Source organism: Vombatus ursinus, unplaced genomic scaffold, assembly GCF_900497805.2.
Source record: "Vombatus ursinus unplaced genomic scaffold, bare-nosed wombat genome assembly UNPS02014811.1, whole genome shotgun sequence".
NCBI lineage: Eukaryota > Metazoa > Chordata > Mammalia > Diprotodontia > Vombatidae > Vombatus > Vombatus ursinus.
The window spans coordinates 6,041,916-6,113,351 of NW_020954589.1; the positions used below are offsets into that span (position 1 = coordinate 6,041,916).

The window sequence follows — 71,436 nt, forward strand, 5'->3', positions numbered from 1 at the left end:
CATGAGGGAAATCGTACATATCCAGGCTGGCCAGTGTGGCAATCAGATCGGTGCAAAGGTAAGGATTTTGATTTTACATATTCTATTCTCCATTGATTTTTTTTAAAGGAAAGAAAATTAAAAAGATTTCCTGAAAAAAAAAAGTAGTGGCGGGACTGTCGCTAGCTCCCTGCCCAAAGCAGCACGAACCAACAAATAAATAAATAAATAGTGCAAGCATTTCTTTGCGGCGGGAATTTTCTTTAGAGAAATCTGTAGGGTTTTTTTTTTCTTATTCTCTCACCTGGGTTAGTTTTGTTGCCGTGTCGCAACCTGGTTCTTTCTATCAGTTATGAAGAAAGGACCTATAAAGCGATTTAAGTATTGAGTGGATTAACTGGAAGGTGTGTCTCTTTCCCCTTGGGGTTTTGGGGCTGGGGTTGAGGGAATGTGTAAAAGGGATCTCAAAGCGACTTTTGTGTCAGAGATGGAAGGACGGAAACGCGCGAGACAAAGCGAGGCCAGTTACTGTCCCATGTGCATCTCCCCCCTCCCAAAACTGTGACTCTTTTGCCCGAATCCTAATGGGGAGGTGAGAAGCCGCATTGTGCACTGAGCTGGAGAAAAAGGGAATGAAATAGGCTGGTGGGGTTTGGGGGGGGGATCGTAGTCGGCCCCCCGCAAAAAAAAAAATATGAAATGTGGAATCTAATTAAGTTCTCTTGTTCTCTTTTGTGAGGAGGAAGGGAGGGGGCTTTTTTTCCCCTGCCCTCTCTAAAAGCCCTCCCTTTAAAGGCGGGAGCGGGGGTGGGGTGGGCCGCGAGTTCCCGCGCGTTGTCTGGTGTTCCGCGTGGCTGGTTCCACGAGGACAAAGAGTTAAAAAACGGGTGACTCGGGGAGCGATTCCAATACATAATGAGAAGAAATGGAAACTGTAGCAAAGAAACAACATTTTAGGGCAAAAGGGTTCCTTCTCCCTGCCCCCCATGCGAGATACTGTGTAACGGATGGGGGTGGAAAGGAAGTGGGAAGGAGAGTTTGCAATGTTGTGGCAAAAGGGTGGAGTCTGGTTGGGGCGGGGCAAGAACTCCCTAGCGCTCTAGGGCAATGCTGGATAGAGGAAAAGAGCCCCACCCGTGGCTCCCATTGTCCATCATTTTCCCCCTTGCCTTCTCGCACCTCCCACAGGCTCGCTCTATAGTGAGTTCTTCGGGATGGGTGGGTAGCAGCTGCAGTGCCATTTTCTTTGTGCGCATCGGAGGGGCGTTGCCTGATGGAGGGAGAAAGGGGGGGCCACAGTGACATTTGTCTTTTCTAGCCAGAGATTCAGGCATCTGGCCTCTACTCTCCTACTGGATTACCTGAAATGAGTCGGTCTCCTTCAGCCCTATTATCTCATACGTTTATAGGGCAGGATAATCCTGTAACAAGCTTCCTGTGCTGTACCATCTGTTCCGGGGGGGGGGGGGAATCTCCAGGGTTTTTTTAGGTGAAAAAATGTGACCCCTGGATTGAACGGAGAATTTTGGGATTGAGAGCCTATCATGAGAGTGGGGGAGAATTTTTAATCGATTCTTCTTCTCAACTCTTTACTCGTCTATCTGCCTAGTTCTGGGAGGTGATCAGTGATGAACATGGCATCGACCCCACCGGCACCTACCATGGAGACAGTGACTTGCAGTTGGACCGGATCTCTGTCTACTACAATGAGGCCACTGGTGAGGGGCAGGGAGGGAACTCTCCCCTCTATTCTGCCTTCTGAAATGCGAGAAAACCATTTGCCCGTGGGAGACCCTTTCTCCACTTCCCGCAGGCTCTGTTCATCTTCTTTCCCTTCCCCTTAAGAGACACACACCCCTTTCCTCCACTGGGTAATCCCAGACTAGTTCTCTACTGCCACCTGGTGGTAAAAACTAGAATGGCAGCGGGAGGGCCACGTATTAAGGGACCCCGGGGACCCTCCCTTTCTTTCTCCAGCACACACCTATTCTGCACTTTTTCCTACAGGTGGCAAATATGTTCCCCGGGCCATACTGGTTGATCTTGAGCCTGGAACCATGGACTCTGTTCGTTCTGGACCTTTTGGCCAGATATTCAGGCCGGACAATTTTGTTTTTGGTGAGTTGAAGTAAATTTTTCTTAAAAAGGTAATAAAAGGGTAGAGAGGTGGTAGCCTTGCCACTGGGAGAGTATGGGGAAGATACTATTTCATTAGTAGTCATTATCTCAGGTAAATTCCCAAATAATCACTCTTGGAATTGAAGTTATTCATTAAGGACGGTGTTGGTTCTTGTTGAATTTGAAATAGAGGCAAATTAGCATATATATATTTTCAGATAATTGAGGAGTCTTTAGGGGGAGCTTATTATCAGTGTAGAATGATGAAGGAAGAGAATTAGGACTTCAAAATTGGGAAATGGGCTCAATGTAGATTGTGGCCTGAAGAGTTCAAGAATGGTAGGTGTGACTTGGATGGAAGGTAGAATAAGGGGAGTGATTGAGGGGTTGAACATTAGATAAGAGGATCTTCTAAGGCAGTGGTGTCAAACTCAGAAAGAGGGGCCACTAAGAATCCTTGCTGGCTGCATAATTAACTTAGAAAACTATACATCGATGTTGTCTGTGTTACATTGAATTTTTATTTAGTTAAAATATTTCTCAATTACATTTTAATCTGGGCATGTTTGACACATCTGTTCTAAAGTGTAGGAGGGTTAAAAAATCTTTAGGTGATAGGGAAAGGGTTGGTGGTAGTGTGGGATATCACAGCATCCCTCCTGATCTACCCTGCCTCCTACCCCCAATTCCAGGCCAGTCCGGGGCAGGCAACAATTGGGCCAAAGGCCACTATACTGAAGGGGCAGAGCTGGTGGATTCAGTCTTGGATGTGGTGCGCAAAGAGGCAGAGAGCTGTGATTGCCTGCAAGGCTTCCAGCTGACCCACTCACTTGGTGGAGGCACAGGATCAGGGATGGGCACCCTGCTCATCAGCAAGATCCGAGAAGAGTACCCTGACCGAATCATGAATACCTTTAGTGTTGTTCCATCACCCAAGGTCTCAGATACCGTGGTTGAGCCCTACAATGCCACTCTCTCGGTCCACCAGTTAGTAGAAAACACAGATGAAACCTACTGCATTGATAATGAAGCACTCTATGATATCTGCTTCCGAACCCTCAAGCTGACCACACCGACCTATGGTGACCTTAACCATCTAGTCTCTGCTACCATGAGTGGTGTCACCACCTGCCTTCGCTTTCCTGGCCAGCTTAATGCTGACCTCCGAAAATTGGCCGTAAACATGGTCCCTTTCCCTCGACTCCACTTCTTCATGCCTGGCTTTGCCCCCCTCACCAGCCGTGGGAGCCAGCAGTACCGTGCCCTAACTGTGCCTGAGCTCACCCAGCAAGTCTTTGATGCCAAGAACATGATGGCAGCATGTGACCCTCGCCACGGGCGATATCTCACCGTTGCTGCTGTTTTCCGTGGTCGGATGTCCATGAAGGAGGTGGATGAACAAATGCTCAATGTGCAAAACAAAAATAGTAGCTACTTCGTTGAGTGGATCCCCAACAACGTCAAGACCGCTGTGTGTGATATCCCACCTCGTGGGCTCAAGATGGCTGTCACCTTCATTGGCAACAGTACCGCCATCCAGGAGCTCTTCAAGCGCATCTCAGAGCAATTCACTGCCATGTTCCGCCGGAAGGCCTTCCTCCACTGGTACACAGGGGAAGGGATGGACGAGATGGAGTTCACCGAGGCTGAGAGCAACATGAATGATCTCGTTTCTGAGTACCAACAATACCAGGATGCCACTGCTGAAGAGGAGGAGGATTTCGGTGAGGAGGCAGAGGAGGAGGCCTAAGGGAGATACCCTGCCACCTCAGTCTTCTCAATTCTCCCAACATTCTTTCCCCATCACCCTTTTCCTCTAAGGTTTGCATTTTCTGCCTCCATTCTCTTTTTCTCTCCTTTGTGGGTGCTGAGCTCTTTGCCCTGTTTTTCCTTCCTTATGACCTGTCACCTCAGTAATATACTCTTTCCTCCCCACTCCCAAATTTCTCTCCAAGAAGCAGAATGTCTCCAACCCAGAGCCTCAATTTAGGGGCCTTTGTGCCCACTAAGTGCCCTGAACTAAAATGGTGACCAAGAGGAAAGGTCCAGGACTTTTTGGCTTCCATTGATGAAGAAGGGGACCAAAATGTCATATTCCTAGTGGAGTTCTCTTGGTGGGTGTTTGGGGGCAAGGGAGGAAATGGAGTGTTCCATAACAGTCTGTTGGGGGAGCCAGGCTTTCTATTATGACTACCCTCTCCAGATACTCCCCAACTTGTCACATTCCTATCTCCAGATGCCCCTTCCCTTTATCTCTCTACCCCAGCTCTGGGGGAAGTGTTGACAGTATTATTCTCCCCAGTTTTGGTTTCTCTCCCAAGTGTTCATTTTTCTTTGGAGGGGTCTGTGCCTCACTCTGCCAGGTGGGCTTCCCCCCTCAGCTCTTTTTCCTCCCCTCATTTTGGGATCCACCCACCCTTCCCCAGTCTGAGAAGTGAGAACTGCTTCAACTCCCAAAATTTCAGAGAAGTCCCTCATTTGGGGAGGATTTCAATTTTCTTCCACTCCCCCCAAAAATCAATTCCCTCCAAAAGAAGGGAGCAGGGGCAACAGGACACTTCCCTTCCCATCATCAAATCTTTCCTCCATTTTCTCTTACCCTTTCCACTTCTGCAATTTCTGTCTTGGGCTCTTCCCCCTCCCACTTCCTAGGTTTCTGTTTTGTGTTGAACTTGCTGCTTTTTTTCATATTGAAAAGACGACGCCCCCAAACCCCAAAATAAACAGGAAATGAGGAAAAAAAATACAAAAGCTTAAGTGTCTGGTTGATTCTTGGAGAGGGAATGGGAGGTGGGGATACAAGGTTTGGTGTGGGATTTGGAGTTCTGTTCCCTCTTCAGTACCCTTCAGATCAGTAGTTGTATGATTTTTTTTTTTTCTATGGGTACTCCCAACATAAATGTCTTCCCTTATATTATAAAACAGGTTGTAATTTAAATTGGAGTAGGAATGGGATTTGGTGAACACTGAAAACAGTTTGCCAGCAGTAGACTTAAGGCAGTGGTTACTCAGGAAAGTTGGAAATACCATATTAATACCAAGGTCTGTTTCTTGAAAGAGGCACCAATTATGCACTCCATTATGCCATTTAAAAGGTCCAAGCAGTCCCTCTCTTTAAGAATCCTTTCTATATTTTCATTCTCGAGTTTATAGAATAGAATTTCTTATTCATTCTAAAGTTATTCTTCAGCTTGAGGAGATGGAGAACCAGTATCCTGGGACTTGATGAAACCTGTATTCACCTTTACCTCCCTTCCATAAATAAACTAACTATATGCTAGGCTTTTCATTAAAGAAAAAGTGAGGGGAAAAGGCCAGAATTCAGGCAGACAATCATTTAATTAGATGGCTAAATAAGTGTATTGGGGATGGGCAGTCACCAGCCTGGGGAAGGACAGCTCCTCCCAGTGTGGGGTTGGGAATGGGGAGCAGCCCCCCACAAGGCACAGGCAAATGAGCAGGAAGGTCTGAAGGCCCCCAGTGTGGAAGGAAGTGGGGCCACTCTGACTAGAATAAAGAGGGCAGGGCTCGATTCAGGAAAATTTCACAGAAGGGTTGACTGGTGCGTGAGGGAATAGGAATTTAATCCATACCCTCCTTTTGTTGTTGCTCCCAAAACTGGCTTGTTCTAATTCACCTGAGGGAAGAGAAAAAGGAAATATTAGCCAAGACCCAGGCTTGTTGATCCATAAAAAAACCCAAATATTCTGTCCCAATTTAAAAGAGTAGAGACTCACTGAAACACACCCTGGAGACTCAACTCCTTTAGGGAAGAAGCAATATCACACAATTACAGGGTTTATACTAGAACCCAGATCTCTTGACAACCAGATTCTCTTTGGGTAGGTACCCATATAGTTCCACTGAAGGCTTCTCACCTGGGAAATGCTGACACCTGTGAGCTTCTCCACACAATTTGGCAGGTGGGTTAGGATATCCAATACTTCCCCGGTTACCTTGGCAGCCCCCAGTGTACCTCCCCCACTAGATACCAGTGTGATCTTTTTGGCAGAACTTAGAGGACCACTGATCTCCTCTGCCACCTAGATGAAGAAGAAAGACCTGTTCAGTAGTCCTTATTCCTTGATGCCTTTACTCTCCAAGGATTCAATTTCAAACCTGAGTTCTCAATCCAGGCCCCTCCCCACCCAAAATTATTCTTTCTTACTAGCTCTCACCATGCTCTATTAAAGCCTGGTCCTGTACACAATAAGCACTTAATAAATGTTGGTTCTGTTAACCTGCTTCGTGATCCAATTTCTGGTTTTATGCCTAGTTTTGGCCTATCTTCCCCATCTCACCATTCCAATCCCTTGGCTTAGGCTCCCAGCATCTACTCATTCATTACTTTCCCTTCTGTTTTCCACTAAACTCCCCTCCTAGGAATTACTGCCCAAAATCAAACCTGGGGCAGTTTCTCTAGCAACATGTCCAGTTGGGCAGCCTCCTGGTACAACTGAAAGGCCTCTGCCTTCTTTGCCATCTGCTCAGCCTCTGCCCGGGCCCGGACCCCTATAGCATATGCTTCTGCTTCCCCACGGATCTGTGGAGACATGAGATTTTGTTTGGGGACAAAAGGAAGACTAGTGCTGGGGACAATACTCCCGGTTGATCCATTCTTTCCCTATCCCTTGACTGACCCGAATGGACTCAGCTTCAGCCTCTGCTTGCATAATCAGCTGGGACCTGAGAAAGAAAAGGGGGAAAAAGCTGTGGGAGTGGGGGTGTTTGCTTCTACCCTAGGGAAGGAGGAAGTGTTCAAGAAGGTTCTCTAATGATGGAAATGATCAGGGTTTTATTAACAAGGCAAGCCACGGTGTAAAAGAACAAAAGTTTTCCCCTGGGGAGACAAGGTTGCAGAGGAGCTAGTTGCCAGGCCTAGTTGTCCACCTCACAGCAAGGGTGAGGGTGGGGTGGCCCCCTTACCTCTCTGCCTCAGCTAGTCTTTCTAGGCGGTATCGCTCAGCCTCTGAGGGCTTCTTCACTCGAGCTTCCAGCTCCTTCTCTCGACGAGTTATCTCCTGTTCTTGCAATGCAACCTGCTGGGTCCGCTCCACCACCTGCACCTGTACTCGCTGCTCCTCTATATGCTGCTTTGTCTTTGCTACCTGCGTGAATTAGGGACCACAAGTCAGTCACATACAGTGAGCCAGATAGTGTTCAGATACCAAGAATGAGAGTATGATGTTTAGAGTTAAAGGTAACAATAACCACATAGGGTTAGACATCCCACCTAACCCTCTATATTCTTTTGTTTTTAATAAGGATATTGAAGACATGGTGTGTAGGGAGGGCCTTACTGTCCTCCCCTAAGTCAACCTCAAATGTTTAGGACTTCTCCTAAAAACATTCCTAACTCACTGGCCCATACTACCATTGCAGTAGTCTAGTGCTACTTTCTAATGGGTCTTCCTGCTTCTATTTTCCATACTCTAAATTATCCTTCAGATTGATTTTCCTTTTATAGATTCAATCATATCATGAAGCTCAACGATCTTAAGTAGTCCCCTAATAAATAAAGTAGAAACTTTTTTGTCTAGCATTCGAGGCTCCCTACACCTGGTGCCAACCTTATGTTCCATTTAAAGTTGACTGCTTTTTGCACCTCCCCCCAACTTCCCTGATAAACATACTGCATTAATTACTGTCTCCTTGTCTGTTCCACACACCTAGAATACCCTCCCTTTCCCATTTTGGCCTAGCTATCCTTTGAAACTTAAATGAATGCTACCTTCTCCAAAGTCTTGCTTGATACCTTATTGATAATGACAACCCTCGGACCTCATGAAGCCTTTTGTTCTGAAACTCTCTAACGATAATATACACAATATTACCTGTCTGTGTCTTATCCTTCCCCCTTGCAACTAAGTTCCACTAAGCCAGAAACTGTATCTTTCTAAACTTTGTATCACTTTCCTCAGTACAACGGTTTGTACACAATAAACACTTAATAATTTGTTGATTGTATGAGAGAACACATCAAAACTCTTTAGAAATAATTTGTTTTCAGCCCATACTATCTGTTGGCCTATGGCATTCCATTAAGGTCACTATTCAATACCCACCTATCAAGTTCTTTCTTTGATGGGTCCTAAACTTACCTTTTTCAAGCTTCAAGAGTTAATTAGCTCTGTGCAGAATGTCAGAATTGGGTGTAGTCTGAAATCTTGTATCATCAGCCACAATCACTATATTAAGCATTTTGTTTAACTTTTGGGAAAGTGGTTTTTTTGGAGGGGAGGGGACTGTATCTATTGTAGCCAACGTATCAATTAAAAAATTTTATGTTTAAAAAAAAAAAAAAAACAAAAACCCAACAAAACAAAAAACCAAATACCTGTCTCTTTTCCCTTCCCCCATATCCTTAAAAGCTATGACCTTTGTTTATCCCCCCTCTTTTGTCTTTCTGATACTTTTAGTATTGTGGAAAAGATAGGGAAAGCAGGTCAGACTTGGGAAATCAAAGATAGTGTTAAAAATAAAGATGTCCAAACACGGAAGGCTAGCAAAAGAAAATGGGAGAGTAAGAATCAGAATTAGGGACTTGGGGGTAAGAGGTCTGACACTGAAGTCTGGCATGGGTGCCTCTGACCTGCAGCTGGTAGGCCAGGTCAGCCTGTGCACGTCGGGTGTTGACCTCAATGTCATAAACAGCCTTCTTCAGCTCATAGTCCCTTTGTGCCTTGGCCATCTCTATCTCACTCACGTACTGAGCAGATACCTTCTGTTGTTTTGCTTTTGCCTCCTGTTGGGGCAGAAGTCATTGTCAAGATAAAGGTGGTGATGGAATGACATTTCCTAACTCCCTGAGTCTCAATTTCCTCATCTGGAAAATCTCTAAGGTCATTTCTAGGTCTAGATCCTTTGACTGAAAAGTGAGAAGAGAGACAGCTAGGTGGCGCAGTGGATAAGCACCGGCCCTGAAGTCAGGAGCACCTGAGTTCAAATCCAGCCTCAGACCAAACACTTGACACGTACTAGCTGTGTGACCTTGGGCAAGTCACTTAACCCCAATTGCCTTACCCCCCCCAAAAAAAGAAAAGTGAGAACACCTCGGAAACATTTATATCACCCCACCTCCCCCAGGTCCTCACTCTGGCTTCCTACCAGCCTCTTCCCCTTCAAACAAATTCTACCCACTTAACCTCCATTCCCCTGAACTGAGCACAAAATATAACATGATATCTTAGAACATTAGAGGTCAGTCTAACGTCTAGTCAGACACTAGAGGTAGTCTAAATTTCCACCACTACCACCATTTTACAAATGAGGACACTGAGGACCAGAGAAATAAAGTAATTTATCTAAGTTCACATTGCTAGTAAGTGTCAAAGCCAGGGATTAATTTAGATTTTCTGATTTCAAGCCCAGTGCTTTTTCTGTGACATCATGCTAGCTCACATATGGCAAATATTTGCTAACTGACTGAACCCAATCTCTTTCCCTGCCCCTCTCACCTGGATCCCAGCATCTCTTTTGGCCTCAGCTTCCCCAATACGTGCATCTTTCTGGACCTGAGCTGTTCGAGCCTTCCCCAGGGAATGCAGATAATCCTGTGGGAAAGAAATACAGGATTATAGATATTGGATGCCTAAATCCTCTTGGAGAGAAAGGGGGAGATATGAGCTAAGAATGAGGGAGGGAGTGATAGCTGAACCTCTGGTTCACCTGGTCATCATGAATATCCTTGAGAGTATAGCTAACAACACTGATGCCCATGTTGACGAGGTCAGATGAAGCTACTTTGAACACTTGCTCTGAAAACTTCTGGCGATCCTTATAGATCTCCTAGGGGAGACATGGCACAAAGAAGGTGATTTAAAATCTATGTCCCACCATCCTTTCGTCCCCAGGCCCACCTCTTCATTTCTTCAGAACCCACCCATGTAGCTTTCCCAGGCCCATCTCTTCAGTTCCTAAGTTCCCTCGTCCTAACCCACCTCTACTGTCATGTGGGCCATGATCGCCCTCTGGTGGCCCTCCAAAGTCTCCAGTGCAATGTGGGCAATTTCACCCTCAGTCTTCCCCAGGAACATCTGACAGGCAGCAGCCAACATCTCCTTGTTCTGGCCTTGGATCTTCACCTGGGGACAAAAAGGGGTTGTTGGGGAGTTTGGGGAGAGTATAACTTTCCTCTCCAGGGAAAGAATGCAAAAAAAGGTTTCTTATCAATTTTTTATATCCAGAGAGAAAAGAGGTTTATAGCATCCTGTTAAGAAAATAGGGTGGAGAGGGGGCACAGTGGATAAAGCTCAGGCCTTGGAGTCAGGAGGACCTGAGTTCAAATCCAGGTCTCAGACACTTGACACTTACTAGCTATGTGACCTTGGGCAAGTCACTTAACCCCAACTGCCTTACCCCCCCAAATAAAAAAAGCAAACAAAAAAGAAAATAGGGTGGAGGAACAGTTGCTTTTGGGAGAAAATTCATATCTTCCAGCAAGGAGAAAGAAGGGTGAGGCAAATAACAATAACCAGATTGGGGGAGTGGGAAGGGAGAAAGAGAAAGAGAAACAGAGACAGAGAGAGACAGAGAAACAAAGATGGATGGGATAATGAGCTTCAAAAAAAGTAGGCTCACACCCTCACCTGGGCAATGCCAGTAACTGATATGGGAACCCCATGACGAGTATAGACCTTCTCACTCTTGACATTGAGGGTCAGTGTGTTGAGAGAGATTCTGGAAAAAGAAAGTAAGGCTATGAGGAATAGAAGAAAGGAAAGAGAATTTAATGTCCCTCTCTCTGCAATCTCCTTCTCACCTACCTCCTGATCTGTTGTATACAGGGCACAACAAAGACCCGGCCTCCTGCCACCATGACAGGGGGGCTTCTGCAGAAACCTGCAAGAATTGAGGACAATGAATCTGGCTGGGAAGGGAGTATGGCATTCCCAGGATTGAGAAGGACAAAGGGAATTAGAGGAGAAGAGCTAATATGAAAGACAAAGCTAATGTATAGGAAACTGAGAAGCAGGTGGAAGGAAGGGATGATATATTAGAGGGAAAACAGACCTGTGGTAAGGGTAGGGCAGTCAAGAGTTGTGGGAAGGGAGCTAGATGGGAAGAAAATAAAATCTGCAAAGGCAGAGAAGGGGTAATCACAGATGCTTTGTGAACCTTAAAGTGCCATATAAGTTATTATTAGCAGAGGAAATTGAGCTAGGCATTATGTGTGTATGTGTGTCTGTGTGTGTGGGGGTAATAAGCTTGGGGAGTGGTCGAATTTTTGGTTCCTTTGGAGGATCTGGAGAGGGAGGGAAGGGTAATAACACTTACCCGAGACCACCATAGCCTCATTTGGGCCACAAGTGAAAAACATGCTTCAGGGAGGGGCTAGAACGGGAGGGGAAAGACATGATTTTTAGGGGTCAGCAAGGGAAATGATGGAATTTATATACCCAAGCCCCGCCCACCCCAACCCCAATCCCAACCCCCAACCCTTCTTCACTGCCACCTTTTCCCACTCTGCATTGCTCACTTCACTGCTGTAGCATCTCTCTGGATCCCTAGGTTTTAACCAGACTCCCCTCCTCCCCCGCCCACCTTTCGACCCCAGCCCCATTACTGCACCCTCCCCAACACGCGCACACACGGACGCACACACATACCTACACACGTACACACAAGAACACAAACACGCGCGCACACACACACGCGCGCGGGCTGGACGCCAGACGTTTCCCTACGCCCCAGGCGTCGCCTGGGTCCCCCGCTTCCTAGCCCTCACCTCCTCTAGGGGTGCAGGGTGCGCGGCCCCGGGGGCGGAGGGGAGGCGGCTCGAGGAGCAGAAGCCCGCGTCCGCTCTCGCCCAGGGGCAGCCAGGCAGGCTGTGGCTCTCTCTGTGCCGGCGCTCCCCTCCCCCGACGTCTCCCCAAGGCCAACCGCGCCCAGTTGCTGCCGCAGAGCCCGGATCCCGCCCCCGGCGCTTGACCAATCTCCCCTCCGAACCCTCCCCCCGCGAGACCCCGCCCCCTTCCCGGCAGCTCCCGCGCCTCCTCTGCTGCGGCTTTTGCTGCTGCTGCGGGAGCCCTGGAGGAACGCAGGGGCTGCTGAGGCGGGTGGGCACCGGGGTTCCTCTGCGCGTCCCGCCCCCTGCTCTCTCCTCGGCCCTTCCTGGCCCCTTGCCTTCTGGCTCCTTCCACCCCTGTGCCCCCGGGCAGGCTTCCGCCCCGAGGATGTTGCTCCATCCTGGGTTTGCCCGGTGTCAGTAACCGTGTGCGATCATATCCGGCTGTCGGAAATGGGGCGCTGAACGCCTGGTTCAGGGCAGATTCTTTTTTTTTTCTTTCTTGGAAGGAGAGAGCTTATCGAGGGGCCAGATACCCGAGCTCAGACTGAAGAACAAGTGATAGTGTAACCGTCTGCCTCCTCATATTTTACAATGCGTGGCACAGGACTTGGCACACAGTAGGAGTTAAATAAAGGCTTCTTCTTAGATCACTTGGTCAGATCGCTCCTTTGCCTGCATAGTCAGTCAGTCAGTCAGTCAGTCAAGATGCACTTACTAGGTGCCAGGCACTTATTCAAGTGTTGGAGGTACAAAGAAAGGCCCTCAAGGAACAAAAAATTGTATAAACAAGATCTGTACAGTGAAAATGGAAGGTACTCTCAGAGGGAAGACGATGAAGGACGAGGAGGAATCAGAAACACTCAATTTACCTTGTACTGTACTCCTTTCCCTGTCCCTTCCTCTCCTATTAGACTGGAATCCCCTTGAGTTGCTGGACTCTTTGTTTCTGGAATCTTTTAATTCCCGAGGCACTAGCCTTGTTTAATAAATGTTCTTCATCGCCTTTGATGTAAGTTATCTATCCGTTCCCTGATTTAATGAATCAGGAATTGGATGTGATGGATCTGAAAGGTGCCTTCCAGCTCAAAATATACCTATGATCTCAATATTGCAAATTTCCTCCATGAGAAGAAATTAGTTGGAGGTCAGTGGGGACTTTAGGATGTTCAGGAACTAAGGGATCTCATATAGAACTCATAAGATCATAGATTTAGAGCTGAAAGGGACCTAAGAAGATATTGATCTAATCTTCTCATTTTACAGATTAGGAAATGAGGCCCAGAGAATATCTCTAATATATCCTTTATGTATCTTGTTGGTACATAGTTATTTGCATGCTGCCTTCCCCATTAGACTGGAAGCTCCTTCAGAGCAGGGACTTTCCCCCCCTTTCTTTGTATCCCCCATTGCCTGGCTAGTAGGCATTTTATAAATGATTGTTTAAGCTGACCAGAGAGGTTAATTCACTACCCCAAGGTTGCACAGCTAGCATTTGACAGAACCAGTATTGAAGCCAGATCTGCTTCATTTGGACTCCAAGTCTAATGAAGTCTTTTCATTACACTGAAATACACTTGATCCTCACAATAATTCTGTGAGGTAAATAGTGAAAGTAGCATTAATTACCTTTTCACAGATTTGATCTAGTGATTTCATCAGTATAAGGAACTCCAGGCATGGGAATTCCCTCCACAAACAAAAGTTGGAATTTGTCTGTAACTTATCTGAATCTTAGAGTTTCCTGGGATCATAAATCACTTTTGAAGTTGAACAGCTGGTGTGTCAAACGCAGGACCTTTACAATCCCAGGGCTTCTTGACACCAAGGTTTTGCCTTAATCCATTTTTCCAAGCTGCCTCTCATTCCCATTTTACAGATAAGGAAAATAAAGCTTTGAGAAATTGAAGTGACTTTTCCAAAGTCAAATAACTAGGAAAAGAACTAGTTTTATTCCAACTCCAATCCTCTTTGTGTTATATCAAGTTGCTATTCTCAAGTGAAAAGAACCAGTCACAAGGCGCAAGTTGGTTTCCAGGAGTAAAATCAATTTTATTTGCTGTTCATAGAACATACAAGGCAACAGACCCACCCCACACCCCAGCCCCTTGGGGGCAGTTTCTGAGTAATAGGTGGTCAATGAACCCTTTAGCCCTTATGGGGCCTCACATAAGTAGGCCCCACTGAGTTACGATGTGTTTGTGGGGTGGATATTGTCACCCCTAAAGGTACTACCCCTATCACTCTCACTCCTTCTTTCCCAACCCTGCCCTTGATTCAGTTCCCCAGTCCCAGTCACCCACCACCTCCCAATTCCTGTTAATTCCTTTTCCAGGCCTTCTCTCCACCCTCAGCTTTAGTTTGATCTAGGGAGTCCTAACTTAAGCAGCTCACTAGCATATCTCAATAAATAAAACAGAAACAAAATTTCATTGCAGAAAGTTGGAGGCACATCTCTCCTCTCCAACATATAAATTAAAATAAATATTACATATACCTTTGCCCCATCACCACTACCACCCCACCCCACCCTGGGGGGGGAATGGTACATAAATAAAAACTGCATATAAATATTATTACCTAGGAATGACCAGCAATAAATTAACTGCACCAAAGATGGCAAGACAAGTCTCTCTACCCTCCATTTACTCCAGCTCTAGGACTTGGACCCTGTGGCACTGACGTCATTCTTTGGTTTTAGTGTTCTAAATTCGAGAGTGTCCCAGCTCCAGCTTCAGCTTGGCACACGCCATTTCGGTACCCCTCGATTCTGTGTTTCTTTTTGTTTTTTCTTTTTGTTGTTGTTGTTGGGGAGTAGGGTTGTGGCTCAGAAGGCTGCAGGGTGCTGTTGGAGGAAGGTGCTGATGTCCACGGTGTAGTCCGGGGGCTCAGACGTCAAGTTCTGGGACTCCACAGCTGGAGGCGCTGGAGTGGGGTCGTTGGCCGCTTCTTCCAGCGCTGGAGGCACTGGACCTCCCTCCTCTGCCATCAAAATCTGACAAAAGACTACAGTGAGGAGGAGGAAGAGGAGCCGTCTGGCCGGATTGGGGTCCTCTGCCGGTAGCTGGCGTCGAACCTGAGAAGGAATGTTATAAAGTAGTAAGAAAAGACTCAGGCATCCAGTTGCCTCAACTGGTCCCTCAGACCAAAGAGCCAAGTCCTGTGGCCCCACTCTGTCCTTCCAGTTCTCCCTACGTTCTAGGTCTTGGAGATGGAACACTCACCATTCGAGGGTAGAGGACCTTGCGGCTGCGCTTGCGAATTACCCTGTGGGCAATGCTGGAGCGGGCCGGTCGGTAAGTGGCAGGCTCCGGGAGGGGGTCGAAAGTAAAGATCTCCGGCCCGGACTTTCGCCGAAGCCCAGGACTGGGGATAGGGCCCGGGGTTGGGGCCAAGGTGATGGGCGCAGCAGGAACGGAGCCTCGATTATGACACATGGTGCTTAGAGCTGAAGCGAGGAGTGGAGACTGTGCCTTAAACCGAGCTAGTTATGGAACAGGCTGGGCAGGACCGCCCCCATCATATCTTAGCGCTATTGGGTGACGGGGCAAAAGCAGGAGGAGACAGGGAAATTCCTACGGGTTAGGCAAGGAGAAGCGGTGGGGGTGGGGGTAGAGGAGCAAGACTACGCAATACCGGGCACCCTCGGTGGGAGGGGGATATGGGGGAGGCTAGAGACATAGTCAGCTGGACTGGAAAGTGGGTGTGGGCACATGTCCCGACTCGTGGCTTCCACAAGAATTTAAAGACAAAAATACATAGTCATGTATACACACGTAGACAGCTCAATAATTTTGGTGAATTACAAAATCAAGGAATTTGAAAGTTGGAAGGGACCTCAAAGGCCATTTAATCCAACACATAACCAAAATAATCTCCACTATATCTGACCACCTTCTACTTGAAGACTTCCAAGGAGGGGGACCCATCACCTTTCAAGACTTTTGGACAGCTCTAATTAGTAGGAAGATTTTTTTTCTGTCATAGAGCCTAAAGTTGCCTCTTTACAATTTCCACCCATTAATTCTGGTTCTGTCCTCTGGAATCCAACAGAATAAGTCTAATTTTTCTTACACATGAAACTCTTTTGAATACTTGAAGACACATCATATTCCCGCTGAATCTGCTTTTCTCCAAGCTAAATATTCTCATTTCCTTTAAGCAATCCTCCTACCACCTGGACTCAAGCCTTTTCACTATCCTCGTTATTTTCCATTGTATACTTTCCAGCTTATCAATATCTTTTTAAAACTGTGGCTTCCAGAGAATAGTAGGACTATCTATCAATCTCCTTTGTCTACACTTCTTTGTACCACTTCTTCTGTGAATGCAGTCTTAAGTTTTGTAATGTCAAAGGAAGGGGTATGGAGCCCCCATGTGTAGTTTTTTCCCTTTGTGTAACACACAAAGTTACACATTGCTGTGTGTAAACTGTGTGTTTACATTCTTCATTCAATGAACTTATTATTGAATATTATGTTTGACATGGAGAGGGATACACAAACAGCACGATACAATGGTGAAAAGAGTACTAGATCTGAAGTCAGGACATCTAGTTTTGAATCCCTTTTCTATTTACTAGCCTATATAACCCTGAGTAAGTCATTTCTCTCTGAGTCTCAATTTCTGACTTTGAAAAATGAAGGAGCTGAGTGGGAGTGTGACATCTTGGAAAGATTTGGAATCAGAAGATTTCAGTTTGGATCCTGACATTGCCACATCTATTCTCCTGCCTGACATTGGGCAAGTGATTTAACCTCTCCTGCCCTCAATTTTCTCATCTATAAAATGAGGTAGTTGAATAAGATGGTTTACCAAGTTCCTTTTAGCTCTTTATGAATGATACAATACCTTCTAAGTTTAAGTTCTATGATCCTATAGAATACATAGAATACAGATTATATCCACAAGTGCATTTACTTCTGGCTGTAGGATGAGTCTGATGGAAATGTATAGACAAATACTTTTCTGTGTCTCTTCTTGAATTTTGCTTCTTTTTTTTTTTTTTTTTTTGGGTGAGGCACTCAGGGTTAAGTGACTTGCCCAGGGTCACACAGCTACAAGTGTCATGTGTCTGAGACCGGATTTGAACTCATGTCCTTCTACCTTCAAGGCCAGAGCTCTATCCACTGCACCACCTAGCTGCCCCTCTTCTTGAATTTTATTGCAGGTCAGAGTAAAGGGTATAAAGATGTCTAATATATGATGAGCACTAAACAGCCTTGTTCTTGCTTTAGCAATACTGTATGGCTGATTGTGTCCCTATACACTTTTTTTTTTTTTGCTTTGATGTTTCTCCATTTTTGTCTCTGCACTTTGTCTCTGAGTTTCTCTGCACACTTGTGAGTTTGGTCTATATCTCTGTGTTTCTCAGGAGCTTGCTATATGTTGTTGTTTTCTGGGTTTCGTACATACAGTATTCTTGTGTCTTTTCCCACTGCTTACCCTGATCCAAAAGTCTGCCTGTACCTGTACATATCATTGGCTCTGTTGGTGGAGGTGATATTCATTTTGCTGCACTCTGCCCTCGTTAGACTACATCTGGAGTATTGTGTTAAGTTCTCAGTGTCACAGTTTAAGAACATTGAAAAGTTGGGAGGGTATTCAGAAGAAAACAACTAGGATAGTGAAGGGACTTGAGTCCATGTTATATGAACACTGGTTGAAGGAAATGGAGATGTTTACTCTGGAGAAGAGAAGACACAAAGGAATATGATAACTAAGTATCTTCAAGTATTTGAAGGGCTGTCATGTGGAGAAGGGATTAGATTTTTTTCTGATTGGCACCAGAGGTCAGGACGAGGAACTGTGGGTAGAAGTTGTAGAAAGGCAAAATTAGGCTTGACATCAGGAAAAACTTCCTAATAACTAGAGCTTTCTGAAAAGTTCAATGATGGAACATTACAGAGGTGGTGGGCTCCACCTCCTTGGCAGTTTTCAAGCAGAGGCTGAGTAACCTTTCTTGGGTATGTTTTAGTAGGGAATTCTTTTCAGTTCTGTGTTAAGCTAGATGGCAGATGATATCTCTTCAAACTCTCTAATTCTGTAAACAAATGAACAGTAACGACATCAATAGTAACTAGTTAGACTACACCTGGAGCAGTCAGAGCTAAGCATTATATTTTAGGAAGGAAATTGACAAACTACAGTGCAGAGGAGGATGATGGAGGATGGCATGAATATCAAAACCATGTCCTATAAGAAATGGTTGAAAGAACTGGCAAAGTCTGTTCTAGAGAAGAGAACTGACTTAGAGGGGACATCATTTCTTTCTTCAACTGCCAGAAGAGGTATCATCTGGAAGGATTAGATTAATTTTGCGAGGCTCCTGAGGGTAGAATTAGAGTCAATGAGCAGAAGTTGTGCATGGAGTAGACAAAAAGAAAATGCCAGAGAGACAATTAAATGAGAACAGTGCATCTGGAAGCATGTGGATGAAGGAAAGAAGAAACGAAGGAAAGCTAAGATTTTGGGCATTTTTTTCTTACTTTAAATTATTATTCATAATTTGGGAGAGTTAGCACTCTGGAAGATTTACTAATCTGTGAACTGGGAGAATGTTAATCCTATAGAGGACAGAGTAAGGATCCAAAATAAACTCAAAAGGTTGAAGCAATGGGCCAAACCTAACAAGATGACATTTAACAGGCATGATTATAAAGCACTATTTGTATGTATTAAAGAATCAACTCCACAAATATGGGGAGACGGGTGAGGAGGAAAAAGAAAGGTGGTTTGACAGCAATTAATGTGAAAAAGATCTAGGGTGTGAGTGTGTGTGTGTGTGTGTGTGTGTGTGTGTGTGTGTGTGTATGGGTTTCAAGTTCTCTATGAGTCATCATGGCTTAGTAAAAAGAGCCCTGGACTTAAAAGTGCAATCCTGATCTCTGCCTTGTATAACTTTTAAAGTCACTACCTCTCTGAGCCTGTGCTTTCCTATCTGTGAAATAAGGGGTTGGACCAGATGACTTCTGAGATTTCTTCCTTTTCTAGAATCCTTTTATTCTATAAATTAGAGGAGGCAGAAGATGACCTTACCAGTTACCATAAGCGTCCAATAATGGAGCCAGCTGCTTTAGGAAGTTTTATTAAGTTATTCCTCATTAGAGGCAGAGCTAGGAAAAAGTATTTGGGCAAGATTTGAAAATTTCCATTTCCCTCTGCATTTGAAAATTGCATGCCTGTGTTTTATGTACTATCTTGGGAAGCTTTCAGTCTTTATTAAAACATCTGAAAATGGATTTATTTTAAGAATCTACACATTCAAGTATCATGGAGGCAGAATTTTTTGGTATTAATGTGTACATTTATAAAAAATGATATTAAAAAGGACCTTTCCTGAATATTGTACCCTGGGCGGCTGTTTCTGTCTTGTCTTACTCCTAGTTCTTACCCTAATTCTGATTGGAGGTGGTCTCACTGAGACCAAGTGATCACTTCTAAGGATGTCACAGGTTGATTCATATATTGTATAGAGGGTTGGACCAAGTGATCTCTTTCTAGCTCTAAGATTCTGATTCTCTAATGTGACCTCTCTCACCCAAACCTACAGAAAGTAGATAGTTGCAAAAAGAAACACACCATACCACAAAGGGGTGCACATATTTTTACCCCTCTGCCATGCACATACTGCAGGGACAACCTCACAATCATTCCAGATTCAGGCAGACACTGTCTGCTTACATGTACATATAAAGTCATAGAATGCCAGGAGCTGGAAGGATCCTTAGAGATTATCTGGTTCAACCCCCTCATTTTATAAAATGAGGAAACTGAGGCCTGGACAGTTTAATAGATTTGCCTAGACCCATATAATTCTTTAGTGGCAAAGAATAGCATTAGAGTTAAGCCTTCTGATTTCTAGGCCAGGAATCTTCCACCATACCACAGATTCATTTATCTTTTGTTTATACACATTCCTCTTTACCTTCTTCCTTAGTCTACTCTCTCTATACCTCTTCTGTAGACCTATACCGCTTTAACAAACACATAACACATTTCTTCCACATACAAAGAGACACACACACATACACACTTTCCCAGCCTACACATGCCTATTCTTTTCTCATCCATTCCTGTTCTTTATATAATCATGCACAAAAACACAGTTAATATACATAAACACCCACATATCTTTTTCACAAACACACATAAAAACCACAGACATAGTGCCCCTATATACATACACACTGGGAGCTTGTGGGGGTATGTGTGGGAGTTCGTGGGGGTGTAGGTAGGTTTGTTTGAATGGCTCTGGGCTGGGTTAAGGGCACATCAATATAAAGACACAAACAAATAGACCTGAGGGATAGGATTGATAATAGAAGTCTATCTATGATATCATATATTGAGCATTGAACTTGTAGTTAGAAGACATAGTTTTGAATGCCATCTCTACCACTGTTGGGCAAGTCATTTCCCATTTTTGTGGTTCAGTTTCTTCTGTAAAATGAAGGGGGTAGGGTAAACTAGATAACCTCTAAGGTTCCTTCCAGCTCTAAAATCCTGTGATCCTATAAACCAACTTGTATCTTAGTAGGAGGGAGGCAAAGACAAGAATTCATTGACTCTTGTTTATGATGGAAAATTTCTCCAGGTCATTAAGAGGGGGAGGGAGAATTAAGGGGGAATTTCCCGGACACAGCTTGCAACCCTCTTCCCCATCCCCCTCCAACATCTGCAACTGACTGTCCCAGCTCAGCTCACTCAAATGGATCTCCTAGCTAGGCAGGTCTTTTTAATGCTTCCTACCACCTCCTTAGCCTAAAGAGAATCTTTGTTGTGGGGTGAGCAGGAACTGGACCACTCAAGGATCTTAACCGTAAGCCTTTGGCTCCTCTCCATCCCCCACTTCCTGCTTCCCTCAGAGATGTAGGTATCCAATTCCCCCTTCCCCCCAACCTACTTCTTGCCCCCACCCAAGGTCTCAGTACCACTTTCCCATACAGGAAGAGAAGGAAAGGTTGAAAGTGAATCATTAAACACATACGTGGGGGTGTGTGTAGGGGTGAGTTATTGTTTGCATCAGGAAGCCCTGGGGAGGCCTGAGATTAAGGTTGGACTGGTTCCCACTGCTCTGATCCTAATAATACAGGCCCATAGGTTTCCATGTTCTGCCATGGTTCCTTGCTTCCTTATTTCTTCTTCTTCATCTTCATGAAGCAACCCATCTTGCTCCCCCTTTCTTCTATACTTTGCCTTGTCTCCACTCAGGCCTTCATATTCCTCCTCTCTTCAGACCCAGTATCCCCCCTCCAGAAACCTTCGTGCCTTACCCTCCCTCCCCAATCTGTGTGTTCCTACGCCCCTCCCTATGGACTCTTTAGAACTTCAGTGTAATCTTAGGATTCTACTCATCAAGCTCCCATCCCTCTCCTCAGTGGTACTGGGAAGGAAATCTAGAATCAGGGTCACACTGCAATGAATCAGACTTTGGTGACTTGAGGGAACCCATTTCCTACAAAGCTCATTTATGTAACAATGAGTCGCTATTCTACTTGGTGTGTCAAGAAAGGAGAGCTTGGATATAGGACTAGAATAGAGAACTAAGGCATAGAGGGAATTGGGAAAGGAGTAGTTGAGAATAAGGGAATCTAAGGAAAGGGAAACTGAGAATTTGGGGAATGGATGATTGGTGTTGTAGGAACCATGGGGGAACAGAGAAAAGAGATGAAAAGGAGAGAAATCATGGGGTGACGATTGCAAGACCAGGCAGATATGCAACAAAGATGGGGGTGGGGTGAAGAGGATGGGAAGACAAAGCATTGAAGAACAATATCTTTTGCTGATGGTTAATAGGGAATGAGAATATGTGTGTGTGCACTGGTTTTTGTCTCCTTCCATATCAGGTAGGTTTCATGGCTTTTTATTTTAAAAAATAAATTTATTTACTTTTACTTGTATTTATATCTGCCCTTTCCATTATCCTTCCCCACCCCCACTGAACCTAAATAAAAAAAAATTTGAAAAGTAAAACCCCCATCATAAACACGTGTAGTTCAAGAAAACAAATTCCCACATTGGCTTTCATGGCTTTTTTTACTTCTAAGATTCTTACTTAAAGTCAATGTATTCTCAGTCCCCATTGAGGCAAAAGAGAAGGAGTTTCCTCCCTGCCCTTTCTTCCTTTCCCAGGTACAGCTATGCCTAGAGGATGTGTGTCAAAGAAGGAAGGCTGAGTTCTAGGGTTATGAGGTTAATAAGTGACCCCAATGGTAGCTCATTTTGGGATAAAGGTCAATCTATGGTCACTTATTCCTTGATGCAAGGGGATGGGGGAGGCACAAACCTCTGGTGGCTCTCAGTAACAAGATATGTTATGACCATTAGAGATATAGTGTTTCTGCACCCTGGGAATCAGCACAGCACAGTCCAATCCTGCCAGGATGCAGTTTAATCAGGAGAGGAGAACTGGACTGATAAGAACCCAGGAATCTGTACCCTGACTGACACTCTCTTCCAGTTCTAACTACACCCACCCTACACTTCTCTTTCAGGCTCCCTCCTCTGATTTGTCTTCCCTCTATGCTCTGAAGCTAAGAAATGGACCATGCTTGCTCCCAAAGAGGCTCCTGTGGCTGGGCCCCTTTCTTCAAAAGCTGAGAACCTACTCACATTTAGCTTTATGTGGTTAAGAGCAGAACCTGGAGGCTCAGTCTGCTCTCCCCTATTTCCAGCTGAGCTATGGCTTTATGTGGTGTGGAGAAAGTGTATTTGAAGTTAGAGCAGGAGTGTGAAAGGGAGCCAGGCAGGGACTGTATGGGTGGTTTTCTTAGAAGGGAAAAGGTGGTGACTCAGAGTCAAGTTAGGGAAAAATCGAGCTCATTTGCTCCCTCTTTGCCCTGCCTGACTTTGGCCATGAGCTCATGAAACAGGAAGCTGTGTCTGGCCAGAGAAAGACAGGCCTGAGCCATCCTTTCTAATTGTTTTTCTCTGTAGACTCATGGGCCCCCTGAGGCCTTAGGACGTCAGCAATTGCTGGTCTTTTGGCATGCAATTGTGACCCCTTCTCCTCTCCGATGAATATGATGAAAGGAGGGTGTCATCGTTTTCCCCATCTGGAAGCTGCTCTTTGCTCAAATGAGAGGCTCCAATCTGGGCAGTAAGCATGAGCACCAGTCCTTCCCCCTCCCCCCCACCCCTTCCTCCTCTGTGTACCTTTCAGCCTGTGATACTTAAGTTTTCAGAAGTGACTGCTAGAGTGCTTAAATAAAGAAGTGATTAGCCCAGAAGCCCGGAAGTTAATTAAAACAGTAGCTGAGACCATCCATTTAGGCTCTTATGTAGTAGAATCAGTGGGATGGGGAGCTAAATTGGGCTGCTTAGATACCTTTGGGGCTTACTCTAATGAATCAGGACCAATAATAAGGGCTGCCAGCTTACCCAGGACTTCAGGAATTCAGGACATTCCTCTCCAGGAAAGACAGATGTTATTTTAGTTAAAGCAATGACTGTGGTAGATGGGGCAGAACCCCTGATTCTGATGAATTAGATATGTGGGTGGGGGAAAATATAAGGGAAAATGCTGTTGGACTAAATGTTTTTACAGGTTGATTGATGGTATATATCTATCTCTAATGCTCATTAAGTGGGCAAGACAAATCCTCTCACAATAGGATGCCTGCAGACTTATAGGTACACGGGCCTATAACCCTTCATATTTAAAGCCTGATCTTTGCATTACTTATCCCCCATGCCTGGAATTTGCTTCCTCCTTATCTCTACCTCTTAAAATTCCTAGTTTCCTTCAAATGCTACTTCAGTGAGCCTTTTTTCTGGTTCCTTCAGCTCCTAGTGCCTTGCTCCTCTTGAATTACTTTGTATTTATTTTTTATATGTTTCTTATGTACTTCTATACATGTGTGTTGTTTCCCCTGTAGAATGTAAGCTCCATGAGAGCAGGTACAATTTCATTTTTGTCTTTCTACTCTCATTGTCTAGCACATTATGCAGGAGCTTAATCAGTCCTTGTTGATTGATATGATTGATATATCCAGGGAGGACTTTCAATATGTCAAGAGAGAAACAGAAACTTATTTTTTTTTTAGGAGGTTGACTTAGAGTTATTTCCAGAGGAGAACAGAAAGGGGTACTTAAATTAATCAACAAATATTTGAGTGCACAGCTAGGGCTGGGGAAGCAGGATGTGGAAATAAGCTTCTTCATGGCACTAGGGACCATTTTCCATGTATTTCTCCTCCAGTGCTCCTAGCACAGTGTATTACACATATGCTTAATATACTTCAATGGATCCCTGACTTCATTCCTGTGTATATTCTTTGCAGTGAAGCAGATCACTGAATACATGAATGAATGTATGAATACATAGCTTCTCATCTGGTCTGATTACTGTTCGTGTTCTCCCATTATTGGAACAGAACATTGTTGTTCAGTTCTCCAGAACTGACCCACTCAACTTATTAGAGGCATTTCTCTACCATTTTGTGAAGTGTAACAAAAGAAAAAATAAGACTTTATTTTTACATTTTTTCTTACTTCTGGTATCTTTACCTAGTTTATTTCCAAGTGTAACTAACACTGGGTTTGTCCATCTATTGTTCCTTTTCTCCATACAAGAGCAATCCAACTTTTTTTCCCATTAGACATTTCCAGATAAATATTCCTTCTTGCACTTAGATCATTGTTGGAAATATTCTTCAGGCCACTTACCCCCATCATTCTTCTCTCCTTTGCCCTTTGGGTCGTTTGCAACTTTAATTCTTCTGTGAAAGTATTTTTTAGCTTTTGAAACTCTACAATCAGCTAACAAACTTGTATTAAGCACTTACTATATGCCAGGCACTGTTCTAAGCACTCTGGGTAGAAAGACAAAAAGCAGTTCCTGTCTTTAATGGGCTCACAATCTAATAGGAGAGATGTCATATAAATAACAAGGTACCTACAAGATATAAATGGTAGGTAACCTTGGAGGGTAAAGCACTTGCAGGCGAGAGGACAAGTAAAGGCCTACTGTAGAAGGTAGGATTTGAGCTGAGTCTTAAAGGAAGCCAAGGAAACTCAGAGATGAGGTGAGGAAGGAGGCATGGGGGATAGCCATTGTAAAGACAAGAAGACGGGAAATGGAGTGTTCTGTTTGAGGAGCAGCATATAGGTTGGAGGGATTAACTCATAAGAAGACTGGCAAAGTAAGGTGGAGGTGGTCATGAAGAGTTTTGAGTGCTGGACAGAGGACGTTACCTTGGGTGCTAGAGATAATAGGAATCTGATGTTTATTGTATAATGGGTGACAGACTTATATGCTAGAAAAATCACTTTGGCAGCACTGTCAGAGATGGATTGGAGTGGGGAGAAATTTGAGGCAATGTCGTGGGCCTGGCTCTAACAGGGCCATCAGAGGAAGAAAAACACTGGTCCTAACACAGGTAGGTGGCACAATGGATATAGTATAGGGCCTGGAGTCAGGAAGACCTGAATTCAAATCAGCCTCAGACACTTACTAGCTGTGTGAACCTGGTCAAGTCACTAAACCTCCATTTGCCTCAGTTTCCTCTGTAAAATAGGGATAATAATAACACCTACCCTCACAGCTGTTGTGAGGATCAAATGAGATAATAATTGTAAAGCTCTTAGCACAGTGCCTGGCACACAGAAACCTTTATAAATGTTAGCTATTATTATTATTATTATTAAACTAGTATGGTGGCTATGTGATCAAAGAAGGATACACACACACACACACACATACGAAATGTTGTAAAGGTAGAAGCTATAAAAATTGGTAATGATTTGGGTATGTGTAGTGAGTGAAAGCGAGGAGTTGAAGATGGCACTGAGGTTGTAAGCCTGGGTAACTAGAAAGATGGTCATGCCCTTGATAGTGATAGGGAAATTTGGAAGAAGAAAGGGCTTTGGAGGACTAATACTAAGTTTTGTTTTGGACATGTTGACTTTCAGATCCCTACTTGTAGAGGGCCAGCTCTGATCAGTCCAGAAAGGGTTAAAGAATTCAGGTTGGAATTTAACTTCTGCCTGCTCTTACCCTCAAGGGCTCTTGTTATCAGGATGTTGGCTCACCACTCTCCCATTCATTAAGGGGCTCATGGAGCTGCCCGCGACCTTGACACAATAAAAGTCTGGCATGAGAGATAACACGTGGCAAACTAGGGGGGACTAGTCATGTACTTTGAGATAAGTACCTGAGACAGCTCTGAGAATGATTGTTCAGGCCTATTAATTGCTATTAATCTCTGTCTTGTAACTATTTGCTCAAGAGGTATGTAATCTTTTCTCTTATTGATACTTTTATTGTATGCTCCTTTGATAAATGTCCTGAAAGCATTTTTTTACTGAGCTCTGAACCTTGAAAGTTATCAGTAACAGTCTCAGGATATGTTTTAGTTTTCCCACACAAAGGATCTTTTGAAGCTCCAAACATTTCCTATATATGCTGTGACCCTCAGATGAATAAACGGCTCAGTCTTCACTGACCCGCCTGGCCCACGTTTCTTCATTTCACCTGACCTGTCAGGTGTGACTCTTTGTTGCAGGCAACGAGTGGCACCCGAACAGGGACCTGAAAAAAAAGGTACGAGGGGAGCGGCTCTCTTGGGACTTGGGAGAAAATAGAAAAAAAGAAAAAAGAAATACCTTGGCGGCTCAACGCTGTGGAAACAAGGTAAGAGAGCGACGGTCATAAAATACATTCCTTTAGCAGTTTTAGAGCTAAAGGGACACCAGGCTAAGTGGGTAATAGAGAAAAGAAACAAAGGGGCTCGGTACTAAGAGCATAAGAAAATAGTGTCGCTTTGGAATGGCCACTCGCACATACTTTTGGTTTTGAGAGGCCCGCTTAAAGTCGAAAGTATGGGTCAAACACAAGGCGGGAACAAAGATAGAGAATATTATTTGAGACTTTTACAGAAAATAATGAAGGAAAGGGGTTTACTTATCACAAGCAGTCAGTTACAGGAATTTTTAGACTATGTTGAAACATGCTGCCCATGGTTTCCACAAAAGGGAACCATAGACTTAGAAAAGTGGGAGACGTTGGGCAGACAAATGAGTGAATACTATAGGGAAGTAGGTCCAGGCGCGTTCTCTATAGCTACATTTTCAATTTGAAAGGTGCTAAAAATATGTCTCACGCCCCCGGAGAATGTGCCATTAGCAACAAAAGCACTCAGGGTAGATGCAGGGGCGGGAACAGAGGAAGAAGAAGAGATGAATAAGGTATTTGATGAGAAGTTCAGAATTGTGGAGGAAGATGAGGAAGACATTATGTATACAGAACCTATTATACCCTCGGCTCCACTAAGGCCCCCACCTTCTTATAGATCAGGCTCCTATAAAGAGGAAAAAGATAATAGGGGATTAACACTCCTTGTGTCATGACCTTATTAGATAATATTGCAATTACTGTTCTCTGTCCTTTTGATTGGTGTACCATTGCTAAAATATGTCCAGAAAGGGGGGATTTTTGTTTTGAAAAATGAATTATTATAACTGTAGGAGAAGCTAACTCCAGTTTTTTGATTTTCCCTGTCATAATTATGTATCTGTTCTGTGTTTGTCTATGTGGTATGAATGAGTGTCCTGTGTGTAATTTGTCACCCTTTGTAGCCAGGTTGCAAAAATAGCATTCCAGTTTCTAAGACTGCAGCTGGACTCTGGAATGCTGCTTTCTTTCTCTCCCCTGCTCCCTCCCTGATTACAGCAGCCTCAGAGGAGCAGGTGGATGGGAGAGAGAAAGAGAGAAAAATACTTTATTATTTAGGTTCTATGATTGGTAAAAGGCAAGTTAAGAAGGATCCTTGAACTGTCAGGTCAAAATTAGAAAGAAATAAGATATGTGCAGTTTTAAAGGGAATTTAATCAAAGTCCATCAGAGGAAAAGGTAACAAAGTTTAAGCATATAGAAATGAAAGAAGTATAGGTAAAAAGAAAAGCATAATCTATTTGCAAGAACAATGTGTACAGAGGGTTTGGTTTTGAAACTTTTGAAGAATTGTTGGGAAAAATAAATCTTCTCTCTCTCTCTACATTCTAACTCTGGCCAAGTTTTGAATGCAAAGGGAAAGACAAGAAACAAAAAAGGGGATCAAAAACAGAGGTAGCACTTAATCTTTTCTGCCTCACATGAGAAAAGTTTTTGTGTACTGGAATACAATTAAAAGATAATTTAATTCATTCTGGTAATATTTTAAATGAAATGTGATGTTTTTAACTTAATGCTTAAGTCAAAATTTATTATACTGTTTGGCACTAAGGTAAATTGGGAAAATGTATGGATCTGAAATTTGTTAACTGGGTGACATTAAGCAAGTTACCTCAGTTTATCTCACATGATTCGAAGGTGCCTAACACAATGCCTAGCAGAGGGCAGACACTAAAAATGTTAACAACTATTATTATTAGTTCCTTAATTAGAGGTGACCAGTATACAATGTCAATGGTGAAGAGATGCCCGATTTTCTGTGTAAGGAAATTTGGAAATGCATTCAAAAGAATGGGAGTCACTTAATTGATAATATGTTTGTTTCAAATTTTAAACACCTAGAATTGTTGCATATTGGTAAAGTTTTTTATTGTTATGTCAAGCAGCTTTTCATAATTTGGATGTTATTGTAGTGTGAACTTAAAGAAACTAAAGGACAGTGAAAAAATTGTGTAAAACCAATTATATTACTTTGTCAGCTTTACTAGCCCTGTATTATAATGTTTTATAACTGCCATTTAGAAAACCAGGTATTTCCACCTTTACCTGTAATTAAAGAAGGGTTTATAGCTAAAACAATTTGACTATCACTTATGAAAGTTATAAGATTGTTAACTAAGTTATTTGAAGTTACTGTTTTAATGTTAAAACCTAGAATTGTTAATTGATTACTGTGTGAAAAGGAGGGGATTGGGTAAAAGCCTTATCCAGCTTGGTTCTGCCTATTGAAAACAGTCCTCCTTGGGATATCGGGGTCAGCAGGCAGGGGTAGCAAGATCAGCCCCTCCCTGGGGTATAAAGCAATTCCCCTTATTTTGTAAACTTGCCAAGGCCCTTGGAAACCATCTGTGTGGGCAAGGTCATCTGCCCTGAGAAAAGAACTTATTTAGGTTATGCAATTCCTAAACAATGAATTTAGCTTGCTGAGAATTTGCATGTGTATAGAAATGATTTCTAATGATTGGCTTTTACACCAGGACAAGTTTAAATTTTGGAAAGGAAAAATGCTAAATGAAATCTCTTATGTATGTGAGTCCTGGTAAATCTTTATTGCTTATTGCAACTCCATGATAATAAAATTAACTGTATCTGGCTTTAAGCTGTGATTGGTGAAACTTGCTGTTTGAGGTAAAAGGCTCTTGGGACTATAACTAATTTTGTTTTGAGTTTGAATTTGAATATAGTAGTCTCTATTAAATCAGTATCTGAGATAAATGCCACAAGTTACTCAGAGGGAATGTGATCCTGTACTGTTAACACGTGGAGGTCTGCATCTGGGAAAAGGCCGTGAGGACAATCTTAGCCTCAATCTAGGATGGGATCCTCCTGGCTCAGTTTCCCCATTGTATTCCTTTGAGAAGGAATGTTTCCCACCTGACTATTCCTGAGTCTGGCTATCATGTGAAATTGATACAGCTTGATTGGAGAACTGTGACTCTTATCTGAATTCAAGCAGAAACTAAGAATGTTTTATCTTGTCATATTTGGTATGTCACATGTTCCTGCCTTTTCCTTTTATAGTAGATTTCTCTGATCAGACCAAGTGGTTAATAAAAGACATGAGCACAATGTAAGTATGTGAAATCTTGTTGTTTTTAATCTGAATTTGTAGTTATCCCATGGCCTAAGTGTAAAATCAGTGTTTGAATTTATCATATGTAAAAGATTCAATTTCTGAAGTATAATTAGAGAAGGATAAATAAGTTTAAGATTGTGTATCTATTCTATAGTAAGGTTTAAGTTAGAACCTCTTTTGTTTAAGGCAATTTTTGCAAGAAATCCCCTTCCTAATGTAACCACCTCAGATGTCTTTGTCACACCCTTTTTCGTACTTGCCACTCCTTTACGGAAAAATTTTTCTATCTCAACACCCTGTTTCTCAATAGAGAATTATTCCCTTGCTTAGGAGACATCAATTGGCTCTGACCTTCCCTATCTATGACAACTGAACAGCTATCTAACCTTTTTGCTACCTTTAGAGAAGAGACACACAACCCCCCCCAACCCCCCCACCCCCATATCTCACTTCTGAAGTGGAAAAAAGAACTCTAATTAGAAGATTCAAAAATCTCTGAGCCTCAGCTTACTCGAATTAACCCCAATGAAGAAGTACAAGGGGTCATATTAGATACTCCTGTTTCCCCTACTGGGGCATTATTTCAAAATTCTGGAATCCTAAAGTGGATACACCTTCCCCATCAATTCCCCAATTCACTAACTATATATACTAGTATGGTTGCAATTTTAATACAACGTTTACATAAACAATATCTTTTACTTTCTGGCAATCTAATTCCTATTATTCATCAACCATACAATAAACAACAACTTAATTCTCTAATTGCCTCTTCAGAAGAATGGCAAGTAGCCATTATGGTTTACACTGGGAAACTAGACAATCATCCCCCATCTTTGAAATTATTCACTTTCTTTTCAAAATGCCCTTGGATTTTCCCAGATATTATATTTCCTTTCACCAACAACGCATACTGTCTGCTATTATACTGTTATTACAGGATGTTTCCGACCCTCTCAATATTATATCTGATAGTAAATACTCCATACATGTGTGCCAAAATATTGAGACCATAAAACTTAAACATGTCCTAGCACCTGATTTGTATTCTTTGTTTCAGCAACTACAACCACTACTTCATTATCGTAATAACCTTATTTATATCACTCATATTAGAACTCATTCTAATCTTCCTGGATCCTTAAGCACTGGTAATACAAAAATTGATTATCAATTACAATTTTTTCCAATTTTATTGCCCCTACAAATTCAAAAGGCTATTGATGCCCATACTTAGTTTCATCAAAATGCTAACACACTCTGTGGGCAATTTCGTATTACTAGAGAACAAGACAAACAAACAGTTAAAAGCTCTTCTCAATGTGTTATATATTCAACTCCTTCCTCTACTACTATAAATCCTAGGGGTTTACAACCCAACCACATTTGGCAAATGGACATAACTCACATATCCTTTTTTGGGAAACTGTTTTAGGTACATGTTACAGTAGATACTTATTTTTCATTCACTTTTGCTTCCCCTCAATCTGGAGAAACTACCAAACATGTTATTAATCATATGCTTCTCTCTTTTGCTTGTTTGGGCATTCCAAAACAATTAAAAACTGATAATGTTCCTGCTTATATCAGTTCTTCTTTTTTCTCTTTTTGTTCATATTATAATATTACTTTAATTACAGGAATACCATACAGTCCTACAGGACAAGCCTTAGTAAAAAAAAAAAAGACATCAAAACTTACTTAAATAAACAAAAAGGGGGAGTGTGGACTACTACCCCCTCCAGACAATTAGCCCAGGTTTTATATACCTTAAATTTTTTGAATTTCAATAAAGATGGGATTACACCTGCAGAAAAACACTTTAAAAAACGTAGATTTCCTGAAGCCAGAGTTATGTGGAAGGACCCACTTACAAGGAAGTGGGAAGGTCCAGATCCATTATTAACCTGGGGGCAAGGGTATGTTTGTGTCTTTCCAGAAACCTTTGATAAACCTGTCTGGATTCCAGAGAAAAATGTTCGAGCCTGTTCACTACTCACCACCCAGATGAAGGAATTGAACCTGCAGCAGAAACGGAAGCAAACTATGAAGAGAAAGAAAAGACTTACAATGATTCCCCTGCTCTCTACCCAGCCGTCATATGGACGTTGTGACCAGCATTGGACTTATTTTCCTTTAAAGCTTGTATAAAACCCCACAAGCATTTATGATAGCTTCCTCCTTCTCCAATAGTTTAGAACCTGGATTTGTGAACTTGACACAATCCAGTACTTTAAAATGGAATGTAACCTGTCTTAATTGTATTATCAAGCAATGTATTGATCGAAATGATAAGATTGTTCTATTGGTTGAGCAACCATCCTTTGCTGTTTTTTCCCACTAACCTTTCTCATGAATGGTTCCAATCTTCTAGGGAACATGCCCTTCAACTCATCTCATCATCACTACACAGGTCAAAAAGAGTTGTTGGGCTTCTCATTACTGGATTAATTTCTGTTGCTTCCTTAATTATTATATCCACCCTGTCTTCTATTGCATTGCAGTCAGAAATACAAGATGCACGATTTGTAAATGAGCTTGCAAAAAATATTAGCTTAGCCTTACGAGTTCAAGAAGCTATTGATAGGGATTTATCATATAAAGCTAGTCTGTTAGAGCAATCTGTGCTATATATAGGGGATGAACTTGCAGAGACAGAGTTTAGGGCAAAATTAAAATGTGATTATCGCTTTGCTATGCTCTGTGTCACACCAATACCTTATAACTCTAGCATAGTAATATGGGATGTGATTAAGTATCGTTTAGAGGGAATTTGGCATAATAGTAACTTTTCTGCTGATTTATCCTTTTTGACTAATGTTACTCAGGCAATTTCTGACAGTCTATTCCCAGGGATTCATCCTCAGAGTTTAGCACAAGAAATCTTAGAAAAATTGGGCTCGATAAATATATTCAAAAATACCTCTGCTTTATTACTTCATCTTTTTACTTGGGGAATTTTATTAACTCTAGTTTGCCTTGTTCTTCGTTGTGCAGCTGCATTGATAAAGTCATGGTTTAAATCTCTAGGCACCAATGTTCATCATCTCAAGCTTCAACAAAAACAAAAAGGGGGAGTTGTAGAGGGCCAACTCTGATCAGTCCAGAAAGGGTTAAAGAATTCAGGTTGGAATTTAACTTCTGCCTGCTCTTACCCTCAAGGGCTCTTGTTATCAGGATGTTGGCTCACCACTCTCCCATTCATTAAGGGGCTCATGGAGCTGCCCGACCTTGACACAATAAAAGTCTGGCATGAGGGATAACACGTGGCAAACTAGGGGGGACTAGTCATGTACTTTGAGATAAGTACCTGAGACAGTTCTGAGAATGATTGTTCAGGCCTAATAATTGCTATTAATCTCTGTCTTGTAACTATTTGCTTAAGGGGTATGTAATCTTTTCTCTTGTTGATACTTTTATTGTATGCTCCTTTGATGTATGTCCTGAAAGCATTTTTTTACTGAGCTCTGAACCTTGAAAGTTATCAGTAACAGTCTCAGGATATGTTTTAGTTTTCCCACACAAAGGATCCTTTGAAGCTCCAAACTTTTTCCTATATATGCTGTGACCCTCAGATGAATAAACGGCTCAGTCTTCACTGACCCACCTGGACCACATTTCTTCATTTCACCTGTCCTATCAGGTGTGACTCTTTGTTGCAGGCAACACCTACTAGACATCTAGTTCAAAATGTATAAAGTACAGTTGTATACAATGATACGAGCCTGGAGCTCAGGAGAGATACTAGGTGTATGGATCTAGGAATCTTCTGAATAGGCATGATAATTGAATCCATGGGAGCTGATGAGATCACCAAATAATATTGTATAGAGGGAGAAGAGAAGAGGGCCCATCTGACCTTGCAGGATGCCTATGGGTAGTAGGTGCAACATGGATGAAGAATTAGCAGAGGAGATTGAGAAGAAGCGGAAAGATAGGTGTAGAACTAGGAGGCAGTAGCATTACAAAAACCTAAAGAGGAGAGAATATTCAGAAAATGATGGATAGTGTCAAATGATACAGAGAGATCAGGAAAAATGAGAATTGAGAAAAAGCAATTAGATTTGACAATTAAGAGATCATTGGTAACAACATTTCTGGAGAACAGTGGTATTAGGAAGATGTGTTTTTGTGTGGAAGGACAGTTTGAAATAAAAATCTCTGCCTTTGTCTCTGTCTTTATGTCTCAATATAGATGTAGCTATAGATATTTAAATTGTCCAAAACTGTAATTTTGTCTTTGTGGGGAATACCTTGTTTGGAAAGTCCCTCCACAGATACAGCAACTCCTCTGACTTAATCTTAGAGAGTTGCCTACAGCAATTAGAGATTTAGGGACTTACACTTAGTAAGCATATGTCAAGGGCAGAATGTGAATCTGATATAAAGACTAATACTATAAGCAAGCTGGGAGAGCAAGGCATAGCTTATCTGTCAGATTTATGGAGAACAGAAGAATTTATGACCAAATAAGAGATAGAGGACATTATGAAATGCAAAATGGATAACTTTAATTACATTAAATTGAAAGTTTTTGCACAAACAAAGCCAATGCAACCAAGATTAGAAGGAAAGTAGAAAATTGGGAAAGAATTTTTACAACCAGTGTCTCTGATAAGGGCCTCATTTCTCAAATATATAGAGAACTAAGTCAAATTTATAAGAATGCAAGTCATTCCTCAGTTGATAAATGATCAAAGGATATGAACAGGCAGTTTTCAGATGAAGAAATTAAAGCTATCTATAATCATATGAAAAAATGCTCTAAATCACTATTGATTAGAGAAATGCAAATCAAAAAAACTCTATGGTACCACATCATACCTATCAGATTGGCTAACATGGCAAAACAGGAAAATGATAAATGCTGGAGAAGATGTGGGAAAATTGGAACTCTAATGCATTGTTGGTGGAGTTGTGAACTGATCCAATCATTTTGGAGAGTAATTTGGAACTATGTCCAAAGGTCTATAAAAATGTGCATACCCTTTGACCTAGCAATAGCACTTCTAGGGTTATATCCCAAAAAGATCATAAAAATGGGGAAAGGACCCATATGTACAAAAATATTAATAACAGCTCTTTCTGTAGTGGCATAGAATTGGAAATTGAGGGGATGCCCATAAACTGGGGAAGGGCTGAACAATTTGTGGTATATGAATATAATAGAATACCATTATACCATAAGAAATGCTGAACAAGCAGACTTCAGAAAAACCTGGCAAGACTTCTATGGACTGATGCTGAGTGAAGTGAGCAGAACTAGGAGAATGTCATACACAGTAACAGCCACATTGTTTGATGACTAACTTTGATAGACTTAGCTCTTCTCAGCAATGCAAGGATCTAAGACGTCTCCAAAAGTCTCATGATGGAAAATGCTATCCACATCCAAAGAAAGAACTATGTGGTCTGAATGCAGATTGAAGCATACTATTTGCTCTTTTTTTCCTTCGGTTTTGTTTTGTTTCTTCTTTCTTATGCTTTCTCCTATTGGTTCTAATTCTTCTTTACAACATGACTAACGTGAAAATATGTTTAATAGGAATGTATATGTAGAGCCTATATCAGATTGCACACCGTCTTGGGGAAGGAAGTGGGAAGGGAGGGGTAGAAAAATCTAAAACTCAAAAGCTTGTGGAAGTGATTGTTGAAAACTAAAAACAAATTAATTAATAAAAAAAAAGAATGTGAAACTGAATTCTCTTGACTTCAGAACTGCTTTATATATATCCCCACAGTACTTAATAAACACTTGAAAATGTTTTCAAATGAACGAAAAAAAGAAGCAAAAGACATAGTTCTCCATTGTAAAATGTGAGAGCTAAACTGGACAGCCTCCAAGGTCATTTGACCTTTAGATCTAGGACCTTACAATTCTATAGTTCTTGTCCCCAGGGAACTTACAGGCTGGTTGGGGAGACAAGGCTTGTGCCCTCCCAAAGGGAAATAACAACACCTGGCAATAAATGAGTGATTTAAACAACAGGTGCCATGGAAGTGTAGAGGAAGTCTGGAGAGCATTGTGGGCTGGGGTGGTCAGTGAAAGATTGATGAAAATGGTGGCATTTAGACTGGGTCATGAATGATTCAGATTTAGGTGTGTGTAGTGGGAAAAGAAGGAGGAGGGCTGACCAAGTTGGATATTGGCATAAACAAATCTACTGATGTGGGAATATATGAGGCATATTGGAGGTTTGTGCAGTGGAGGGAAATGAGTTGATTAATATGGTTAATTAAAGGAAAAGGAGGAGGAGATAAAGCCAGAAAGTTAGACATCGATTGAATCATGTTTTAGAGAGGACTTTGTGTATCTGGCTAAGGAATTTGGACTTTATCCTGTAAACCAAAGGAAGCCATTAAACATTGTTACTAGGAATTATAGAGGAGGGAGGTGGTGCAGTAGATAGACCACTGGGCTTGGAATGAAGAGGATTTTATCTTCATGAGTTCAAATCAGGCCTCAGACCCTTATTAGCTGTGTGACCCTGGGCAAGCCACTTAACTCTTTTTGCCTCAGTTCCTCATTGATAAAATGAGAGTTGGAGAAGGAAATGGCAAACCTCTCCAGTGTCTTTGCCAAGAAAACCTCAAATAGAGTCATGAAGAGTCAGACATGACTGAACAACAACAACAAACTAAGTATGATAGTCTATATTGACACTGAGGTTTTGGGGAGCCTCTCTGAGAACCATATTTGCAGCAATCTTTTTCCACTCTGGATATCACCCTACTTTTCTGGAAACTCTGTAACCTATTACAGTGAAGTTGATCTTTTACCAACTCCACAACCCAAAAGCCCAAAATGTAATTACAAGGTGTTAATGAGGTATTAAACTAACTATAAAGATTAACTTATACTCTGATACTACAGTTTGCGCATAAATTTCTCTTACAGAATTAAAGGGGGTAACCTCATTGGATGAGCAAAAATTAGACACACTTTTAAAGAAGCCCAAGGGGTAGCAGTTCAGTTTCGGGGGAGTATAGGTTTGGAGTGTTTTGTGGAGGAGACTTTTGGGGGGATTTCTCTCTCCTCTCCTATACCCAATTGTTTATGTAGTCTAGAGGGGAAGGAGAGGAGTGGGAGATATCATTCCTATACATTGGTTTAAGAGGTCATCATTTGGAAAGAGTTTGAGACTGAGGTAGCACAGACACACATTCCAGATAGACACTCAAACAGTCACTCAAAGGAGGAAGGTAGATGTTTGAGAACTCAGTTCCTGGCAGTGGAGAAGAGAACAAGTACAGAGAGAAGCAGATCTTGAGAACCAAGTTGAGCAACCACCAAGCAGAGATTATATGCCCAAGGGAAGCTACAAAGAGAGAAAAGTCTTATAGGCCCTGCAGTGCCAGGAGTTGTGAGTTACCTTTGTGACACCTACATTCTACAAACACATTTGCCTCATTACTATTGTACTATAAGTTTGAGTTGATTCTTTCCATGGACTCTGTATATTTGTGCCCCAGTTTTATGGGAGAAATGTTTTGTAGTTGTTGTTTCTGCTATACCACCATAGTAAATGAATTTGCCATGAACTAATCATGTCTACTGGATGATTGTTAATGGAAACTACATTGATGCGGGTGGGGCATTCCTGAATGATTTCGTTAGGAATGGAATACTTACGAGATTACCCCTAGAACCAGAGAAGTAACCACCCTCTGGGGGAGCCAACCCAGTATGAGTGCAAGTTAGAGAGGTATGGATCCTGTATGGATACTGCAGTACTCCTGCTCTCTGTTTTTGATTTATTACTTCTCTGCCTGTCATATCAGAGGTAGGAAAACAACCCATGCCCAAATTAGGTCTATTACATTCCACTCCCATACAGCTCTGGATCTTGTTCGCCTTATCAAACTATGTCATGGTAATGGACTCCACCTTCCTTCTACGTCTATTAGGAGAAGACTTCTCTTCAGCTGGGTTAGCCAAGACTTCTCTGGCGAACTTGAAAACCATTGCATGGAAAGGTCCATCAACTTTCCTGGTTAGATCATTTCTTTGATGACCTGGCTCTCTGTCCCTGGCCTAGATATTTCATTACAGGCCTTGGACCTTCCTTTGTGTGATTTTAAATGAACAATAAAAGCCTATCCATTACTGGCTTGCCTGATTCTTTTGTTAAAACCTTCATAATTTTCCAAGTTGCTGGTAAGGACTGGTAAAGCAAGGATAGATGAAAGTAGTATTTTAAGATCAAATTGATGATTCAAAACAATTAGGACAGGGAAAGACTATGGACAATGAGAGCAATTAACCTACAATAATAACAGTGAAGCAATTTAAAGTTTATGAAGCATTTTGCAGCCTTGTGAAGTAGACAAGATAAGAAATATTGTACCCATTTTATAAAAGAGGAAACTGTGGAATAACTACCCTAAGTCACAAAAGTAGATGTCAGAGTCAGGATTTATACCAAATCCAGTGCTCCTGCCGTGATAACATGATGCCTCTGAATCAAGCCAGTGTAAATTTTCAGGAAGTCAGATGAAGAAATGAGACTCTTCCTCATCTCCTCCCTCTCTCCCCCAACTACTTATATAGTTGAGTGACTAGAGCCCTGGGACTGGAAGCAAGAACATTTGTTCTAGTCTTGACTCAGTCCTTTTTTACTGTACCAGTGGCTTATGAAACTTCCTTTCTGCATCACCACTGTGGCTAAACTAATTTCCTTATGTTTTTGCACGTAAGATGAGTATCTCTGCCTTAATAATCGGAATGGGGTAGTGGAGAAGAGCAAGCTTCAGAGTCAAGAAGACCTGCAGTCTAGTCCTGCCCCTGCCATACATTGTCTCTGTGTCCTTGGACAGATGAGTTAGAACTCTCACTCAGTGCCTCAGGTAACCCTTTACCACTCTAAGCTGAGGAACACTAATATAAGATTATTTGCCCACATATATGACTATGTATGTGAGGATTATTTAGATTAAAGCATATATATGTATATGTATATGCATATATGTGTGTGTGTGTGTGTGTGTGTGTGTGTGTGTGTAGATGTGGCTCATGTGTAGCATGAATAGATATGATCTGAGGTCTGTCCTGCCTCTGAAGAGCAGGAAAAGGTCTATGCCTGTATAGCCCCTACTAGCTGGGAGGAGGTGTAAGAAAGTTCTGGTAAAGCTGAGGCTGGGTAATCTCTTCTCTAGTCTTCAAGAGGGGTATGGAGCAAGAATTACATCTGTGTACCATGTCCCAAATATCTCTAGTCTAAGGATAAGAGAAAAAGTCCCTTCCCTGTATCTCCAGACTTATATCTTTGGGCTTGGCCCCTTCCCACTAAACCCTGATTATACAAAAGACCATCACAGATATTGAATAGCCAGTAAACCCATTTATCTGAATAGGACAGCAAACAGAAATTAGAGAATTTTACAGATTAGAAAATAACAAAGATTACATGTGAGTGAATGGTTAATGAGCTCTTCAGTTAGGAATGAAGTAAGACTTCAGCTTAACCTGAGAGAAAGAGAAAGATCTCACCTAAAGGAAGTCCATTCCCAATGGTCTCTAGAATTTCAAGCAAGTCCCAAGACATGATGGGGCTGGCTTCTCATGCATGTCTGTCATTCTAAAGTCTCTCTCTCTCTCTCTCTCTCTCTCTCTCTCTCTCTCTCTCCTTCCTACCTAGAGGTTCTCTTTCTAGGGAAAGGGGAAGAGAACAAGCATTTATTAAGTACCTACTATGTATAAAGTGCTATAATAAATGATTTACAGATCTTACATAATTTGATCCTCCAGGCCCAGTTCTCTAGCCACTATACCCCCTAGGTGCCATCTGATCACCTAAGGGCATAAAAGTATGAGCCATATGGAATCTGGGCCTCTCAGTCTTGGTGGATTTCTGAAGACCTCGAGAGTCACCTCATTCTTCACTGTATCCTATCCTGATGACCAGAAGTGTTTCCATGTGGAGATGTGTGTGGGGGATGTCCAATGAAGCCAAGTGCCACTGCATCCTTCTTGCATATCCTTGCTGTGAACTGCCTTTTGCTAACTATCCAATTACTTTCAAATGCCTCATTTCATCTCACTTCAAACCTGAACTAAGAGAATGCTGACATTAGAGTCACCTACAACACATTATCTCATTTGATCCTCACAACAACCCTGGGAAGTAGGTGCTATTATTATCCCCATTTTACATATGCAGAACTGGGGCAAACAGAGGTTAAGTAACTTATCTTGGGTCACACCGTTAGTATTTGGGGCAGGATTCAAACTCAGGTCTTCCTAATTTCAAGTCCAGTACCTATATCCGTTTCATCACTTAGTAATTTCAGTATTTGAGGTGTGATGAATACGTATAATTCTAGTACAATACACCTCAGGGAAGTAGGTGAGGGAAGGAGCAAATACCCAGACATAGTCTCCTGTTCTTCTCAAAGGCAGAAATCACAGTCTCCTTTAGAGAGTGGTGGGCCAGATCCCAGACCAGACATCCATCCATACCTCACTGGACCTGAGTCATCTTTATATTTAGACACCAGCCACATATATTTCCTATGTATAAGAGCACAACATGGAATTATAAGAATATTATTAGGTACCAAAGCTCAGAAAGAACCAAGACAGTTGGGAGAAGCTAAGGATAACAAAAAGTTTTTGGTTTTTTTTTTTTTTTAAAGGTATGGAGGGGAGAAAAAGAAGATCAAGGAAATAATAGAATCCCTGCCTGTAGAGGATATGGTAACTATTTTTTCTGCCAAGGAGAATGATTTTTGTATGGTTCAGTAAATCAGTTAAACATCTCTACTCCATTTAAAGTTAAATGTCAAGATGTTAAGCCCTTATACATTTATAAGTAAGAACATACTTCTATTGTACGCTAGGTATAAACAAGGCCTGGACACCTTCTTAGGTGCAATAGAAATTTTGTTTGGATTGGCCAAGGGACTTGATCTTGGTGTCTGGGGCCCTTACAAAACCACTGAGCTGGTTGAAAATAGAGAATTTTAGTGCCTGGCATCAAAGAGGAAAGATTGTTCCAGCTAAGTCACCGAGAAGGAATCAATTGAAGGGCAGGAATAGAGCCTCAAGCCTCAGGCCCTACCTCCCTGATTTGGTTTTCTTCCTGATTCCTTGGCCAGAGGAGCCTGGTGAACTTCAAAGGCTAAGGAGGGTTTTGCTCTTCCAATCTTCTCATCAGCATTCTAGCATTATTCCTGGAACCGACGATGGCAGTGTCTGCATCGGGAGCCAAGGACAGAATGAACAAGATAAGGAAACCAGATTCAAGACTCTGCAAAGGTCTCAGCTGAAAAGCTACCCTATAATTAAGGGGAACACGTTGAAAACTCTAGCAAAAGGATATCCAGGAGTTGTTTGCCACATGACCTTGAGATTACTTTCTCCTGAACAATATGCACTGATAGAAGAGTATGTCACAGATTTTTGAGGGGATGTTTTTAACAACAACTGTCTTACTATACAATCTCAGAAAATCCTCCTTTCTAAAAGGTAATTAACTCTGTCCAACTAATTGATATCAACTAATAATAATGGTAGGAAGTTCATCAGTTGGGGCTTTCGAGCCATCCAGCATATAAATAGATGTACCTCACCTGCAACCCCTCAGGGCTACCTGTTGAGCCCTGAGACCGAAATAGGGAGTGGAAAGCTACTGGAAAACTTACATATGCGGCATGCACTATAGATACTAAATGACAGAACTGAAATGGCAAAAATGGAACTGATAACAAGGACAAGAAGATAGTAATAGAGCACCTACTTGCCTTTGATGAATTCATGTCACTTGTTGAAAATTAACTACATCTCTGGGTATTGAGGTAGCTAGATGGTGTAGTAGTTTGAATGCTGAACTTGGAGTCAGGAAGACTACAGTTTCAATACTGTCTGAGACAGGTACTAGCTGTTTGACTTAGGGGAAGTCAGTCAGTTAGGAAATATTTATTAAGTGCCGACTATGTGTCAGGCACTGTGCTAAGCTCTAGGGATACAATAAAGGTAAAACACAGTCTCTGCTCTCAGAAAGCTCACAGTCTAATGGGGGAGAAAACTTGCAAACAATCATATACAAGCAAGCTGTGTCAAGACAAATTGGAAATAATCTCTAAAGGAGGGGGATCAAGAAAGGCTTCCTGAGGAAGGTGGGGTTTTAGAAGAGACTTGAGGGAAGCCGAAAGGCAATGATGAGGAGGAAGAGTATTCCAGGCATGGGTGACAGCCAGTGCAAATGGCCAGAGTTGGGAGATGGAGTGTCTTGTTTGAGGCACAGCAAGGAGACTGGTGTCCCTGAATCACAGAATAAGGGTGTAATGTATAAGAAGACTAAAATGGTGTGTGGGTGGGTGCTAGGAAGAAAGGGCTTTGGAAGGCAAACAGAGGATTTTATATTTAAGCCTAGAGATGATAGGGAGCTACTGGAGTTTATTGAGTAAAAGGATGACATGACCAGACCAGTGCTTTAGAAAGTTTGACAACTGAATGTAGGATGGATGGAATGGGGAGAGCCCTGTGGCAGCATGGTGGATAATTAATAATAGCTGAGGAAACAATCAGAGCTACATGATATGGTAGCAAAACAGGTATAATAAACAGATCAAACTCCCTAGTCAGTCCAAAGACCCTGAATACAGAGTGAGACAGATTTTTATGTATTAAAAACAATTAATCAAATAAGACCAATTAATTAAAAGAAAATGATTAACCAGGAAAATTAGGTAATCTGACTTCTAATTAGAAGAAAAATTAGGGATTTTCAAAGTTGAGAGGAGATTGAACAGATGCAATTTCCTGAATTCAGAAAAAGAAGTGTCTCATTCGCCCTAGGCATCTGTATTCAATCAAAGGAACACAGAAACTACTTGACCAGTATGGTACCAGTTTTCAGATAAGACAGATGGATTGCTTGAGATGCATAACTGTAAGAAAATTCCTTGCATTAATCTTTGAATCTGACTGGGTTTCTGGTCATCGTAACTTAGGGTCTTAGTTAAGGGTTTTAGTCTAAGCAACAGGTAGAGATAGTCCAGCTTCCCAACCATGAAGGTCTAGGCTCAAATAATGCAATAAAGTTTTCTCACAGTTCCTATAATTAAATAAAAATTTCTCACAAGACAGAAATTGGATTAAATTCATAATTGAATAGAAAGGGAACTGAGCTAACTCCATAATTGAGTCACAAGAGGAAGTCAGTATGGTTCACTCAATTCCCACAGCAGGGAAACCAAGCAAGCAGCAGGCTATTGCAATAGTTTAGAGATTTAACAAAGGTAAAATCAACAGGCCATGGCAACAGATTGGATATGAGGAGTGAGAGAGTGAGGAGTCAAGGATAACACCTAAATTGTGAGCCTAGGGGAGTGGGAGAATAGTGATCCCCTCAACAATAATAGGGAAGTTAGGGAGAGGAGAGGGTTTGGGAGGAGGAAAGATAATGAATTCAGGTTTTAGACATGTTGAGTTTAGCCTCAGTTTCATGATCTATATATGGGGATAATAATAGATGCCTCACAGGATTGTTTTGAGGATCAAATCAAATTAGATGACATATATAAAGTTCTTTGCAAACTATAAAGTACTATATAAATGTTACGTATAATTACGGAAACAACTAGATTCTAGTTACTAGAAGATGTGATTACTGAGCAACTATCAGTGATAGATCAAAGATTATGAAAACTAGAGAACCATGGTACTGGAACATGTGATTTTCAAAAAAAGGGAAAGAGAACAGAATATTCAAACTATAGCTGCATGAATTTGACCTGATTCCTGGGAAAGTTTTAGAATGGATCATCAAAGAGATGGTCAGTGAGCATCTAGAAAGAGAGTGACTGCGAAGGGTCAGCATGGCAAAAGGACAAACCGAATTCCTCCCCCTTTTGACAGGTTTTCTAAACTAGTACATTACAGAATGCTGTCGATAAGACTTACCTCTATTTTGATAAAACATATAATAAAGTTTTTCATACTATTCCTGTGAAAAAGAGGGGAGAGATGTGGACTAGACAATCATACAGTTAGATGGATTGAAAAGTGGTTGAATGGTTAAACTCATAGAGATGTTCTTAATAGTTCAGTGTTAACTTAGCAGGAGATCTATAGGGGATTTTCCTAGGGATTATTGCTACTTAATATTTTTATGAGTTATTAAGATAAAGATATAGATGGCACACTCATCAAATTTGCAGATGATGCAAGTTAGGCGGGGGAGGATAAAATCAAGATCTAAAAAGATCTTAAAGGTTACAACAACTTAATATGAGTCAGCAGTGTGATATAATGTCCAAAAAAAGGATGTTGTGATTTTGGTTTGCAATGAGAGAGGCATAGATTCCAGGAATTAGGAAATGATTGTCCTTCTGGACTCCACTCTGATCAACCCTTCTAGAGTCTAATGTTTGGTTTGAGGTAGCATGATTTTAAGAAGACATGGATAAAGTGGAAATTATATAAGGGGGACAACTGGGATGGGAAGGGGACTTGAGTTCATTTCATATGAGGATTCCTCAAAGGAACTGAGAATGTTAATTCTGGAGAAGAGAAGATGAAGGGGAAGCATGATAACCATTTTGGAACATTTTAAAGATTATTATAGGATTGGACTGTTTCTATTTGGCCCTTGTCAGGAAAAACCTTAACAATTAGAGCTGCACAAGGATGGAATAGCCTGCTTTGAGAAGTAATGCATTCTTCCTTGTCGGAGATCTTCAAGCAGAGGCCAGGCAACTACTTGTTATATATGTTATAATGGAGATTCCTTTGTGTCATGGATTAGACTAGATAGATATGACCTACTTGCCAACCTCTTCCACCCACCAAAAAAAAATCTAGATTGGCTATTGAAGGTTGAATCATAAAATCTCAGTTGATTGATAGGAACCTTAGAGGTCATTTAGTCTAAGCCACACTTGAACTGGAAACCCTTGTATAATATCCTAGGCAAATGGTCATCTATTTGTAGAGGAGGACCTCCCTTAAAAGGGAACTCATTACTTCTAAATGTGATCCATTCCATCTTTGGATGATTCTGATTTTTAGGAAGCTTTTTGTTACATAAAGGCAAACTCTACCTTTCTATAACTTCTACCTACTGAATAAATAGACAAATTAAACAGCTTTTTTTTTTAAGTGCTAACAATGCTGGGCACTGTGCTAAGACCTGGAGAAATGAATTCCAAAGATAGGCAGTCTTTGCCCTTAAAGAGCTTATATTCTAATGGGGAAACCAATACATATAGGGGAGCAGTAGCTAGAGAAAACTGAAGTTACAGGCACAGCGAGCAGAGCCATAGGGCAGGGGTCCTTAATTTTGTTTGTGTTCTTGGACCCCTTTTGACAGCCTAGTGAAGCCTATGGACCCTTTCTTGAAATAATACTTTTAAGTGCATAAGATAAAATGCAAAAGATTACAAAGGAAATCAATTGTATTAAGATAGTTATCAAAAAATTTTAAAAATTATTTCATAGAACTCAAGGGCAGCTGGGCAACACATTAGATGAATGTTGAGCCTAGAGTCAGGAAGACCTAAGTTCAAATGCAGCCTCAGATACTTACTAGCTGTGTGACCTTGGGCAAGTCATTTAACCTCTGTTTGCCTCAGTTTCCTCAACCGTAAATTGAAGAGTATGATAATACCTACATCCCAGGGTTGTTATAAGGATCAAATAATATAATATTTGTAAAGCAATTAGCACAGTGCCTGACACATAGTAAACACTTAATAAATCCTTCCTAATTTCCCCAGATTAAGAACCTCTGCCAAAGGGTAATCAAATTATACCTCTTTTACAGAAACAATGGTAGTATTGATTCCCAGAACATGAGGCAGAAAGAAGGGAGGAACAGAGTTGGAGGAATGACCAGAAGAAGTCATGGTTTAGTAGCTAGGGCTAACTATATATAGTGAGCTCTCATCAGTAAGTGAAGTCCCAGGGTGGGAGCTAGAGACCCACTTAGGAGGATGATCCTGGTTATGTTCTCTGGGGACCAACTAGGAAAATTGTTCTTCTCCATGAAAGCCCCTTGAATACTCAAAGATAGGTTCCATAGTCTCACGAAATCTTTTTTTCTCCAGGCTAAGCATAATTAATTCTTTCAAATGATGCTCCTATGATGTGTTCAAAATTGTCAATATCTTTCTCAGATGGTGATGCTCAGAAATGGACACACTATTCCAGAAATGATCTAAAGGGCACTGTAGTCAAGGTAAACATGCCACTAGAGACTTGTGAACTATGGTTTTAGGAGTGCAACTCTGAGGATGGAACCTGCTAGTGTGAAGTGGGAGGATGGGCCAGAGGGGTCTGCTATATGAGGATGAATGACTTCTACTATTATTCTTTTAGCTAAAAATACATAGACTTTTTCTTGTTGCAGCTTTTTAAAAAAAATTTTAGCAAAAAGCAGAAACTTTAACATCCAGTTATTGAACTAGGGAGAAAAAGTCTTTCCTGCCCTGTACAAGAAGTGGTCTGTATGTTTCTTTCTAAGACTTGGCTAGAAGGGAACTTGCTCCAGATACTTGCTGCAAGTGCCAAACATTCTAGAACACAGGGCAGGGCTACTCCCAGCTAGCTGATGTTTTTGCTCAATTTTTTTTTTTTTGAACTTGTGTTTCCTGGTCACTGGGGCTTTCTCTGCCAGAGACAGTTTTCTAGCTTAGGGAATTTTGATTCCCAATTATTTCCCTTTAGGGCTCTTGTGCCCCAATTGTGAGCTAGGCCTAAATTTCAGTCCAACAGGTTTGAAATTTAAAATATAGTAAGGTACTATGGCTCATGAAACACAATTAAAGCCCAATTTATTAACATAGCATTAAGAACACAATTTCAGAGTTATATTTATAAAATGCTACCTCTTTGGTCATAACAACAATCAGCTGAATCAAAATGATATCACTCTGAGGATGCCAAAGCTGATACATTTCCCTCCCAGGCTAAGCTTTTTACATTTCAAGGGACAGAAAAGCCTCTTAATGGACCAGTCTAGTTAATCTTCTTAAGACAACTGTGCATTATACATAATTCTAGTTAGGGATATCCATAGAAAAATGGGAAGCACCCCATCCCTTGGTAGCAAAGTGCCAAAAATTATCTAATGTATTGACTGGCAAGTTGATTATACTGACATTCCTCCTAAATTGAGGGACAAAAGATTTGTCCTTGATATGTATTCAGAACATGGGATTGCAGTGCCAGTTAAGGTGGCCACTGCTGCAGTCACTGTCAAGGCCTTTAGAGAACACTATCTTCCTTCTTTATAGCCCTATTGTGCCATCACCTCTAATCAAGGTGCACATTTGACTTCAAATAAAGTCTAGTCCCATCATCTTCACGCCTTTTAGGTCTTCCATCTTCCGTTCCGTCTTTAGCCAGTTCAGAATAGGATGTTTGATGGCAACAAAGAATTATGTGGTGGGAGACATCAGCAAAATTCTCCCATTGATCTTGACTCCAAAGAAGAGGACCTTTAATATCACTGTTTTCTCTAGGCCCCAGACCACATAGTCACAGTCATAGTTACTACCCAGGAGTCATTATAAATAAAAATCTTGTTTGCCATGGCTTTTTCACTCAATAGCCATACAACTCACAGCTTGTCTCACTAGAAAGACTTGCCAGGAACTCTGTCCTTTAGGATATTCTTTGTTACTGGATTAATAGGTGCTGAGATTTGGTTGTACCTACCCTTCTCATAATACACAGAATCGTCAGCAACTAAACAAAACAATCTTCCTCAAGAGTTATGTCCTCATAGATAGATAGAGGCCCATTGTGCTAATGGAAATGGTAAGGCATCGGGACTGGAACTGGTGGTCTCCACTTCTGGAAACATGCCACCTGTTCATGAAGGGCATTTATACCTGAGGGGGCTCAGGAAAGTATAATCTTGGATGTACTATTTCCATTTAACAATAGAAGCCTCTTGTATACTACTCATCTTGTTAGAGTACCCATACTCATACTCATTCTCATAATAGACATTTCTGGATAAAAGGTAATAGTATAGCTATGTGTCATCCATTCAGCAGTAATTAGAACCCCATAACATGTAAGCAATTATTTTCCAGAGATAGTATAACGAGTGGCTGCTTCAGAAGTCTAATACTCATTTGATCATTGTACCTTTGTACCTGCCAAAGTCTCCACTTAGCCTGGTCCTTATTAACGGACACGTCTAAGAACATAAATCTCACAGGATGATAAGAGTCCAAGGGGAGAGAGTTCCCAATAAAAAGAATCACACTAGCAAGCCCCTTGATGAAGAAGGGTTATCCATATACCCAGATGGGGAATATAAGTTATCCCAAACCTGCAAAGTCCAATAAGTCCCTGGGCTTAGTTTTATGTGTATGTGTGTGTGTGTGTGTGTGTGTGTGTGTGTGTGTGTGTGTGTGTGAGACAGACAGACAGACAGACAGACAGTGACAGAGACAGAGACAGAGACAGAGACAGAGAGACAGAGAAACAGAGACAGATAGAGAAAGTCAATAGCTTATTACAGACTACACAACCCAAAGATCATCTTTGTCTATCTTCTGCCTATCCACATTCTTTGCTTGTTATAAAAATATGTGCTAGGAAAGCCTTTCTAGGCTTGGAGTCCACCCTCCACATGGTATGTCACAAAAAGTACTTTGATACCAATTATAGTCTTTACCTGGCTGTCCCCCATGCCTAGAACTCTCTCCTTCCTTATCTCTGCTGCCTGGCTTCCCTGGCTTCCCTGGCTTCCTTCAAGTTCCAACTATACTTCCTGATCCCTCTTAATTCTATTGCCTTCCTTCTGTTGATTATTTTCAATTTAGCCTGTACATAGCTTGTGTGTATGTCAGAGATGGGGGAGAAGGGGAAGAAATTTTACATGGGGTTCCATCTCATTCCTCTCCTTATTAGGACCTCAGATAAGGTCTGCTTTAGAAGGCAAGAGATAGCGAGAAACTAATAAGCATTCATAGAAGAAAAATAGAGATTGAGGTGCAAAGAGGTAGGGACTCAGAAAGACAGAGACCCAGTTAGAGACTATGAACAGAAACAGACCAACAGTGATAAAGATGGAAGAAGATGGAAAAAGAGAGAGAATAAATGAAAGAAAAAAATATTTATTAAACATTTGCTATGTGCAAACCACTATTCTAAGAACTGGGGATATAAATAAATAAAAAAGCAAAACAGTCCCCTCTCTCAAAGACCTCACATTCTAATGAGGGGAGACAGGATAGGTAGGAAGTTTCAACTGCAGGTCAGATGGAAAGGCTCAGGGGACCTTAGGGTACAGGGGCAAAGCAGATAATAATGCAACTTCTTTAAAGTTTCTGATGCTGAACCATTTGACAATGCCAAGGACTTTGGTGATGGTCCAAACTTTCTGTTCCTGGTCTTTTGTAACAGTGGTTTTCAGCACATGCAGAAGAAGTGGTCAGATATTAATTCCACAAAGACTGATTCTTTGGATAATGGCTTAGGGGGCTGGGCTGGAAGCAGGGTCAATGGTTAGGGCTCTTGACCTTATTTGGGACCTCCAGTCCTAGCCCCAATGCTTTCTTCTTTCATGAGCCCAATGGACTCCTGATTACTGTTGATAGCTATTGCTCAGTGGTTGGTAGTGGTACTACTGAGGATATTGGGTCCATTCCCACAGGGGTTGCTCCCTCAGTGCTGGCTTTGGGGTTCCGGTTAGAATCAAGGCTAGTGGTCTGGAGGGCACACCTATTCCCTAGGTTCTTGAGCTGGAGGTCTTCATGGTGGCCAAGAAAAGAATGATAGACACAAGTTGAGACACACAGAGAAACATTTAGAGATATAAAGACATAGACATGCCGAGATGCAAAGAGACCAAGGCAAATGGAGGCATTTATTTCTTCATACTCCCTACTGAACTTTGTGGGAATATCTGTCGCACACACTAGATGTATACATCTTCTGATCTTCTGTCACCTAACTTAGGGCATCTCTTTCCCTGAAATAGAGATCTCAGGGTATTTGGGTGAAGGAAGATGGACCAAATGATATCTGGAGGTTACAGAAAGCCTTGGGAAAGACCTAGGAAAATAAAATTTTAAAATAAGAAATAGAAAGCAATATTGCCAAGACACCAGCTTTGGAATGATTGGGTAATAACTTCCTCCATCTAGACAAGTTGATGTCAGAACCTTTTTGGATTTCAGCCCACACTACTTAAGACCAGGAAGCTGCCTTATTTTCCAACTTCCTGCTTTATTGTGAGCCATTGGTGGTGTGTTTTGGGGGAGGGAAAGCCTTTCCATTTGCAACATGTAGAATTGAAAAATATACCCCAACATATTCTTCCCTACATGAATGTGCAGAGGGGTGGGCATGGGAGAACCCCCTGTAGGCCTGTAGTTAGGAGGTGTAACTTGTTGCTTCTTATTGACTTGCCCCGAAGGAGTTTGACATTCTCTGAATAACACTGGCTTCTCTCCCACACACCAGACTGTGGGAGACTGAGAAAGAGGTACATACTGGCAAAGACACTAACAAATGCAGGAAGTCAAAGATAAAAGCAAATTGCTCAATGCCTGCCACTCTACTTGTAGGGAGAGGATATATTTCCAAAATTATTGAATCTTGTGGAGCTTCTACTGAAAGTCTCCTCCACTTTTTCAAGGTCTGTCTCAGATACCCCCCCAATCCCCCACCCCCATCCATAAAGCTTCTGGGATATCCTCAGCCTATAAAGACTAAAGACTAGATTATAAACTCCATGAAAGCAGGGTCACTGTTTTATTGAATTTTGGTATATTTGGTTAGCTAGGTGGGCTGGAGTCAGGAAGACCTGAGTTCAAATCCAGCCTCAAACGCTTACTAGCTGTGTGACCTGGGGCAAGTAACTTAACCCTGTTTGCCTCAGTTTCCTCATCTGTAAAATGATCTGGAGAAGGAAATGGAAAACCACTCTTTGCCAAGAAAACCCCAAACGGGGATCATAAAAAGTCAGACATGACTCATGTCCAATTCAAGTGACTGAATAGTGTTGTTGTTCATCCTTTGTTCTCCAAGAAGACCAACGACTTCAGGAGGGTGATGTCTTGACTTGCAAATGAATTGGATTTGAGTGAGGTAGGGCTGTGGAAAGTCATCAGCCTCACTCTCTCCTCCTAGTCATGAGTCCAGTGGCAAGACACAGGTCAAGACGACTGGCAATGGTCCTGGATGCAGTGGGAGACCTTGGCCTTTTTAAGTTAAGGCCTTTCCCAGGTCTCAATTTGTTTGAGGCAAAGCCCATTCAGCAATTAAAAGCTAGACAAGAATTGAGGTAAAAGATGGCCTAGTTTGCCTTCATAAAAGAATCAATCTGGAATGGGAAAGACCCTTCAAACAGAAACGATTGCTATTTACACTCACCCTGAGCCATCAAAACCTAAACAACGAGCAAGTGAGGCTTGGGCTGAACAATGACTACAAGAAATATTCCTCAGTGGTACTTAGCACAGGAGAAAAGCAATATGGTACCATGGAAAGAACAATGTTTCTGAAGTTAGAGAACTCCGGATTTAAATCCCATCTCTTGATGATAACTGCTTGTGTGACCTGGTCAAATCTCTTGACTTCCTTGGACCTTGATTTCCTCATTTGTAAAATGGTGGCGTTGGACTAGATGGTCTTTGAGGTCCTTTCCAGCTTTAGGTCTAGCCCATAGTAGGTGTTCTCAGTAAGTTGTTTTTGATTCCTTCTTCTCAGAAATAAGAGAGTCTTTTTACCTAAAGAGAATTGGACTTGGAGTCAGACAATCTCCTAATTTCCATGTACCCCATGCAACCTTGGACAAATCATTTAACTTCTCTGGGTTTCAGTTTCCATATCGATAACAGGAGATGGGTGGATCAGATGACTACAAAGACCCCTTCCAGCCCTTACTCTCTAATCTTGAGATCCTAAAGAACCTTCTCCTTCAATAGCTGGAAGTATCTACTCCATCACCGAATTTTTCAAGAATGCTTTGTCTGGATCTCTTCTTTGTTTCTGTAAGGGACAAGGTATCATGCTCCCACAATTTAAGATAACCTTTGACATCTTACAACATCAGCAAAGAAGTTACATTGTTTTAATAAGCTTGCAAAACCTTGAAAGGGCAAGCCAATGAGAAGGGCCCTAATCTTTTAATAGACCCCAAAGTTCTAGAGGGCAGAACCGATTTTAACCAGCCCTAAGTAGGAAAAGGGCATGGGCTTTTGGATGACGAGGGGTGGAGGAGCATGTCAAGGGGACATGAGATGGGTGGACTCGTAAGACTGTAACCCGTAAAAGAACAGAACAATCTGGGCCTAGAAGGAAGGAGTCACAGCGCTGTAACAGTATAAAACTTTTTCTGGATTCTGTAATCGGCACAGTCTCTTCTGAGAGATGTGCCTGGTTCTCTCGAAAAAACCGCAAATAAATGATTCTTCACTCACTCCGAGCTTAGTTTCGTTTTTAACTAGAAGGTTTTATTTCTCTAAGGCTTATTTCTAACATTTTTATCTTGTATGATATTTATCCATGTATCATTTGTATTCTCTTCAATTAGACTGGAAGCTCTTTGAGGGCAGGGATTACATTGTTGTTCATTTTAGTGTTGCTTGTTCCCAGCAAAGTGCCTTGAATGTAAGTAGGCATTTAATAAATTGAATTGACATAGGTCTTCTTGCCAAGAGCATCCTAATTTCCATTAACTGCTGCTTACTGCCTTCCCCTAAAGAAACTCAATTAACGAATACTTAAAAAAAAAAAAGCTCTAACTACCTCAAGCCCCCAAATCTGGTACAGCTTTATCATCTCTCAAGCCTTCAGGTTAGGGATCCCACCTCTTCCTTTGGTTGTTCCAGTAGCTTAACCACCAATGTTGTCAGAAAATTCTTCCAAGATGTCTAACCACAACCACTTGCAGTGCGCCCTGGAAATCTTTTATGTAATTATTCCCCTGTTTTTGATGTGGAAAAGAATCTGGGAGTGCTCAGTTAGTCTAGCTTTGCAATGTATCAAGCAAAACCCTCAGTATAAGTGAATGCTCTTACTTTAGCTTTGATGTGATGATGCATTTTTTTTTCCTGGGTTATGGTTGTTGTGACTTTGGTCAGTAGTCTGGGTATGTCCTGCATTAAGAGAATTGAATGAAGTCATGATGAATCCCAGCTATAGGTCATTCTAGGACTGTAATTGGAGGTTTGAGGGGAGGATGGTCAACTGAATAAGAAAGAAACTGGTTATCCCTTTGTGATAGTGGTCTTTCTTTGAAGATGATCATAACAGTCCTCCAGTTGGGATCTGCCTGGTTGAACCTCTTATCTCCTTATGTTTCTGGAAATAATTTATGGTTCTCTCTGTTGAAATCTTCAACAATTTCATCATTTATTAATTGCTTACTGAGCACACAGTACTCCAGTGGCCTGTGAGGGAGAAATATTAAGTATAAATATGGGGTTTGAGGCACTTATGGGACATCTAGGTGGAAGTATACTACAGGCAATTGGAGATCCAGGTATAGAGCTCAGGAGAGAGGTTAAGGGCAAGGGGGAAGGGAAGGAAAGGGAATAAGCGTTTATTTTAAAATTCTTTTTACTTATTTTATTTTTAATTTATGAAATAAACAAGCATTTCTATAACATAGAATAAAAAATGACGATTGCACATGAAACTGCAAATATACAACTTGCTATTCCTTTTAAATATATAATAGAGTTATCATGTAAATTTCTTTTTTTCTTCCCTTCCCCTCCCCCAGGAAATAATCATTTATATAGCACCTACTATGTGCCAGGAACTGTGCTAAACATTTTATAAATATTATCTTATTTGAAACTCACAACAATCCTGAAAATAGGTGGTGTTGTTATCCCCAGTTGAGGAGACCAAGGCAGACAGAGATTAAGTGATTTACCCAAGGTCGAATAGCTAGTAAGTGTCTGAGGCTGGATTTGAACTCCAGGCCCAGCACTCCACTGCATTGATAATCTGCATTTAGATATTATCTTTTTAGAGTTAATAGTTAAAGTTGTGGAAGTGAATGAGCTTGCCAAAAGACAGAGAGAGAGAGAAAGAGAGAGAGAGAGAGAGAGAGAGAGAGAGAACAAGAAAAAAAGAGAAGTAAGCCAAGAAGAGGACTTTGTGGGATACCCACATTAAGCGAAAGAGGAAGAGGGGGCAGTAGAGGAGCTGGAGGAGCAGTGATGAGGCAAGAGGAAAATCAGGACAATTTAGTGTTCTCAATGCCCAGGTTGGAGGAGGGAGGTTAATAGCATCAAATGCTGAAGGTAGGTCAAGGAGGGTGAGGACTGAAAAATGGATTTTGCAGTAAAGAGGCTATTGGTGATCATGATAGGAGCAACATCTCCATAGAGTTTAGGGTAATTTTTCCCTAACAGGCAAATGAAACTATGAGAGGTAAGAAACGATTGTATTTCCATACAAGGAAATTGAGAGAAAAGGTAGCTCTAGGTCAGAGGTTCTAGAACCAGCTAAAAGTGGATGAAACTGGTTGTTTGGTTAAAGAGGCTGGAAGTAGGACAAAGATTAAGCTTTACTTAGCTTGTGCATGCTTAATGGGCTCATTAATACTAACTTCTTCACCTAGAGGGGAGCAATAGCACAAAACTAGGCACATTTCATGTTAATGGGAGGGGGGAACATGTTATGAAGTGGGAGTATCAAGGAGATTGTAACCCAGAAGAGCAGGGACCAATCCCAGCCCTGAAGGGAGGGACAAGAACGAACTGACTGCTTGCTCTGGCATCTGTCAGTGTGTGTGTCCTTTTTTGAGGGTACCACACACACGCCCGCTTCTTGCAAGAACTGTAAATAAACATCTCCTTCGTTCACTTCAGTTATGTTTTGTTTCTTGAGGGAGGACAGAACTCTGCATGGTATGTTTCTATGGGAGTAGTGAGTTGCGGCTGCACACTTAGGCTAAACCCCTAACCCTAACAAGGAGTGACTGAGCCCCGTTTCTCACAAAACTATCCTCAAAATTAAAATGATCCATGGGACTCAGGCTTGAGCAGTTGAAAGAGCATCATGGTTGCCTAAGTATAAAATCTTAGACCAAGAGCAATTGGGCCACTTGGTGAATACAAGGAGGTTGTGCAAAAATGAATCAATGCTGTATCCTTCATGAATATTCTCTTTCATGCTACTGTTAAGTAAACTTCTTTTCATAAGTATTAGATAATCTACTAGTGTCTCATTTTGTTCCAAACCTAAGCCTAAATTACCAGATGGTCTTGGGTCAACCCTAACCTAGTTTTTATTAGAGTGGTGAGGACAATGGCAGCCAGATAGCATGGGGTGAATGGATCACGAGGAATTAGAAACTTGAGTTGTTGTAGATCACTTTTTCAAAAAGTTTGGCAATGGAGGAGAATAGTTTAATCATTACTAAGAATTTTTGGGGAGTAGAACAGGAGAGTTGAAGGAATTCCTGGTACATGGCCTCAATATTCTTAATTATCTAGGAGACTAGATCATCTACTGTTAGAAATAAGGCCTTAGAGAAATAAAGCCTTCTAGTTAAAAATGAAACTAAGCTTGGAGTGAGTGAAGAATTGTTGATTATGCTTCTCTCGAGAGAAGTGGGCACAACGCACTTTAGTAGCATGTGGTCACTAGTTCAGTGGTAGAAACAACTTTTAAACCATTAGTAAGATCCATACTCTACCCATCAGGGCTACTATTGGTCTGGTTCATCTGAGTTACACTCTTCCTGGACAGCCCATTACGTGTTTGTCCATGTTCTGTTAACTCTGCCCACTTTATGGGTCCCATGTTAAAAAACGGCAGCTATCTCTGCCTTTGGGGTGTGTCAGTTCATATTCAATAAGCTTATTAAGCAAGCACAGTGGAGAAAAGCCTTTGCCTGGTCAAAGCCTTGTCCTTGAACCCGAGGGGTTGCAATTGGTTGAGCCTCTAGGGCTCTTTCTTAAGGAACTAGCTGTTTACAGAAAAGTTTGGAGCACTTTCTGATTGGTTGGGGGACTATCCACAAGATCTTGGTATTTCTTATCCTGCTATGGAAGCCTAACCCCCTAAAATCTTTCTTACATCTATTGTGAATGTAGGGAATGGATTTATGGTGAGGGGAAAGGACTTGAAATAGTTTTAAACAGGAAAAAGTTAGGGAATCAATAAGAGTTGAATAGGATTGCTAAGTACTAATCAGAACCCTGCTGAGGTTATGTACCTTGAAATATTGAAAAAAATGATGCCTGAAAATGCTAGGAAAAATGAAAGAGCCAAGAAAAAAAATTAAGCAGGTGAGAAAGTGCAAATATATGAAATACAACTACTTTCCCTCCAAAAAAGAAGGCATTATCCCAAATCCCCCTTCCCCACTCATTAATGGAATTAAAGGATCTCTGGATTCCAGATAATTCTTTATCCATTGAACAAGTATGAGATGTAACAATAATGGGATGAAACAATTTTGTGGTGTAGCATTGTAATCTATCTCTTAAGACAATTGCAATAGAGTAGCTCCAAAAACATTTTGAACCAAAGTGGCATACAGTCACAGAATGCTGAACTTCTTGGTTTATGCTTAACAGGTCTGATCTTGGGGGCTACCCAAAAAAGTCTTTATCTGATTGATTTGTATTGCCCTCTACCCAGAATTTACTTTGGCAAAATTCTCCAATATATCTTGTATCTGAGTCCCCCCAGACTCCCCCTAAGGACTTCCCAGATGTAGAGCAGTTGATCTTTGATCCACTCCCCCAACCCAGAATATAATTACAAGATGTTAATGAGAGTTTAACGTAAGGGTAAAGATGCATCTGCTCCCTCTGTGATGTGAAAACCCTTTTTTTACCCTGAGAAAATCAAAGGGAACAGCATCATTAGAAGAGCAGGGATAAAAAACAAAAAACAAAAAACAAAACAAAACAAAAAACTTAAATGCTAGGGATAGAGCTCATTTATAAAGGATTTCAATCTGTGGAGGAGAAAGATAGAAGAGGAAGGAAGAATGATGGAGAGTTCTTTTTCTTCCCTTCGCCACTGGCCCTATAGCTTTAAAGGAGCTGGGTAGGAAACCTTATTGTTTCTTACTGCATCAGTAAGAAGCAGAGACATACTCCAGATAAACGCAGATGCATCTTCAAGTAGTAAAAAAGTAAAGTAAAAGCAGTAAAAAGCAGTAAAAAAAAGAAAACTAGCTATAGAGAAGACTAGACCCTGAGTATCTAAAAACTGAGTAACTCACCCAACAGGGACACCATATAAAAGGGGAGTGTATGAGTTCTACAAAGAGAGAATGGACTATCAGGAGTCTTGAGTTTCCTTTGCTGTACATATAACCTAAACATTTATTTCACTACCATTGTGTTTTAAGTTGGAGCTCATTCTTTCCACACTATGGATGTTGTATGATTTTGTGGAAGTGTGGAATTCACAAATTATGTGAATATGGGAAAAATGTTTTGTAGCTACTGCTTTTTACTATGTCATCTTAATCTAATCTTAGTGGGTATTTTTTTTAACTTTTTCTAGTACTTTTTTTTTTTAAACTGCCATCTATTATTGTGTCATTTTACCTTTGGTAAAAGCTAATTATGTCTATTGGTTGATTGTTAAGGGAATGTATACAAGAACTTATGAATTTATAGTAGTAGGTGTTGGTTTCTACATGATACTGCCCCCCAAACAAAGATTAGTAACAACCTTCTGAGATGAGAAAATGATTATAAATAACCAATTATTGGCGAGATCCAGGGTTTTTTCCCCTTCTATTTCCTCACTCTCTACTGGGTTAAGTCAGCATCTGAAGGACATTGCTGATAAGGAGATAGGATTAACTTTCTCCTCAATCTTGTTCAGACTCCACCATCCAAGTGGGAAAATCCATTGTGTTCTACTCAGGCTGAGGTTGGGGTGGGGGGGGTCGATCCTTTGTCTAGATTGCCTGTGGGTGGTCTGGGAGCAACAGTGATCAAAGTCAAGGTCTTCCCCTCATTAGAATGGGTTAATTCTTCTCATTAATTGTTAACCAATCAGAGTTGAGTGGATTCCATGAGGGGTCTTTGGCATTTGAGAGTGCCACTGACCCCTTTTATTGATTATCCACTAGCATAATTAATAAAATGATTAATTACCCAGAAGTTATGTTTCTTAAACTTTTTATATGTCACAGGTGACACAACCTGGAAGCATGAGTTCAAGTTGGTGGGATAGTTTTGAGGGGGTGCTTATATTCAAGATAACAATTCATTTATCTGTTACAGAAAACACAAAGGACTAACAGGAACCTATGAACAAATGCATAAAATACATAAAAACTCATTATACAAACAATATAATTCTTTCTCTACATTAGATCATATTTTCCACAGGGTCCTGAAGTCTTCCAAATTCAGTACCACTCTGTTGTTTGCTAGAGAAACAACTCTGGACATTCTGTTGAACCATTTTTACCCCCCAGAGATCCTTTAAAGCCGGCTTCTTAACGTTTTTTGGGTTGTAGATCTCTTTGGCATTCATGTAAAGCCTATGGACTCCTTTCAGAATAATGGTTTTAAATGCATAAAATAAAATACATAGGAATATAGTTTCAATCATATTGAAATACTTATCAAAGTATTTTTTAAAAAGAAGGTTTTGGACACCTTGTTAAGGATCCCTGCTCTAAGGGCTTGGACTCCCCAGGAAGAGAAACACAGTTGAGGGCTGTTAGACAGAAAATCCTCTTGCTATAATATACACACTGTTTAAAGAATTCAGGTGAAATTGAAATGCCAAGTTCAGGCCCCTTATTCCCCCACATGGAAACTTTAGTCCTTTGACATTGTTCCTTCCAGCTCTGGGAACCACATGCATAGTCCACTTTTGCCAAGAGGTGTGATTGTCAGGAAAGTCCCCTTCCTTCAATAGAAAGCTGGCTCCCCAAATATGCGAATTAAATGTTATCAGTGTGATAACCACTGAGGCTGATGGTGCCTCAGAAATCCCCCTACTTTTGCTAGGTTAGATTCTGGGATTGTACTCACCAGGAAACTCCTCCTTCCTAAACCCCCACCTCCCTCACCTCTAAGTAGGAGGATGGGGCTTAGGAACAATATTATGGAGAACTCTCTTGGGCCATGAAAACAAGCAAGTGTATGCCTCTCTCTAGGAATTCTCAGTACTCCACCACTGTCTTGACTGCTGCTATTTCTTGAGCCAAAGGGATACATCTTGGGCTAACAGGAGATAGTCAATATGTCCCTGGGGTCCAGAAGCTCTCTTCTGGGACCGTGTGGGCTCAAGTAACATGTAGCTCCCCATGTGCTTTTATATCATGACATATACTATAGATTTAGGAAAAAACCTCAAAGTCCATCTAGTCCATTTTACAGATGAGGAAATTAATTGCTCAGAGAAATTAAGTGACTTGTTCAATGTCCTACAAACAATAAACATCAGAGGCAGAATTTGAACCTAGGTCTTCCGACTCTGTTGAAAGTCTTTTTTTCCTTCTACATCATGGCTACCTTCCTGAGCAGCCAATATGACTCTCAGGATCTCTCTGTTGTTTTTGGGTTTTTTTTTTTTGGTTGGGCAATGGAGGTTAAGTGACTTGCCCAGGGTCACACAGTCAGTAAGTGTTATGTGTCTGAGGCTGGATTTGAACTCAGGTCCTCCTGAATCCAGGGCCAGTGCTCTATCCACTGCGCCACCTAGCTGCCCCTCAGGATCTCTCTGGAAAAAGGGGAAAAGGGACCAGAAGGGTCTGTAGGCTCCTTTTAATAGTCCAGAACAAAGGAATAACTCTTCTCAAAATAGTCTGTCCCACAACAGAGAAGTTACAAAACATCCCCCTCAAGCTAGAATTGAGAAAGAAACATTCTTGCCATTCCCCAACCCTTTCCCTTCTGATTAGAGAATGGAATGTAGAGTTCCTTGTAGAACTTCTGCTTAAGGAGGGCACCCAGGTCAGCCATCACTTCATTTAAAAAAGTTGTATTTTATTGTTACTATTTAAAAAAATATTTTATTCTCAATTCACAGAACAAAACAAGCATTTCCTGTAACACAGTACAATTAAGAAAGATGATTGCCCACGAAATTGTAAATCCACCATATACAACTTGCTATTCCCTCCAAATATACAACAAAGTTATCATGTAAATTTCTTTTTTTTAAATTTTTTTCTTTTCTCCTCCCCCACCTCCTGCCCTAGAGATTGCTACCATTAGACAGAAATAGATATACACATACATATGTATGTATGTAAAATTATTCTATACATCTATGTATCAGTTCTTTCTCTGGATGCAGATAGCATTTTTCTTCATATGTCCTTTATTTTTAATTTGTGTATTTATAATAGTCAGAATGACTTAGCTGCTGAAAGTCTTTTTTAAAATGATATTGCTGTTACTGCATACACTGTTCTTCTGGTTCTGCTCACTTCACTCTTCATCATTTCATGCAAGTTATTCTAAGATCATTGAGCTCATCATTTTTTATAGCATAGTAGTATTCTATCACAACCATACACCACAACTTGTTCAGCCATTTCTCAATTGATGGGGATCCCTGCAGTTCCCAGTTCTTTGCTACTACAGAAAGAGCTGCTAAAAATATCCCATTCACATTCAAAGTTATAATTACTATTTGTGAAAGATCAAGACCATGAGGAGCAATTATACCATAACTTCATTTTTCACTTGGCTGCCCTCCTTTGAATTTCTTGGTGGTGGCCCTGATCTGTGTACCTTCTGTACCCTTTCTAGCTTTCTTTTGTATGTTGTCTTCCCCTATTAAAGTGTAAGTTCCTCAAGGACAGGGGCTGTATTTCTTTTTTGTATTTGTATCCCCTGCCCTTAGCTGAGTGGCAGGCACATAGAAGTCACAATAAATGTTTATTGACTGACGGACTGACTAATGGGTCAACCTTTTGCTATACTGAGTTAATGAATTTGCTCCTCAGGGTTGGCTCCTCACCTCACTCAGCTATTGCTGCTACCAGCTGTGGTGGTCTCAGCTGCAGAATTTGGTTATTAATGGGACCTCTGATGACTCTTCTGACCTTTTAAAGCTCATTAGGTTACATAACCTAATCAAGTCCCTCTCTTGATACTCATTCACCTAAGAACAGGAAAAAATACACACTTGGTGCTCACAGATGTCTGATGGCAACTAGGCAGGGGGATAAGGCAGCCAGTGCCCATCCCACTCAGTAGCTCATAACAGTCTTCCTCACTTGAAAGCTGCCTTGGAAGAAAGTGAGATAATTGGCCACTTGAATCTTTCTGTGTGAACCCTCAGTTCTGGTTCCTTCGCCAAGTAGAAGATCCTTCATAATGAGAGTAACATCCCCTTGGTCACTTATGGTCTTCCAGAAGTAGGCTCACCAAACTTCTGCATCGTGGATTGGAATCTGTTAGGGAATATTGTGCATGCCTAGTATAACCTATCAAGAAGGGCAAATCTGAACACGCTTGAAGGTCTGGGCTTTCTTTGGCCAGTACCCCCCTTTGCAGTTCAATAAGGAAACTGAAGCTCAAAGAGATATCAAAGAGACAGCTAGCTGGTGCAGTAGATAGAGAGCAGGAGTTGGAGGAAGGAAGACCTGAGTTTGAATATCAATTCAGTTACCAATTGTGTAACTAAACCTTAGTTGCCTCATCATAAAATGGGGATAATACTAGTACCTACTTCATGGCGTTATTAGTAGGATCAAATAAGATAAAATGTAAAGTGCTTTATAAACCTTAAAGTACTATTTAAATGCAAGATTGTTATTATTACTATTATTAATTGCTACCCAGGGCTAATGAGGAAGCAGAGCTGTTGCAGTTTGGGAACTCCAAAATGCAAGGATATAGGGGGTCTGCCTCAAAAGAATTTGACCTGTCAAGCCTACTGGTCAAAGTAGCAAGTTTATTGTGATGCCAATAGAAGTGTGTGAGATTCTAAAGGAATCTGCTAATGGGGGTAAGATAGGTACTTTTATACAGAAAAAGGGAAAAAAGATCAGTGAAAAGATCTTGGTGGGATTAAGGAGTGGCAAGTAGCCTGGGGTGGGCCAGGTGCAGACAATGAAAGGAGTTGAGTGGTCTGGGCCACAATGAAAGGACAGTTAAAAGGACAGTTGAGTCTCTAGGTAGACTGGGATGGGTCTTGAGAAATGCCAGTGATATGAGTTGCTGAAATGTGTGGGAAAGTTTAGGGGCCAGGGTTTTTTTCCTTTTAGGGGTTCAATTCTCATTGTCCTATCATTACCCCCTCAAACAAATGGGACCCAAAATCTCTTGGGGTAAAGGGTGAAGGTTTTGTCTTCTGAAACTGCTTCCTGCTGGCAAGGGTCATAGAGCAATCCCTGCCTTTCTGGGTCCTGTTCAAGGGGTCAGATTTCGGGACCTGGCTGATGCTAGAGACCTTGGACTCAGTCGGAGGTTGGTATATGGCCTGAGCAGTCATCTGGAAGTTGATGGCCAGGAACCTGTAGGAGACAAACCTGGCAAGGAAGTTAAGTAAACAGGGACCAAACAGGCAAAAAAGGAATATGATCAAGAGGGGAATAAGTGCAGGGGCTAGTAGAGAAAGGAGCCAGGATTTCCATGAAGAAAATGATTTGGGGGCACTGAGGTTATTATGGATTTCTTGCATGCAGCTAGGTCTCGCTGCCCCCTCAGAGCCAGAAGGCTGAGAGGACATACGCAGAATTAAATGGTACAACATCATAAGACAAAGGAATGAAAAAAGCATTTATTAAGCACTTATTATGTTCCAGGTACTGTGTTGAGCCCGGAGGATACACATAGAAAAAAGAAAAAAAAAGGAACAGTGCCTACTCTCAAGAAGCTTACATTCTTATATTATTCTCATTCTTATAGAGAACACACATAATAGCCAAAGAAGGGTGAAGTCACAGGAAGGTGAATGGAGTCATAGGAAAATTGAATGATACCTGTTCCCAGTAGTATTGATTTGATTACTGTTCCTAGAGCAAGAGATTGAAAGTGGGGATGGAATGCATGCCTAGAAATTGACCTAATTGAGTGTCTGATGAAGGGAACTCTTGTCAATTAGCTCAGCCCCAGAGCAGAAGCTGCAGGTCTGACTTGGAGGTTATAATAGTGAGAATAGAGTGGTGAGCTGAGGGGCATCAGAGACTGTCCAGTTGCAAATGTTATGAATTGTCTTAGATGCTAATGGGTTGTGTAACTCTAGACAATTCTTTTCACTCTCTCAGTTCCAGTTTCCTCCTCTATAAAATGGGGATAATAATAGAATCTCATAGCATCATAATAACAACCTCATAAGGTTGTTGTGAGGATCCAGTGAGATAATGAGGGGAACTTTAGGAAGACAGATTGGACTGCCTGGTAAGTGAGTCAAATGGGGCTTCAAAAGAGTCAGGCATGCCTGGCTACCGTATTACCTTGCATGGTACTAGACTTTCTCTCTAGGCCTCAGTTCCTCAAATGTAAAAAGAGGGTATTGTACTAGATGACCTTTAAAGTCCTTTCCTGCTCTAAATCTGTGATCTTTTTATCTTTTCCCTTTCTCCAGCATCCAGGGGTCAGAGGCTACAGCTACTGAGGGTGCAAGAAAGACTTGGTGGTGCCTAGTCAGGGGAGCCAGGAACCTAGGATGGATTTGCAAAAATGGCCACTTGCATGACCAAGTTCTATCTGATGTGCTTGCTTCTTAGAATCACAGGTCCTGGGCTGCAAGAGAGGGAGCCGATAAATATTAGTGAGAGGATTCCATCTTTCTGTCCCCTTGAGACTTTGATTGTAGGGAGAGTGAAACTGTAAGTGAAACTGTAAATTTAAGCCATTAACTGGCTGACTATATGTGAATTGGAACAGGAGGTGGCTACTTCTTTACCTATGTAGTGAGCTCGCAATATGGGAAAATCAATATGGTATTTTATTTTCTATTTCTTGCTGTATTTCAATTATGGCAGCTAGGTGGCACAGTGGGTAGAGCATGAGGGCAAAAGGGATAGAGCAGGGGTTGGGAACCTGTGGCTTCAAGGCCACATGTGTCCTTCTAGGTCCTTTGATGCAGCTTTTTGTCTGAGTTCAAGTTTTACAGAACAAATTCTTTTATTAAGGGGATTTGTTCTGTGAAGTTTGGATTCAGTCAAAGGGCTGTGCTTCAGGGCCACATGTGGCCTCGAGGCTGCAGGTTCCCTACCCCTGGATAGAGCATGGGCCTGGAGTCAGGAAGAGCTGAGTTCAAATCTAGTCTCAGACACTTACTAGCTATGTGAACCTGGGCAAGTCACTTAACCCTGTTTGCCCCAGTTTCCTCATCTGTAAAATGAGTTGGAGAAAGGAAATGGCAAACTACTCCAGTCTCTTTGCCAAGAAAACCCCAAATGGGGTCACAAAGAGTCAGACATGACTGAACAACAAAAAACCCTCAACAATAATATGAATGTGTTTTTACTTTGTGTCAGGCGAAACTGGAATGGAGATAGGAATCTTAATGGCAAATGAGACATGAGCTATTTTTGGAGATTTTCCCAGATAAGACATGAAGTAAGGTTGTGACAGAGTTGAGAAATATCATATGTGTATGATTTTGCATTTTTAAAACTCTAGACAAAGCTGAGAGAGACCTTGGCCAAGTTAGGGGACAGATGTTTCTGTATCATTTTAGGGGGAAGCTTCCTGTATTTAACAGCATCAGCTAATCCCTCTTTATACATGAGGACTAGCCTACCATCTAAACGGGGTACTCTCTAGCCTACCTAACTTTATACATGGGATATTAAAAACTTTTTTGGTGTTTGGTGTTTGGATGGTAATCAAAGAAGCCTTCTTGGGGACATAAGAAATCCACAATAAGTTTTAATACTTAGAAACAATTGGTTTGGTTGGTTTTATTCTGAGTTTCATACTGCTTTCTAGTTTAACTGAAGATTGAACCTTGGGTCACTGACCTGGAATGCTATCCTTAAAAGTCTCCTTCAGGGGAGGGAGGGGGAGAAAAATTTAAAACTCAAAAGCTTATGGAAGTGATTGTTGATAAATCAAAATAAATTAATAAAAAAAAGCTAAAGATGGCAAAAAAAAAAGTCTCCTTCCATCTAGGTCTGACTCAATCAACTACTAGAATGCCCACTGTGACAATGCGAACGTGACTTTCCATGTAATTAAATAATTCCAATCAACAAAAAGATTTTTAAGTGCAGAGAATCCTGCTAAAATGCTTGGGAAGATGAAAATTTTAGACAAAGATGGTTTTTGCCCCCATGAAACTTATAGTCGTGTGTGTGTGTGTGTGTGTGTGTGTGTGTGTGTGTGTGTGTGAGAATAATATCTAGAGACAACTATAAAGCACAATGTTAAAGGATAGTAACACTAGAAAGATATAAAAGAATGTTATGTGATGGGACAGTAGGTAGAGGGATGGGAATTAAGGAAGGAGGGGGAATCTGAGTTGGGCTTTAAGAGATGAGTAACAATTGCCCAGGGGAAGTGAGGGAGGGAGAACATTCCAGGCATAGTGAGCAGACTGAGCAAAAAGGTACAGAGGCATGACAGCATGAAAAGAGGACAAAAAAATAGCTCAATTTATGAGGTGCATAGAATACTTTGAAAGCAGACTTATAAACAGCAAAGACAGTTTTGTTCCAGTGTGCCCATATCTTGGGAGTGCAGGGGGTGGCAGTTCATGGCCTCTCTGGGTACCACTATCCCCAAACCATAGAATGGTTCCCTTCCTATTATTCTGTTATACTGCAATCTTCTCCTCCCCTAGTCCTCTCCCCCATTTAATTTGTCCCAAGCAGTATCAGTTAATTATGGCTTTATCTGAGAGAGCATTCAGATAGGTGAGAATTAATTATAATTATATGTGTCAAACCCACCACAATACACTCTGTCCAGCTTTATACCAAGACTTCTCCCATCCCCCTTTTCATCTTTTGCATTGGGAACAGTTAATTAAAATAATACTAGCATTCTGGGAAAGGATATATTAATCAAAGTCCCTATGATTTCTACTCACCATCCCTGTGACTTCCCAGAACAAAATACTCCTTTCTGGTCTCTGCTTGTCTATAAGATCCTTGAACTCCCTCATATATATTGTCTTCTAGTAGAAGAGTCTAAGCTGCTTGAGTTCCCCTATATCTATTGTCTTCCCTTTAGCTCTTTAAATTCATGGATTGAAAAAAAAAAAGCAAGCTTTTTGTATGTAATGCGGCCCCAAAAGGGCCATTCCTTGGGGCAAGTACCATTCTAGTCCACCATGTAGAAACTTTGGAGGAACCTACTTTGGGCCTTGCATAACTGAAGAGCTCCCCAATTGACTTCTGATCTGGAAGAGCTGATGACTCAGGAGTTTGTAAGGGGAACTGGGAAAGAGTTATGTTTAGAGGTAGCAAATTATGGAGTCTGTGGGCAATAAGAACCCAATGAAGAGTTTTTTAAAATTTTATTATATTTTTTTTATACTATAGTAATTTTTATTTATTTTTTTGTTTTCAACATTTACTTCCACAAGATTTTGAGTTCCAAATTTTCACACCATCTCGCCCCTCCCCCCACTCCAAGACGGCATGCATTCTGAATACCCCTTCCCCTAGTCTGCCTTCCCTTCTATCTCCCCCCCCTTATCCCCTTCCCCTTCAATTTGCCTGTAGGGCAGGATGGATTTCTGTACCCCATTTCCTGTATTTCTTATTTCCCAGTTGCATGTGAAAACATTTTTTTTTAAACATGTGTTTTTAAAACTTTGGGTTCCAAATTTTCTCCCTTCCTCCCTCCCCACCCACCCTCATTGATAAGGCAAGCAACTAAATATAGGTTTTATATGTGCAGTTATGCAAAACACTTCCATAGTAGACATGCTGTGAAAAACTAACTCTATTTCCCTTAATCCTATCCCACCCCCCCAATTATTCTATTCTTGCTTTTGACCCTGACCCTCCTCAGAAGTACTTGCTTCTGATTACTCCCTTTCCCAATCTGCCCTTCTATCATCCCCCTACTACCTTGTCCCCTCCCCCCATTTTCCTGTAGAGTAAGACAGATTTCCATACCCAATTGAGCGTGTATGTTATTCCCTCCTTAAGTCAAATTCTATGAGAATAAGATTCACTCATTTCCTCTCACCTTCCCCTGTTTCCCCTCCACTGTAAGAGCCTTTTCTTTTCTGTTATTTTTGTGAGATAATTTACCACATTCTACCTCTCCCTTTCTCCTTCTCCTAGTATAATCCTCTCTCACCCCTTAATTTTATTCTCCAGATATGACCCCTTCATTTTCAACTCACCCTGTGCCCTCACTATCTATTTATCTATCTATTATCTATATATACGTACATATAATTTTTTCCCCTCTGACTACCCTAACACTGACAAAGGTCTCATGAGTTACAAATATCATCTTTCCATGCAGGAATGTAAACAGTTCAACCACAATAAGTCTCTTATGATTTTCTCTTTCCTGTTTACCTCTTCATGTTCTACTTGAGTCTTGTATTTGAAAATCAAATTTTCTATTCAGCTCTGGTCTTTTCATCAAGAATGCTTGAAAGTCCTCTATTTCACTGAATGACCATTTTTTCCCCTGCAGGATTATACTCAGTTTTATACTCAGTAGGTGATTCTTGGTAGTAATCCTATCTCCTTTGCCCTCCGGAATATTATATTCCATGCCCTGCTGTACCTTAATGTAGAAGCAGCTAAATCTTGTGTTATCCTGATTGTGTTTCCACAATACTTGGATTGTTTCTTTCTGGCTGCTTGTAATATTTTCTCCTTGACTTGGGAACTCTGGAATTTGACTACAATATTCCTAGGAGTTTTCCTTTGGGGATCTCTTTCAGGAGGAGATTGGTGGATTCTTTCAATTTCTATTTTGCTCTCTGGTTCTAAAATATCAGGGCAGTTTTCCTTGATAATTTCTTGAAAGAGGATGTCTAGGCTCTTTTTTTGATCATGGCTTTCAGACAGTCCAATGATTTTTAAATTCTCTCTCCTGGATCTATTTTCCAGGTCAGTTGTTTTTCCAATGAGATATTTCACATTGTTTTCTAATTTTTTTTTTTTTTTTGGATTTGTGTTACAGTGTCTTGATTTCTCATAAAGTCACTAGCTTCCAATTGCTCTATTTTTATTTTTAAGGAAGTATTTTCTTCAGTAAGCTTTTGGACTTCCTTTTCCATTTGGCCAATTTTGCTTTTTAGGGCATTCTCCTCATTGGCTTTTTGGACCTTTTTTGCCATTTGGGTTAGGCTATTTTTTAAGGTGTTATTTTCTTCAGTATTTTTTTGGGTCTCCTTTAGCAAGCTGTTGACTTGTTTTTCATGATTTTCTTGCAAAACTCTCAGTTTTTCCTCTACTTCTCTTACTTGCTTCTCAAAATCCCTTTTGAGCTCTTCCAAGGCCTGGGACTGATTCTTATTCTTCTTGGAGGCTTTGGATGTAGGAGCTTTGGCTTTGTTGTCTTCTTCTGGTTGTATGTTTTGATCTTCTTTGTCACCAAAGTAAGATAATATAGTCTGACTCTTTTTGCACTGCTTACTCATGATCCCGGCCAATTACTTGAGTTTTAAACTCTTTGTTAAGGTAAAAGTCTGTTTCCAATGTGGAGAATGTACTATCCCAAGCTTTGGGAGTTCATATAGCTGTTTTCAGAGCTACTTTTAGGGAACTGAAAATTATCAGTTCTTCCAAGGTGCTATGATAAGGGACAAGGTATTTTCTCTCCACTGCCACAACAAGCTTCACCACACCAGCATTCCTCCTCACCCCACCAGCATTCCTCCTCACCCCAGGACTGCCCCTCAGAACTGTGACCCAGATCCAAACATAGGTAAAGCAAAAGATTCCTGCCTCAGCACTGGCAAAGAGATCCCTGCCACCCCCCTCTGATCAGCCACTTGATTTCCCCTCAGTCTGTGGGCCAGAAGCTCAGGAGGCAGCCGCTACCCTGGGTATGGCTGAGACCCAGCTTCTTCTCTCACCGCAGTCACAGACTTTTCCTGCTGACCTTCTAAATTGTCTTTGGCATTGGTGGGTTGAGAAGTCTGGAAACCACCACAGCTGCCTGCCATTCAGCCCTCTGAGGCCTGCTTCAGGGTTGCTGCGGCCTGTGCGCCCCCGCTGAACTGTGCTCCTCTCCCTGCCTGGTGCAATATACATTTCCCATCGACCATCCAGGCTGTCTTTGGCTGGAAATTTGTTTTACTCTGTCTTTTTGTGGGTTCTGCTGCTTTACAATATGTTTAGAGCCATTTTTTATAGGTATTTGGAAGGGTTTAGGGGGAGAGCTCAAACAAGTCACTGCTTTCTCTCCGCCATCTTGGCTCTGCCCCTCCCAATGAAGAGTTTTAAGCAGCTGAATGACATGGCCCAATATATAAATTAGAATCCTATAGGTGAATACACAGAAGGAAGAAGCAGTGGTTATTATTCTCTTAAATATTCTCATAATAAATAAATAAACTGAGAAACTATATAGGAAACCTGAGAAGCATCCGAGCTCTTGTTCTGAAAGAAAGGGAGCTCTTCACCCAAGGAACCTGGTAATTAACTGCCTTGGCACTAATGGTGGTAGAGTGTTGTGCTCAGAGGGCTAGACCAAGAGTGTGGAGCACATGGCCCAAGGGGAATACAGTTTACACATCTAAGAGGCCCCTTCTAATGATTGATATGGTTAAAGAGAAGGAATCCAGGATTGCTCAATGCTGGTGAACCTTGTTTCTTGTTTGAATGAGGTTCCTAAAGGGGTTGCCTCACTCCCTACAGACTAGTGGGGGTGGTAAAACCCCTAATCCCAACTTTCAGGTTAGAGTAGGCTTTCTAGGCAACATCAGGATTGGTGGAATCTCCCTTGCCTTAAAAAAGGACTTCAGACCAGTGGATCTGCAACTCCAGTAATCAGGTAAAGTGCATATAGCAATGATAGTGATTGTGAGGATAAAGTGTGTGATGGGATGTGATGAGGAAAGACCTGGGCCCAGAGAGGCCCTTGTTTTACTGCTTTCCTTGAACTCTGAAATTGAGAGTTATAATGTAGCAAGTACACTCTATATCACTCTCCCAGAGCTAGGCAGGCTACACACGTCCGTAAAGATTCTAGGGGTACCCTGAGGAATTTTGGTTTTTTTCCTTTTTCTAATGCTATCAGTGCAAGCCCCAATAAAGTTTGCTATTAGTGACTAGCACCTGAGTTCCATTTAACCAATTTACATCAGTTAGCTTTCAGAAAAGCATATTTATTTTGAAGCTATAACAATAACAAAAGTACAAACATCTCCCCCTGAACATCTTGGAGTACATTCTCCACTATACCACCATGGTGTCTGGACAGAGCAGACTCACTCTCAGTGCAGTTTCTACATAAAATTGGTCCCACCAAGTTTATGTTCCAGGATGACTGCTGGATTAGCCCTTTCTCATGAAAGGAAATGATTATTTTTCTCCTATATTAATAACCAATTATTAAATTAGGATTAAGGTTTTCCCTGACTATTTCTCATTCAGAAACCAGTCCCTGTAGGTTACTTAGCCAGTCTCTGAAGGATATTGCAGATAGATGAGATGAAGTTGCTCAAATCCTCTGGGTACATGCTTCTCAATCTTGATTGGGACTCTACCCAATTAGAAGACCTTACAAACAAAATCCAGTCTAGGTGAGTTCTTACCCTTAGGAAAGAAGTCCCTGTCATTGGAACCTTTCATTAGAATTTAGGGTAACCCAGCTTACAAAGGGGAAAACCAAGCAGAGTTGTCTGGGTAGAATAGGACTCTTTTGTCCAGGTTGCTGGAGGAGAGTGAGTCTCACGATCAGGTCACATTCTCAGGAGGAGTTGCTGAAGATGGTTTGCCCACCTCCTCATTAATATGTCCATCCCCTCATTGATTGTTAACCAACCAGAGTTGATTCCCACCCTCAGGGACATCCACTTTTCCAAAGGCTTTTAAACATTCAATGTTCTGAGGGGACGGGTTCTTTGATTAAGAGAGGAACCACTGACCTTAATTTGTTGATTATTTGCTAGCCATAATTAATAAATTTATTATTAATTACCCAGCAGCTATGTCTTTTGGACTTTTCATTCATCTCACTCGGTAGGCTACTTCTTGGCTTGGTCCCAAAGGTTACTCCTGAAGTGAGCAATCCTTGTTTCTCACAGCATTGAGGCTGAAGCGACCATAAAACCTGTGTGCGGGGACACTCTCAGATACCCAGACAACAGAATTTACAGAGCTTCGTTCTCCTGACCTTTCTAAACTCACAATATTGTAGTTCCCAATCTCTTCATTTAAAATGGAAAAGAACAAAAACAGAAGCAAAGGACTGAAACCTGTTTTACATGGCCACTTGTCAGTCCAAGTGGGAAAGTCCGAGATGCTTACAGCATTATCTCTCAGTTGGACACTGTCATTAAAAGAGTCATACCAAACCAAGAGAAAGCAGTTTAGCCAAATAAGAAAATGACTAAGGCTCTGGTCACTAGTCTGTTTTGAATTCCTCACAGCCATTCAAAGAGCCTCTCATTCACCCAACATGTGGTTAGTTAACTGGAATTAGGTGCAGAATATTTACAATGAGCAGCTAAGTGGTGCAGTGAATAGAGAGCTGGGCCTGGAGTCAGGAAGACTCATCTTCATGAGTTCAAATGTGGCTTCAGACACTTACTAGCTGTGTCACAAGGCAAGTCACTTTAGCCTCAGTTTCCTCATCTATAAAATGAACTAGAGAAGGAAATGATTCCAGTATCTTTGCCAAGAAAACCCTAAAAGGGGGTCATGGAGAGTAAGACGCAACCGAAAAATGACTGCATAATGATGCTTCACTATCTCTCTTAAGCATTTCCCTAACATATCATGACTTTTCCTAGTCATCAGAAGTATTTTGCACATGTGCTATACCTGCATTACA

General features: G+C 41.4%; 3 protein-coding genes and 1 long non-coding RNA gene across 5 annotated transcripts in view; 2 read left to right on the forward strand and 2 right to left on the reverse strand.

Annotated features, from left to right (window-relative positions):
- The window catches only part of TUBB (tubulin beta class I), a 5,049-nt gene extending 195 nt beyond the window's left edge, over positions 1-4,854 (forward strand). Inside the window, exons 1-4 of the mRNA XM_027876734.1 lie at positions 1-58; positions 1,589-1,697; positions 1,987-2,097; positions 2,790-4,854. The exon at positions 1-58 is cut by the window's left edge and continues 195 nt beyond it. Of these exons, the coding sequence (XP_027732535.1) occupies positions 2-58; positions 1,589-1,697; positions 1,987-2,097; positions 2,790-3,847 (1,335 nt within the window). The 5' untranslated portion in view covers position 1 and the 3' untranslated portion in view covers positions 3,848-4,854. The remainder of the gene's footprint in view (positions 59-1,588; positions 1,698-1,986; positions 2,098-2,789) is intronic.
- A 563-nt stretch (positions 4,855-5,417) lies between these two features.
- Positions 5,418-11,925, reverse strand: FLOT1 (flotillin 1). Its single transcript, XM_027876736.1, has 13 exons — positions 11,825-11,925; positions 11,374-11,430; positions 10,863-10,938; positions 10,686-10,776; positions 10,038-10,181; positions 9,766-9,885; positions 9,555-9,650; positions 8,690-8,842; positions 7,024-7,205; positions 6,738-6,783; positions 6,503-6,640; positions 5,976-6,140; positions 5,418-5,734 (listed from the first exon to the last, which is right to left on the reverse strand). The coding sequence occupies exons 2-13, from the start codon at positions 11,414-11,416 to the stop codon at positions 5,726-5,728; spliced, it is 1,263 nt and encodes a 420-aa protein (XP_027732537.1). The 5' UTR covers positions 11,417-11,430; positions 11,825-11,925; the 3' UTR covers positions 5,418-5,725.
- Positions 11,926-13,911: 1,986 nt separating this feature from the next.
- IER3 (immediate early response 3) lies at positions 13,912-15,362 on the reverse strand. The gene is made up of 2 exons (XM_027876739.1): positions 15,109-15,362; positions 13,912-14,960 (listed from the first exon to the last, which is right to left on the reverse strand). Exons 1-2 carry the CDS (start codon positions 15,319-15,321, stop codon positions 14,712-14,714), a joined length of 462 nt encoding a protein of 153 aa, XP_027732540.1. The 5' UTR covers positions 15,322-15,362; the 3' UTR covers positions 13,912-14,711.
- A 10,621-nt stretch (positions 15,363-25,983) lies between these two features.
- On the forward strand, positions 25,984-33,804 carry LOC114053634. 2 transcript variants are annotated; one of them, XR_003570388.1, is made up of 4 exons: positions 25,984-26,117; positions 26,392-26,519; positions 29,580-29,628; positions 31,574-33,804. It is a non-coding gene; the product is annotated as an uncharacterized LOC114053634 (long non-coding RNA). The 2 variants fall into 2 exon arrangements; XR_003570387.1 differs by having other exon boundaries at positions 31,604-33,804.
- The last annotated feature ends 37,632 nt before the right edge of the window (positions 33,805-71,436 follow it).

Coding starts and splice junctions, on each gene's coding strand:
- IER3 (XM_027876739.1), bottom strand. CDS start 15,321: ATGTGTCATAATCGAGGCTCCGTTCCTGCTGCGCCCATCACCTTGGCC. Junction 14,961..15,108: donor AGGTCCTCTACCCTCGAATG/GTGAGTGTTCCA, acceptor ATTCCTTCTCAG/GTTCGACGCCAGCTACCGGC.
- FLOT1 (XM_027876736.1), bottom strand. CDS start 11,416: ATGTTTTTCACTTGTGGCCCAAATGAGGCTATGGTGGTCTCGG. Junction 10,182..10,685: donor CAGTTACTGGCATTGCCCAG/GTGAGGGTGTGA, acceptor TTTTGTCCCCAG/GTGAAGATCCAAGGCCAGAA. Junction 9,651..9,765: donor AGGATATTCATGATGACCAG/GTGAACCAGAGG, acceptor TCTTTCCCACAG/GATTATCTGCATTCCCTGGG.